The following is a 72,089-nucleotide window of genomic DNA, read 5'->3' on the forward strand; positions in this document are numbered from 1 at the left end:
GACATTAGCGCCAAAAGACCTTTCTGCTTGCTGCTTGACAGGCCTGAATGATCTCTCACCTTAAAAACCTGCATGGAACTGAATAATTTTTATAGCTCTCCTTTGACTCTTGCCTAAATGGCATGTGCTTGTGTGCAGACAACTTTGTCCTCCCATCCTCTCACACCTACAAGCACCTGCCAGTCACCCAGCATCACGTCCTCATTCGTACCCTGACTCCAGTCACTTGTGCTCAACTACAGAGAGCAAAAAGCTGGGGCAGGTCAGTCCCCTGTTAATCAATGCTTAATGAAACATTTAAATGGTAAAAACTCTTTTGTGTTTGGTTGGGTCAGGTAAACAAGAGACCTTGTGAGAGCCTAGGACTGTTCTATCTCCAACACCAGGATGGTGTTTTCAGAGTAGAAAAGATGAAAAATTTCTCTGTAGGCTTCTCTAGATGAAAGAGTAGCTGTCACTAGGATCAACCCAAATGGAAGTAGGAAAAATTTATACTTCTTTCACATATATCTGTACCCATACCTGAACATTTAAAATGCCAACATAGTAGACTGATAGGGGATGCTGAAGTGTTCATAGACATCCTCCATGGTTTGATTTTATATATTGGCATGCTTAGTTGTTCCTAGATCCAGCAATGGACTACACCATGTGTAACTTTAAATTTATTTGTGATCTCCATGGTGCTATTTGTATGCTTTTGAAGTACTAAAGAAACAGAAGAGCTTTGATGCTTCAAAGATGAATGCCCCAGTACTTTTTGAATCACAAACATGGGACTCATTTTCTATGCAATACCATCAACTTTGCTGTCTATTGCAGCCTTGCCAGCTTAAAAATTCAACCTTGGGCTACCTTTCACAATGAATCAGGTTTAATTTTGCCAGTATTAGGTAAAAATATAAACTGTAAACTTGGGACAGGTTCATTACATGTTTCAGAAGTTTTGAACCCAGTTTGATGTGGGGTGAAAGCTTAGACCAAGCAAAACTCCATCCTTGTTGCAAAATTTTGTCCAATTTGCTATGAGAAATTTTAATTTAATTTTAGGAGGAGCAAGAAACTTCAAGAAAGAGTTTTTAGAAGCCTTTATGAAAAGCTTTTAAATACTTAAGTATTTACAAACTTTTATAAAGTTTGTTCCGCTATAATTTTATAAATGTGTCTTTCACTTTAGAGGTAATTATATTTTTAGAAATTGAGACTTCATTTACCTGACAGAATGTGAGTGGAAAGACTGTATTCCCAATACGAAAGTTAGAGCCACAGTAAGTGGCCTTGGCATGAGACAGAACGATGTCCACAACCAGTCTGAAAGGCACTGTAGGTTTGGGAGTGCTTTGTCAGAGAGTTGTGTTTTCAGGCCAGAAATTTCACCAGCTTCAGTTTTGCTGGTGTTTTATATGAATTCTAGACTAGGGAACTTAAACCCAAATGCTCATCCAGAAATTTTAATTTAGTTCTTTCAGACAGTATCTTTGCCATTCATGGGGCAATGGAAAGAATCCAAGGGGGGGTTAATACTCAAGAAATTAATTATAAGAAAGAAAACACATGTCCTAAAATGTCCGTGGCATCCCAGCCTGGCAGGGATTCTCAGGCAATTTGTTTAGAATTATCTCTACTGCTAATTTAACAGCCTGAACTCTTTCCCCATGCCCTACTTTTTGGACACTCCGGAGCATTTGCCTGTGCAGAAGAGGAGACACATTCACAGCTGTACACGGTTTTCAATCAGACTTTCATGTTTCATGTGCCACTCTGAAGTCTACTTCTAGAAGTATTTTGTTCCTTGTTTGCCCTCTGACCCATGGAGAGGTCTGACTCACAAACCCTCGCTCTTACAGCACATTTCCCAGCAGAAGAAAAGAAGTAGCAAGTCTTACAGACCTGGTGTTGCTCTGTTCAAATAAAACAAAAATCCAGCCTTGAGATACATAGGAAGCAGGTCAAGCTTTTAATCTCACCAGAGAGCAGGGGGCTGAGCAGAGCATCTATAAGTCATTAAATCTTCAATTTTCTGCCTCTCCTTGAGGCTTCCCCTCATTCCCCTTGGGACTGCCAGGGAAATCAGATTCACTTCAAATGCTTCATACACTTGGAGTAGAAAAATTGCGGCAGAAAAGGGAGAAAAACCCTGGAATAAATCTCCCTCTCAAATAGCCAGGCAAAACTCACTGAGAGCCATAGGTCTCACTGCAAGCTGGCTTCTCCATGCCATGGAAAAGAGCAAGGCAAAGCCACCAACGCCTGCAACAGACACTGCTTCTCCCAGGGGTGCCTGCCCATCACCTGAATGGTGGAAGTAGCTCCCAAAGACACTTCCCAGAAAATTTCAAGCCCCTTGAGCACTGCAGTACAGCTACACCAGGAGGCAGCTCCACACCATCTAACTCCCTGCACATTTACACTTGCTTTGCAGCCCACACAGAGATCTCTCCCACTCACTGCATTAGCTAGTTTGGGCATGACAAACAAGGTGGCAGTCACAGATGGAGAGTAACCCACCTGCAACATGGTCTTTGAGACTGCTTCTCTGTCCTGACCTGCCAGACCAAGTCCCACAGAGGTCAGGTTCAGGCAGGAGGAGGAGCTGAGACACCAGAGAAGAGAGAGGTGGGAAGACTGAAAGAAGCCCAAGTAATAAAGTAGGCTGGAAACCTTGCTGGCCGTGCAGGGCTGGTAAGGGTGAGCCTGTTGAAACAAAGCATTGCTTCCTTCTCCTGCATCCGTCCTAATTAGGAATGTGCCATGCCTGGTGGTTCTTAATTGGGGAGGGTCCAGGCTAAAACTCCTGTTAAGATACTGTGTGATACTTGGTCAGGCCCATGCAAGTGACTCACCATGGGTAGACAGGTTTAAAAGCTGTGAGATAACAAGCTGCATAAAGCTCTGCTATTCCTTAAGACTGCCACGCCATCTGAAGTGTTACTGTGCTTCTTCAGTGTCTGCTTGGGCCACCTTTGCTTTTTTCCTGCGTTGTTTTTATATCTGCTATGCTGTGTTTTGATATCAAGACTCCTTGCAAATATGACTGCGCTGCTGACAGAGGCCTTGTTTGTTCTTCCAGGCAGGTCAGACACCCTCTTATCTCCTTCACACCCCACACGAGAAGGGTACAGTTTCCTCCCTCTGCGAACCTGTGCTATGCCAAGCAGTCCTTCTCACCTGAATCTCAAGCCAGGATACTTCCATCAATTTTGATTTTTGTGCCTGCAGTTAATGTTGGAACACCACCCCAGTGGTCTGCTATCAAAACCAAACTGCTTGTTTTTTGGAGCATGTATGTAGTGAGGGGAGACTGCTTTGCTACTGTGCAGACTTGGCTGGGAGAGACCCCTTTTTGGCCATTTATCTCAATATTTCATTTCAGAACACAACAGTTTCACCTCCTGCGCTCTTTACATTCTCAGGGAACTCCTCTTCCTCTTGCTGCTTCTTGGCAGGTACCATCTTTGCTTCTGGTTTTCAAGTTCATTTTCAACTTGGCTTTTGATCCTCTTTATTTCTCTGCCTTCTAGAAGGTGACTTCAGTTACATCTTGGACTGCAGAAGCAGCCCTGTGTTGACCAACTTCTCTGTCTTGGCTTCTCCGTTTATGTTGTACTGAACATTGTTGCCTGCTCCTTCACCCTCCCATCTGGCTATGCAGAGCCAGAATGACAGGCACAGAAGACATGCTTTCTTTTGCAATGCTCCACTTGCCTCTCTCACTGATGTTAACTTCCCTGTTACCTCCTTTTGCACCTCTACTGTCAGATTTTATTCCCCTCTTTCCTCTCTTTTCATCACCCTGGCTTGTTACTGGAAACTGTCGAGTATTTTCTTCCTTTCCAACACTTTGTTTTTCTTCCTGTGTTTACTGCGACATCCCTTGACCAAGCATTGATTAACTCTTGCTTTGCTCTTTGCCATTTTCTCCTGTCTGCTCTGGAAGGACTTCACACAGACTGTCTCTACCAGCACCATCTTTCCCTTCTTCTCAGACACATCACTCCCCATGTGAATCTCCCAGACTCTTACTGGCACCCCAGGGTAAGGTCAAGTCTCTTTTGCCTTTCTCTTTGAAGCTCTACACAGCTCCCCTTCAGCCAGCTTCCTTGGGTTTGCTTTTTTTCATTCCTTGTCCTATTCAAATATCTCAGGCCTGGTTTCTCGTGGATGTCTTCATGTGCAGTATACTCTTCTACACCTAATATACCTAAATAGCCTTCAAGATTCATGTATTCAAACTTCTTTTTGGACTTAAGGCTTGGAAGCTTACCTTCAAAAAGAAGTCTGGTGTCCCTACTTGTTAATATTGCTTCAGGACAGGGACCTTTAGGGAAGATGAACCTGTAAGAAGAACACAGAATATGGTCTGACTTACACTGTAAATGTCAAACATTCAAAACCACAGCTTTGCAGTATTGAAGGTCTACACCATTTTGGTTTTGCCTCAGACGCTGGGTAAGCATGTGGTTAAACCTCCACTGCATACCCGCTTTGTGCTGCTAATAATTCATAAAAGAAAGATTGCTGTGCTTCGCGTCCCTTCACTCCAGATGCTAGCAGAGCCATCTCCATCACCCTCCCAGGGAAAGGGGCCCCACTCTTCTACAGCTAACAGTTGCTGTTTCTTAATGGTAAATACCATTCAGTTAAGCCAGGAGCCTGAGGAAAAGTAATTTTAGGTTCACTTCCTACATAAGAAAGAAAATTCCTTCCTGTTACTGATTCCATAAAGGAGAATGAGCTAACCTGCAGAGTCTGATAAAGTCAGCCCTCTATTCCAGCTCTGGCTGTGGGCTATGTTAGCAGAGAAGACAAGGGTTTAATCCAAGAGACACAGAAGAAAGAAAATTATTTGGTTCTCCCACTCCCCTGAGGGGAACCGTCTTTGTTTTCCAGTACTCAGACGGCAGAGATACCCTTGATCCCCCTGCAGTGATTGTAATGCATAACTTGCTGCTTAAATCACTTGGGAGCAAAAGCGTCTAAGATTTCAGATTCTGTTGGCCAATCCCAAGGTCTTTTTTGTCACCCACCAGCATTCCCACAGCCATAGGTGTTTGCTCTGGGAAGGAGGTGGAGACCCCGGTTCATCCCTCCGCTGGCACCGCAGGGTGCTCGCTCTTGGGCAGCCCAGGGCTCTGCCAGCCCAGCTGTGCCCATGTGGGCAGGTTGCAGGTTTGGGTGCATGTGCCGTTTGACAAATGAAATACAGTATCAACTCACACCTATATTTGCAAGGAGACGGACATCAATGTTACTCTCTGAGTATCCTCCCGGGTCTCACATCATAAATGTTTTTGGAAAGCATGTACTTTGCTCCCTTGCTGTCACTGATGCTCGTGTCAGTGTTTGTTTTACTTTGCTTTGAGCTTAATAATTGGCCGGTCCTGGAGCGGCAGCTGGACCAGCTCGCTGTGTGCCCAGGTAGCAAGAGGGATACTGCTGAACAGCGGGACATTGCTATCAGAGTGATGGCTTGCTTGAAAGGCAGTGACAAGTGGTACAAGAGTGGGGAATGTGTTTTCCAGACACCCAGATTTAACCACTTTCCCTCCGTTTTCTTTCAGGTTTTCTTCCCATCTGGCTCATAGGTAGAGCTGTGTACATCAATACACACACACAAATACAGCCAGTGTCTTTGTTTGCCAGCCTTTGCACAGACAAACCCTCAGGCCATTTTTTTCCTTTTTTTTTTTTTTTTTCCTCTTTTTCACAAAGATAAAGGGAAAATGTTCCCATGTATGGATTTTGCAGGAAATGGGAAGTGGGTGACAGCGACAGGGGCTGTGACCTGGCAGACCTCCCCGTCTAATGTAATGCGATCTCGCGGCGCTTGGGAGAAAAAAGGGAAGAAAAGTCTGGCCCTGGGACTGCAAATCACAGGCTGTGATGACAAGAGGGGGCCTAATAAAACTCAGCACCCTTCACTTTTAAATGAAATGAGTGGGGAGGGGGAGTGGGGAAAGGATAATTTATTGCCTAGAGATATCCTGGAGTATCACTTTCCTAGAAATGCCTTTCACTGGCCTGTAGAGCTTCAGTGATGGAAAATATGAATACATCTTTGAGCAGTTAAGGTCTTTATTTGAATTAATTATAACAGATATAACAACAAAATTTAAGCAGTGGAAGATGGGGACAAGAAGGCCTTGCGTTGGCCCTCACATCATCCCCTGACTGCCACCTTCCTGAAGGACATCAATGCTGCCAGAAAGGAAAAGTTGTGATGTCCAGGTGGCTCAGGTGACATGGATGGCATAGGAAAAGTTGGGATGTCCAGGTGGCTCAGGTGACATGGATGGCATAGGTACATGATGCTGAGTAAACATGTCATCACTCTAGCTCTCCTCTCACCACTGAATAGTGACTTTGTGTTGAGGAAGCCACAGGAACAAGTGAATTTTACTGAACGATGCAGCTATTTGTTGGCAGGTTGGTCTGCTTTTGCAGTGACTGTGATCAAAATAAATTGGCTTTAAGATATGCCCCTGCAGGGATGGGGACTAACTGAATGAACTCATTTGATGGGAATGGGTGCAGACTCCAACAGCAGCCTGGCACGCTGAGATGTGCCAAAGCTCAGAGGGGGTCCTGGTTCCCTCTTGGAGGAGTCATTAGGTCATTTCTGATTTCATTGTGTTGGGTTTTGGGGGTTTGTACTATAACTTTTAAACAAAACAAACCCACAGTAATAGACAAACTTTGGGAGCTTCAGAAATTCTGCTGATACAGGCGCTTGCAGTACTGAGACACTGACATCTCTTTGTAACTGCTAAAACAGGCTGCAAGCCACAAAAACATGAGTCCCCACACAAGACTCTGTGCAAATTTCTTTCTAGCTGAGCTGGAAATGGATGTATTTCCCAAAGGATTTTGATAGTTCTACTTCTGGACCCAGAATATTTTTAATTAAATTAAATAGAAGGCAAGATGGAAAGGAAAATTAATTACAAGGGGTTTTTTTTGTTTGTTTGATCTTACTAGACAGTTAAGCTCAATTTTTATTGAATCTTTAGGCAGAGATTCTGGTTTGTTTAATTTATCTGTCTGATTATTATTTTATTTCTGGTAGGGTGAACACCAAAGAATAAATGAAAGATAATGAAATAAACAGAGCCAAGTGTGGCTGTGCCCTAGAGCTGTCCCATCTCAATATATGAGCATGTGTTTCATCTCTCCAAAGCAGAGATTTCAGGACTCAGCTGGCACCAATAAAGAGGTATCACACTGGGAGAGAGAGCTGTCTCTCTGCTGGGCTGCCATCTCCCCTGCCCCCTGTGCAGGGGTGAGCAGGGAGAGCTGCGCCTCTGTGGAGCGTTTACCTCCTGGATGTATTTGGTATAAACCTGCTCGGTGCATCCCATTGAGCTGAAGCTGCAGGGGTTTTTGCACGCCTCAGAAATAAAAGCTGGCTAGTTTGAGGGCTGTGTTTGGTACAGCAAGCAGGGCAGCTGTTAAAAGCACAACTGGTTTCTAAAGCACCTGTTAAAATCTGCCCTCAGCAAGCTACACCACCCCGCCACCACTGCTGCTTCCTCTCACACATGGTCACAATTCTCCTCCTCCTCCTCCTCCTTGCTCCCCCCAGCAGTGCCCCATGAGCCCCACTCCCCATCCCACCTGGGCCGGCCTCCCAGCCAGCACAAGAGCCAGGTACCCCACATGGTAGGAAAAATCTATATATACGTCTCACAGTCCCATGGAAGTGGGAATGTTGCTTATCCCTTCACCTATCCTGCTGTGACAATCTACACTTGGTTACTTTGCTTCTGCTTTCTATGCCTGGCAGCCTCTGCCTCTGGGAGAGCCCAGGGAATGGGAAAGCTGGGGTGGTCCCTGCTAGGGCTTCCCTCTGCACTCCGCGTGGTTCACTGAACAAGCTGCCTCTGCTTGGTGGCTTTTCACAGCATCTTTGCACCATGCCTAAGCAGATCCCAGTGTTCAGCGTAGCTTTCTGTGTATAATTTAGCCAAGGCAAAACGCTGTGGACTTTTCCTTCAAATTCAGATTGAGGGGAAAGGGTTGAAGACTTTCACACTCTAAAAAAGTTCAGCTCAGTTTTCAAAGCGACAGCTTTGTGGATTTTCTTCTTTACATCAAATCTGGATCTTGTGACTTTTTGTGCTGCTGCTGTCTGAAAACAACAGATATCTTCTTTCAACTCAGTGCGCACTAATTCTTAGTAATCTTTTTCCCCACAAAACTCCTGAGATGCAGCAGCAGAGTGTGTTACATGTATATTACAAATGGAAAACCAGATGCCAGATGGCCTTGATCCAGTACTGTAGTTATCATATTAACTTTCTCAGCCTCCATTTACCTTAGTGATACGTAAAGAAAATTGTACCCTACTTCTCCCCAGATGAAAAGCAGATTAATTTTAGCCAAAACCCACCCTCACATCTGGTATCCTACTGATACCAGCAGAAAAGAATAGAGAGATAACTCTGTTTGCTGTCCTGTTTACTGTTGGGGGGTATTCAGGGTTAGGGCAATCATATAGCTATCTAAACAGGCAGAGAGAAGGAAGCAACAAGACCAAAGAATAAATTTTCAGCACACCAAAAAGTAAAAGGCAATAGCGAACTGACCTGGCAAATGCTTACTCATGGAGTGAACGTGATCAGGGCGGGATCCAGCCTGGAAGAGTTCCCATGACAGATGGAGTTTTTTCCAGTGGATAAAGCTCTTGCCACAGTACATACGTTAAGAGAAATTATGTCAATGTAGCAAGCAGTGGGTGAATAACAAGAGATTCATATTCTCAGAGGATGAGCACCCAAGTGTAGTGTGCCTAACACGACCTTATTGAATTATTCAAACATCTCCTAAATTTGTGAGATTACACCAGAAATTCCATGAGTCCAAGATCTCTTACAAGATTACCAGCATATCTTGTTTCAGCTCAGGATGTTAAAAATACCTGGAGAACAGCCTCTTACACAAGCTTTTTGCTTGCCGCTCCTGGCTGTAATCCAAAAAGGTAGCAACCACTTTATGTTTGAACATGAAAAATAAACTGGACCAATGCAGCAGCCTGGGTCAGGTTGGGCTGGTGCTGATCAGCTGGTGCTGTTGGTGAAGAGGGCAGTATTTCTGGAACAAAAGTTTCTATAGCATACTATACTAACATGAAACTTCTTTGAAAACTAACAGGATTCTTCTTATCAGGTATACTATTATCATTAATCTTTAGTGTTGAAAGTGTTCTTTGGAAGTGGTGTTATTATTATATTTTTTAAAGCACTTAATCCTGTACATCACATAGGGGAACGCATCCCCTTCGCCTCCTGGATATTCATTCTCTACAGTGGAAATACCAGAGCTGTTCAGAAACACAATGCACCTGCAGATCTGTTCAAGGGGTGATATCCAAGTGCTGCCAGGGTGGGGTTAACATCTGGTTAAACGTTAACACAGGGCTTAGTTCCATCTTTTTACAATGTGTAACCTGCTGTGAGTAAATGATAAACGTTCTGGGTGCAGCCCTGGTTGCCAAGTATTTGTATTTCACGTTGTTACTGTTCAGAGGAAAAGCAAATAACTGTCATTTGAAAACAGGTAAGCACAAAAGATGCTGCATATTGATTTCTTACTCTCTTAAAAGAGACAAGAAGGCAACGATTGCACTGGAAACTATGTCACCCAAGTCAGTATTTTCTATGTATTTTTAAGACAGCAACACAAGGTGCCAAACCAGGAACAGGAGAAAGCTACATGCCACCATAGGACAGAATCTATAAGGCACTGCCTCTCATTCCTTAAATCATACCAATCTTTCTTTTTCTCATCCTCCTCCCTGCTTGCCCTCAGGACAAATTATTAAAAACTTGAGAACAGAACCTAGAGCTGCCTGCAGCTTGGGCTGGCTGACCCAAAGTGCCAGGCTCCCAGCGCAGCCACCCATCTCTCTGGCCCACACAGCAGCCAGGCACACTGGGTGCAGCTGGGCTGCCACACAGAACCACACCAGGGGGCAATCCACGCGTGTTTGGCCTTGATGTGGTGGTCCATCAAGGTGCTACATTATGATGCACTGAGATAACTCTGACATCTTGCATCCTTGCTGAGTCCCTGACTTGGTGGAGGCAAAGGGCAAAGACAGCCTGGTTTCTGTTTGTCCTCTTGAGATAAAAAGCGTAATGAAAATTAGGAAAAGGTTAAATATTCGTACAGAGAAAAAGCATTTTGCTGTTATGCTGACTGAGACTGATACTGCAACAGCCATTAATCTCCGTGTTCCAGGCTAGAACCTCATCACGGGCCGAAGTCACCGTCTGGCTTCCCTGAGCCCGGTGGAGGATTATGCAATCACTGGCCACATTCATCATCTGAGGTGAGAGGGGAGGGCGTCACCTTCCTCTGAAGCATCTGGCACCAACTCCGGTCAGCGGCAGGATGCTGGCCATGGTGGACATGGACATGCTCCAGTATGGCAAGAGTTACACACCCTCCACTGCACTAAAACAGCAGATGCAACCAGATGTCACCTCTAGCCAGGCTTACCCCTTTCACATGCTCACAGGCCATGCTTACCAACACTCTCCACCTTCCCCAGCCCCTGAGAAGAAGTCCAATCTCTTCCCAACCTGGGGGCCCTACCCTGCTTCCTGCAGACATCGTTGTGAATTTGTTGCCACCACAGCCCATGAGTCTGCAATCCTCAGTATTCAGACACTTTAAGGTGCAAGGTCAGGTGAGAGGCTACAGCAGCTGCAAAGCTGCAGACAATAGCACACAACTCAGCACTGCTGACACATGCTTGCTTTCTGACCTAAATTTGAAAATACTTCATCACTGTTTAACATGAAGAGGTCTTACGCACTTCAGTATTAGGGTTCTTCCTTTTCTCCCGTTGTGTGTGTGTGTGTACGCACATTTCAGTTGTCCTATCCGCCCCTGTTTCTCCCCCCACCTCACATCAGTGTACACTGCAGACTTCCTCTGTCACTTTTATAAGCTGCCAGAAGGGAAGTGCCCTGGTTACAAGTCCAGCTCCACGAGCTGCCTCAGCAGGGCTTTTCCTCCCTCCCTGCAGCAGCCCTGGGCGAGCACGATGTCCTCAGCCTGCCACTGCATTTGAAGCAGGGAAGTTATGGTCTGCACCACAGTTCACCACCACAGTTCACAGAGCTGACATCTGCACTCAACAGCTTGTGACAACTCCGTTATGAAGCCTGTAGTCACTGACTTCGGGCAGAAGCTAGGGAATAAGATGATTTTATTATTATCGTTATGATTATTTTGTTATTGTTGCTATTATGACTACTAATTACTATTACTATTACTATTACTACTATTGTAATCAGTATGAGCTGCTGACAGTAGATACCTCTCTGGAAATAACTCATTAATCATGAGAGTTGCCCACAGGAGGAGCCGCCCAGAGCCCTGATACGGCAGCACTTACGCAGCAGGATGCCCATGTTATCAGCGAGGAAATCCACACGCTCGACTACGTATGCAAGTGTCCTCACTAGTTCCTGAAGGCAGCAAAAAGAGAAAGTCCTACCCATCCTCATTCAGTGCTGTCAGTGGTGTTTGCCACAGTAAGTTGTTCCTGATTGTTTCTGCCCTTCTAAATAGTGAGGGAGTCAATTTGTCCTCACTGTGACTCAAACTAACCCTCCAGCAGTCCCTCACAAAACTTTTTCTTTATTTTGTCTCTTTTTTCAAATGTCTTGGATATATAAGTACCTGTAATAAACTATATTCCTGGATCCTTATGGTTACATGTGAAAACGAAAGACTTTACTGCAGCAGTTAAGATTTTAGCAGATTTCTTGCCACCACCCTAATATCATGATGTTAGAAAAAAAAAAAAAAGCTTATCATCTGGTCTGTTCCTTTGACTGACATACAGTTATAATTCTATGACCAATCTAGGTCTAACCACCTGGAGTCTACCAGAAGTATTACTTGGGAAGACTACCTGATACAGTAAATCACAATGTTCTCTCTACATTTGTACCTACATTTTCCACTATTTCATTTCCCACTTTCCAATATTTTCACAAGGTTTTTTCCAGATTTATTGCATGGAACTAGGCAAGAAGACCTCAGGCAATTCCAGCTTAAGACCTCAGAGATAAAATAGAGAAAGCTTTATGGTCATCATATTTTTACAAAGTTCCTTGTTCCGTGTTAGGAGAAAGGCAGTTCCAAATACTGCTTGTTGGTTTATGAGCTGTTTGCAGAAGCTGACTCACTTTCAGCCACGACAAATGGTAAAATACCTACAAAGCACCACCAAATCCAGAAGGCTTTGGGGGCTGGATCCTAACAGGCAGCTGTCAGTGCTGTGGCACCAGTGAAAGCAGAGACACATCATATGGCCTCAGGATTCTGCTTTTCATTGGCGAAGCATATGAAGCTCAATACAGAAAGTAACCTCATTTCCTCAGGCAAAGGGAAATACCAATGAAAATTATCTGCCTGTGATGAGGAACAAGATAAGAAAGAGGACCGTGCATTAATATTTCACTCCCAAGTGCATAAATATGGCCATATGCTTATGAAATCAAGTATGGAATTTTCTACTCAAGACCTGCAGATATAACCCAAACCTGAACGTAGTCAGATGGGGTATTTCTGTGTTAACAGGCTTGCAGGCAATTGCTGGGGAGAGGATGCTGGGTCACTGCTGTCTCCCTGATCACCGGCATGGCTGCGTGGGCTCACTGCTGTCTGTCCAGGCACACAGAGTGCCCCCCATCTGGGCAGAACGTTGGTTCCTGGCTCTCCTGAGGGAAATCCTACCTCCCCACTGCCAAGTGTGAGGTCTGAACTGAAAGTTACAGTTAAAAAAACCTGACCCATGAAAACACCTGGTGAACTATTTCATTGGCAGTTTATTTTCACCCCAGAGCCCAGGATCTCTATATTCCATGGTGCAGTGTTGCTAAACATTTGAATTATGTTTTTTTAAATGCCGTGACTTCATGTTTGTCTCCCATCTATAATATAATTCTGTTCCTTCCTGCCCATGGTTTCCAGCTTTCTGAATCCTTTCCCTATTCTCGTCAGGTTTTTATATCTCTTCCTGGTAGGCATTACCTGTACATTTCTTAACGTGTCATTAATTAATTCCATGGGTCATTAATAGGTGGTATGAATAAAGATCTGAAGCTCACTCAAGCCAAAGTAAAGTCTCTCATTGATTTCTGTGTGTTCCAGGTCAAACCTCAAAACTTGCCCTCAAACAAATCCTTTCAACTACAGTGCCTCGACAGATACCTCCGTACAGCTGGATATACTGGGATTGTACCATTCATGTACGCTTTCCTTAATCCCACTTGGCAATATGTAGTCCCTCATTCTGTGTCTGTGCAAAGCCTATCTGAACTACTTTTCCAGTGCTGTGCTGCCTCATGAGACAGTGGTATCGAAGGACTTAGTGAATTCAAATTCATTCTGTATCCTGTATCACTGGCTTTGGAAAATCAGACACTGTATGAACCATCGCTAAAGTTTTCCTGTCCCTCGCTGCTCCAATCTCATAAGTCAGAGCTACACTGGGGCCAGACCCCCCTCAGGAGGGGTATCAGCACCCCCAGCCCTAACACCCGAGAACACTAGCCCCATCACTGCGTGGCCCGTTCTAGCTGCCATGCAGCCCAAGGCAGAGGTTTGTTGCCATAGAGATAATTCTTGGAATTTATTTCTCTCCCTCTCTTCTCCCTGCCCTCTTGGCTAACCTACCTTTACAAAAGAGTTGATCTCCTTCAAGGTCCCATTTGGGAGCAAAGCCTTCAGCTGCTGCCCAGCTCGGGGTGTGCTGAACATACTCATGCCCATCCCTGTGTGACTGTGGGAAGCGAAAGGAAGGAGAGAAGGTGTTAGCAAGGAGGAAAGGTCTTTCCCAGCTGTGATAGGATATTGGGAAGCAGATAAACATTATAACTGGGGGCGTGTTGGTGTTGTTATTAATTCCTTTTTAAAGGAGGTGGCTGTCTGCATGCATCTGCCTGGTGTGACTTCTCTTTTGACCACAGGTTTGCCAATTGACTTTGAAAAGCATCAGAGATTTCTTTTTTCCTATCAGGAGCGAAGCACAGTTCTGCCCACCTGCTTCTCTGCCTCTAGTACCTTTTGAATTGAAAGCAGGAGCAGCAGGGAGGCCATCAGGCCAGGTGCCGGAGGTGGAAGTGCCCATCTCAGGCTGCAGGGCTGGTCCCAATGGACAGCAGTCTGTTCCCACCCCCTGCCCCTACCCCCTGTCCCCTGCCCCTACCCCCTGTCCATGCCCCCTGCCCCCCCGCCCCCTGCCCCTACCCCCCGTCCCCTGTCCCTGCCCCCCATCCCTTGCATCCACCCAAGCATCTTCCCCTGTCCCCCAGAACCACTCTACCTCTGGCTTATTTACAGTCCTTGAGGACACAGGCTTTGTCCCATGGTCTGTAATAAAGCCAGTTTTATTGTTCTTTCTTAGTTCTGCATTACAATTTTCTCTGACCCCTTGGCAGCCATACCCAATCCTCTAGAGATCTTCGCACATTATATTGGAAGTTCACAAGCCAGCATCCTTTTTTTTTCCAATTCTTTTAACCAAGGTAGATGCTATCTACTAGCTACAGATATTGCTACAGTCCCCTGTAAATACCATCGAGTCATTAATTTCAATAGTAATACACATCTAGTTAACCCACGCTGATTGTGATTTTTCAATGTGAAGGCTATTTTGTGTGGTAAATGTAACAGATGTTGTTACATTTGATGGTTAAATCCACATACCGTTCAATTTAGTTTTCCCTTTCAGGGGTCTGATTTTCCATAGCTAGTTTTTCCTTTTCTTGGCTTTTACATCCTATCACTGATTGAGCTCAGTGGGGATGGGAGGCGCTGGCTGACCCACAGAACAAAGTCCTCACATAGTCTGCAGATTGTTTCTCATTATTGAAATGACTAAATCTACCCTTTCTAAGTTTCCCAGTTTGCTATACCCTGTGGTTTCCCTGGCTTGAAAATAAAGAGTATATGATCTCACATTCTAGATGTTACTAAAAAAAAGTGGACAAGACCTATTATTTGTACATATTAGACCCTTTAATTAATATAGCGTATTCCTGGATAAGTAATAATGGGACTGTCAAGTAAGTAGAATTTTTAAGTTTATAAAGCATTATTTAGGAACTTGAATCTCTTCCAGCAGTATTCTTCCAGTTTGGACATAGGAATGGTGCCTTGGCACTATGGAGGAATTACATTTGCTGTGGCACACACTGGTTTCATTCGGAAGACAAGGAGAAGGGACGACATTGCAGAATGTCTTGCTTCTACTCTCCTGCAGGCTGGGCCAAAGTCAGGAACAGAAGAGGATGTGGGGTCCTGGGCCTGTCTGGCAGCAGGATTTTTGGTGGTGATAGAGCCTTGGGTCAGGGTTGAAGCTATAGTGACTCTAGACCCGTGGGTGTGCTGGCCATCTGTGTGATGCTGCGCAAGTTACTTTGTGTGCTTGTGCCAGGTGGAATGGTATGGCTTCTTACTGGTCCATCTCTCTTTTCTGAATTTTCTTGTCATTAGTGGAGAAAAAAAATAGTTAAGTTCTAGAAGGCTTTTTCTTGAGAAGTCCATGTAGACTTTTATGAATCCTTTAATCTTTTAAGTTTTTAGAATTTTGTTTAATTACTTCCTGCAATACTCTTTCAGAAGTTGAAGTTAATATGGCTCCAAATGCTCTTTTTTCTCCTACTTTTATTATCAGGAAAATCTTTCTCCGGTTATTCGATATCTCACCTGTCTTGTCCAGGCACTCACAGACAACCAGAAGTGACGCTCAGTTTACTGCAGCCAGTACTTCAAAGATTTTAAGACAAAGTGCAGTAGCCACAGCCAACTAGAAAGTATTAATTTGCCCAAGTATTATCTCATCCATTCCTACATCTGTTCAAGCTTATAGCTGTGTCCGCTATCTAGAAGCTGATTTTTCTTTGTTAGTCCATATAAAAGAGACCTTAATGCACCAGCTTTTTTGCCAGTGGATTTTTTCTTCTGTGGAATCTTTTACCTGATCTTTCTTTTACAGTTAATGTGTTTCTTACTGATCTTCATTAATCAAATCAAGAACAGGTCCCTATTCTGTTTATCTCTGTTTTCTGAATACGAAATGGCCACTGAGGGCTTCCAAAAACTTGTAGGCTGCACTGCATCCTTTCCCAAGAAACTTTGAATTAATTAAAATCCCCTGCTACAACTAGTCCTGGTGCTCTGGATGATTTTACCAGCTGCTAACAAGTTCATCTATGTGATTTTCCTCACTTGGCAGCAATATTAGCCTTCTGCTGTGGTCGTGTCCAGTACTTTCCACCATCAGCCGCTAGTTCTTCACTGAGCTGAGTATGCAGCTCCATGGAAAGAGTTATGAATGAAGCTTGGTTTCATAGGATCACCGAATGATTTAGGTGGGGAGAGTCCTTTGGAGGTCTCTAGTACAACTCCCTGGGCCAAGCAGGACTTACTTGAAGACCAGACCAAGCCCTCAGGGTTGTGTCTAGCTGAGTTCTGAAACCCTTGGTGGATGGAGAGTACACAGCATCCATGCTTGCCCACTCCCTGCATGAATTTTTTTCCCTACAGATCTGTTTCTCATGGTTGTTTAAAACTGGTGACTAGGAATGTATCAGCTGCAAATCAAGCTTTCCCTGTGCTTAGAATTTAGATAAGGCCTTCCTCCTGCTCCTGCTCACTCTCATGTCTTGTCTGAAGTCTGCTGAGAGCTGAGCTCACGTTATGGCTTTTTTCTCCATCAAATCACTTATGGGAGTCACAGACTGGGTCTCCCTTGGGCGGTACACTGTTCTCCTGAAACGTAGATGAAATTTATTGTCACAGTCACCTTCGTTATCTTCATCTCTCTGCTAAATTTTGTTCCAGTAGAGCAGCAGCTTCACAGACTAACAAAAGGCACGCACAGATCTGGACAAATCTGTATGCACACAAAAACACATTCAGAAATGTGTGTGTGCATAGAAATATCTGCAGAAAAAAATTTGTGATTTCTTTCTTATTTTCATAGGATTTCAGGTTAAATATTATTAATGATATTACACAATTCTGAAGCACGGTCTTACAGGCTTATTTATTAGCTATTTGTATTCATTGTATTTGCTTTAGTATGCCTCATTATTTTTCAATTGGAGACAGGACAATTCCTGGCAAGCAGAAGATTGCTGGCAAGACACCTCAGCAGACCCACTTGCAGGGACATAGTCCTGTCACCAGGAGACATCACTCAGGGCAGTGCAGAGATAGTTTGATGCCTGAAGGCATGGGCAGGAGCCAGTGACAAGCACAACCCCAGGAGGAGGGGGCAGGGGGAACCCCTTGGAGCACAGCCTGGTCCCTGCTGAGGCCGGCAGCACTGCATGCCATGAAAGGCTGTCGTACTGCAGCTCCCAGCTTGACCGCAGAAGAGAGGGGAGCAGAACACCATCGTTGCCCTCACTTTACTCACCCATACAGGGAAAACGCCTGGGTGGAGGGGTCTGCCCTCCTCACCAAACCCCAAATAGCTTGTAGGCTGAGCGCTACTGAGCAAAGGAGACTTATTTTTCTGCTCAGCAGAGCAAAACCAGGGCACAAACTGCTCTCTGCAAGTAGAGACAGGCTCTGAATTCATTGGATAATCTGCTGCAAATTATTTGCCCAGCTCTATTAATTAATGTTTGTGAAGCACTTGGAGGGTTAAATGCCCTTGAGCCATCATTCACCTAAGCTTTGCCCCCAAACTGACATCAATGAAAAATCCTTAATGGTGGTGGTAGCAGCAGCAGCAGCAGCAGCACTGAATTTCCAAACCCTCCTGAGGCAAGAAAACATGATTTCCCCCTTCATTTTATGGTCTGTTGAATCTTCTGTTTTTCTTGTTGTATAGTAGGAATAATGTTCATGGCCTTGGAGTATTCTTGTGGTTTTCCAAATGCCTCGGATTTAATTTGGCATCTTCCACACACACAAAAATTTATTGCCTCGTATACTCCTTCACTGTGAATGTTGTCCCATCCCCAGTTCTGCGGAGGGGTCCTGGAGCCTAACAATGGTCCCACGGAGCTGTTTCTCAGCTGGTCAGGAGCCCTGCCTTGTGCCTCGGCAGGCAGGGATCGCACAAGAAGACAGCTCCTGATGGGGAGGAGAGGTCAGCCCGGACCTTTAGGGTTGGCCTGAGCGCCAAACACCCATCTCAGAAAATAAATAAGAAAACATAACAAGATGCATACACAGGCTCTTTGTTACCAAGTCCAAACCCCGACATGTAAGAATAAGCTTTGTGAACAGGGCGGTCTCCACAGTGAAAGGCACCCCGGGGCAGGCGGCGGGGATGGGAAATGTTCTGGATGATGGTGCCCACTCTCTGGCTGGGGCTCAGCAGGATGGCCTGGGGTCAGGTTTTTGTGTCTGAACCTCTCTAAGCGCTGACATTTGGGTTACCAGCTCTCCAAAACGAACGTGCTTGTATCACACAGAGAAAAGAAAAGTATCCAGGCTGCTCCAGATGTGGGAGCTCCTGCCTGTTACCCTAATGGACTGAGATTCAGATCCCTGAATCCAATTTCCCTCTGTAGAAATTACATTCCTTAGTTTCAGGGCTCATCTAAACAAAGAAGGCTTATGTTTGTGTCTCATCCACCCAAGCACATGCCTTTTAGCTGGAGAAAGGGAATGGAAAAGGTGTCACCCACTAAATCTGCCCTTGACAATCAGGCTTCTCTCCTGCCACTCGTTGCAGATGCCAAGTGGGTTGTCACAGTACCTATGGTCAGGGGAAAACATGAACTGCAGCTTCAGGGTGCTCTGAAGACAAAGGAGAAGACAGGGAAGAGCCACAACATCACTTTTCTCCTTGCACAGCCACTGCAAAAGGGCTGCAGAGCATCCTTCTGCCATTGCTGTTTCTTGCACAGAAGTATGTGGAGACTGTGGCTATTTGGCTACTATACATCATGCCAGTCAAAATGCTTGAAACATACAACGGGAGAGAAGAGCATCTGTGGGACCAAATGAGGAGTAACCTGTGCAATGGGGTGTCATGGTGTAGTAACAGAGCTGCAGCCTTGAAGTCCCAGGCCCTGTTTACAGGAACACCTTGAAGCTCCATAGACCTAATGAGCCCATGACGTTCTTATCTGCCTGAAGCCCATGCTTCAAAGCCCTTTTGGATGCTCCAGAGTCCACAGGGTTATCCGTAGCATCATACCACTTCATGTAAGGCCATTGCCCCAGACTGCATTGACACACTGCAGAGTAGAAAAGGATTGCAACGTCTTCATGGCAGAGTGAAATTATGACACTTAGCTGAGAGTCAAGGTCCAACTCTGTAGGAAGACACTGAACAGCTACCAGCAGCTTTCTTCCATACGGCACAACAGACTGTGATACAAGTCTCTCATGTATCTACACCAATACAGATACATACCTGAAGATACTACATTTTTTTGATATTTTAGCTCCATTTCCTATTAAGCATCTGAAATTAAGGGAGCCACACAACCCTGCAAGTGTTTCACATTTGGCAGTCCCATTTGGGAAGATTACAAAGAGGAATAAACGAGATGATTCTATTTCCAGATTGGGATCAGGTCAGATAACCATCACCTCCCTTCCTTTGCCTGACCTGTAATTCCCAACCCCACCGTCAGCTCTTGCAGCAACAAGCAGTGTCCTTCACATCTTGCTGAGCCATGTGAAACAGCAGGGGAAAGGTTTCCTGCGACGGACTCGATTGCCATTTCCAGGTGCGGTAGCCGGCAGTGAGGATGTAGCAGGACATGCCATGCTTCGCCTTTCCTAAGCTCCCCGCCCAAGGCCGCCGCTGCCAGACTGTGTTCTCATCAAATACGTGAAGGGAAAACTGGCCTCTCCCTGACCTCCAGCCACATGGACACTAACTGCAGCCCGGGGCTGTACCTGGAGGTGCCAGTGTGCATCCAGCGGGTGGGGAGCAAAGCCCAGCATTGGTACTGTCCACTGCTGGCTCCAGCCTGGGAGCGAAGGGGTCTGTCGGCTTTCCCAGGACAGAGCAGAGCAGCACCGAATGGTGGCTGTGGATGCCATTGCCCCAGGACCACTGGGAAACGGGGGGCAGTCGGAGGGAGAGGGAGGTGTGAGGGGTGGGTGGAGAGGCCATCCATCTCAGGGGGTCAGGCCATCTACCTCTACTTCTGTTCATGTCTCAGCTGGGTGAAGAGTAAAAGGGTGCACTTGGGAGTCATGTTAATAAAGACATGTCCTGTCTCAGAGGCAAATGATCCATGTGGAGGTGAGAAAGGACAATAGCAGCTCTGGATAGTGCTGATGGCCACTGGTCTCTCCAGAAGTCCCTAAATGGTGCTTCAGGGGTTAACATCATTGCAATGAGGGAGAGATGGAAAGGGGAAGGGAGGAAAGAGGGAGGGATGGAAGGAAGGAAGGAAGGAAGGAAGGAAGGAAGGAAGGAAGGAAGGAAGGAAGGAAGGAAGGAAGGAAGGAAGGAAGAAAGGAAGGAAAGAAAGAGACAAAAATGTATGCAAGTTTTTTGTCATGAAAAAGCAACTTTCATTGCTGTAAGGCACTTACAGCTGTAGCACATGTAGCATCTCCTAGGCCAGCAAACCCTCAGTATGCTATACCTGACAACAAGGATAGGAAAAAAGGAGTACTTTTCTCTCTGGAGAAATATGGGGTAATCCCTGTGCTGGTGGAAAACTGCAGTGGAATTTTCTGTCTCCCTGCAGAGCCTATGCTCTACAGAAGACTCAGCTGGACCCTTTCCTGCCTCAAGGGCATCAAGTTCAGCTGGGCACCAGGGGCTGTCCTGAGCCTGGGCCCAGGTCTGACCCAAGAGGTACAGTGATAAATGCCATGGGTGCATCCACACGCCACATTTGCTTTGTGTTGTGACTCAGGACACTTCTCAGAAGCAGCTGTTACCAGATGGCTTGTGTTACCACTGTGGATCACTGCAGAGGGTTGTTTCTCTCTGGAATATTCTCCATGCAGATGTCCAAAGCTTATGCCCATGCTGGGCGTGGACCTCTCCAGAATGCACACAGGCTGCCAGTGTGCCTTCACAGCCCTCTGACTTAAGTGTCAGACGAAGACATACCAGAAACAGCATCTCAGGCACTGATGTAACCACCCTGCTTCATGGACCTTCACTTCCATTGCATGAAAAATGCCCCTTCCACTAACTACCTTTTTTGAAGGTCCATCTTCCAGTATCTTCTTTATGCTGTAGCCTTATGCAGTCAGAAAAAAGCTTACCCAATACTTCTGCCTTTTTGCTTTGCTCTACCGAGCCAGAATGGTCAGCACAACCTGCAATGCAGAAGTGAATTGTAGCAGAGTCACTGTGATACAAGTCTCTCATGTATCTACACCAATACAGATACATACCTGAAGATACTACATTTTTTTGATATTTTAGCTCCATTTCCTATTAAGCATCTGAAATTAAGGGCTGGCTTAATTGCTGCTGGGCTGCAGGGACACGACCTGAGATCCGTGGGGCTCAGCAGCGGTAGTGCCAGAGCTGCAGCCTTCCCCAAACCCAGCCATATTCTCATGTGGGCAGGATGAGCCCTAACAGCCCAGCCAGCAGCTCCAGCCCTCCTCTTCCCTGAGCAAATACAGCCAGGAGAGAAAGAGAGCAGCCTGAATCTCCTTATGATCCTCTCATTTGCACACAAGGCTGGTGAGCATGTGTGTGTGTGTGTGTGTGTGTGTTAGTTCAAGGAGGGGATCGATTAATTACGTGATGATGGGAGCGAGAATGCTCTCAGGGCTCTGGGTCTGCCCCCTACCAGATTTTACTGGCATTTTCTGAACATTTCTATTAGCTCAGTGGGCACAGCTTGTATGCAAACAAATACAATAATGCTCAGTTATTGTTTGGTATGATGGGAGCCTGGGATTCTTTTTTTTTTTTTTTTACAAGTATTGTTTCTATTTGTCATTAAGGCTCACTTTCTAATCTATCTTTGTAGGAGGTTTGTCTTATTTGACATTGTCAGTTGCATGTAGCCAGAGCTCTCTTTTCTGGCCTGAAGAGGCATTTAAGGCCAACTGTCTTTTTGTGCTTTCTTTTTTGTTTTCCATTTTCTTTTCAGAGAAGACAACCAGAAAATACATGAAAAAAAGTGCTTGGAAAGAAAGACAAACATATAATTAGCAAAAATAAATACATCATTATTTGATGGTTTTCATGCGTGTTACTGCTTTGACTGCTCATGAGTTGTCTCATCCAGATTGTAAAATATTCATATTTATATGTTACTCAGAAAGAGATGTGATGCCCTGGAGAGGCTAATTCTTGGTTTGCAGATTGTTTACAAGCTGTCAATTGCAATTTGAATATATTTGCAATTCATAGGGTTGGTAAATAACGTAAGTCACATGGCATCGTTTCTGCTCCTGAACTGTAGTACATCCTTGTGTTAAGTTACACCAAGGTAGGTAAGCATTTGTCTCCCCATCTGCCTCTCAAATCACACATTTAATGGAGCAAGCAAACATAATACCCAAGAGTACCTCTGGGATTTCATAATAGTATTCTGCCCCGCCTGGCTCCCTGGAAAGCTCTGATCTCATGGCATTGTGTGTGGCCACCTTTTGCTGAGTCCTGTCTCAGTTACAACTCACACATGAGCAGGACGAGTATTCGGTGTGTTTTCTCTATATGGCACTTAGACCACTCTGGAACAGACAGCCAGAAAGGGACAAAGGGGAAACTGTGCCACAGTGACTGCATGGGAGCGGGCGACTGAGAACTTGGGGGGGTTCTGGTTCGTTATTCCAGGCACATGGGGGTGACCCTGTTCTTTGGGGGATGGTTAATAGAATTATCAACACAATACAATCTGCAAACTGCATTTTACAACAAAATGCCAAATACAGCGTTCACTTCTGCCTCCTGTTTTTCCTCCATATTTGAAGTGAATTTTTGCAAGTACTTTCATAAATGAAGAGAGAATCTTTTAACATTCCTAGGCAGTGAGGTTAGTGTTTCAAGCAGTATGGCTGCTTTTCATTTTGTTTCTCCTTGGTACCAATTTTGTTTGATGGAATTGACCCCATTACTCACAAGAAATTATGCTAGAAAGTTCTTTAACTTCATCTCCTCGTGGAAATGAAATCCTGTCTCTTGTTCTTCTCCTAAAACCATGGATACTAAATGGTATTGTGTGTGGCTTGCATATACGTAAATATTCATAGCCACTCTGAGTGTCATAAATCAATATTTTCAAATGGACACATTTCTCCACTTTGCCAATAGCTTGAGGTGATTTTCTGTCCTTCCAGTTTGAAAAGTTTTCCTAATTTTGAATACAAATCTCTTCTGCAATTTACCCTCATTACTTTTTATCCTCTGCACTATGGAAGACAAATTATTTCCTCTGTGGCAGCTTCTTGTATATCTGTGAGTTCTCAACTGTTACTGAGTCTCCCCTTATTTTGACTGATCTTTCCTTCTAGATGATATTTATCTCCAAGATTCTCCTTGTTTTCTTCTAGACTGTTTTTAGATAGTTTACATATTTCTTGAAGTCCAGCCTACAACACTTGACTCTGTATCAGTCGGGACCTGGATATATTGGAAGTGTGTCTTAATGTATCTCAGATGTGATGTTCAACTTTATCTATTACTGTTAAGAAATTTGTTTTTTACACATGCGTGACATTACAGAATCATTTTTGCTTGTGGTATGCCATATACAGTGTACTGTCTTTTGCTGTAGAGATGTTTTTTCTCAGCTTGTAGTTGTGCAGATGATTTCTTTCAAATAACAAATACTTGCCTTTGTGTTTACTGAACTTCAACTATTTTTTTTTTTTCACTTTATTCAGGCAATTTCTTATGGCCAGTTTTAAGAGGAACTGACAGAGGAGGCTGATTGGTTGCTTTTCCAGGGTACCTGTATGGATCATACAGGTTTTTGTTGCTCTCATAAATCTTCCTTGGTTGGACTCCTTGGCCTGTATGTGGTCCTGGGGATCAATCAGGTTAAGACAGGCTGGGGCGGGGGTTGTGATCTGAGGGTACCCTGGGGACACCCTCCCTGTGTCAAAAGGGTGGGATGGCATACAGGAAAGACAGCTGAAGCCAAGGGTCTCTGGGCACCGAGAGCAAGAGTGGGAGAGTAACAGAAAAGGGACTACCCAGATCCTGACAAAGTCTCTAAAACTGGAGATATTCCTGTCACAGGGGTAATTACTTAGTGCAATCTGTTATGCCAAATCACTTGCTTTAGTAAGTGTTCTGTGTGGACGCAGAATATTTTTAAGAAAAGTAACCAGTCTGACATAATATCTCCATGCAGACCATCCCCAAGTCTTTCCCACTCTCATTATGTGAAGCTCTTTGAACTGTGTCAACCCACTATTAGCATTTGCCATGTGTACAGAGTCAATTGTTACCCTGAGGAATGGGATAGATGATGACATGCTTAGATAGTAATGCTTTAAATTAAGATTCCTGAATATGCCTCTGATGTACGGAGGTTAATTAAGAAGCTATTGTGAGCTGAATTAATACCATTTGCTTATTGAAAACATAAGTCATGAGAATTAACAACAAAGTCATAAATATATTTCCCTAAAGGCCAGATCCTTCAGCTCTTACTCATTTGAGCAATCCTTACTCATATGAGTAGTCCCATTGAATTAACTGAGACTACACGCATGAGTTCATTAATCTATACGACTAAGAAGTTGCATGGTTGGGTCCCACACAGGCATTAATCTAAAACAAATATGTTTTTAATGATAATTTGGTACTTAGATGGACTATAATGATTGTTTACATCCAAGCCTTGTTTTAATAAGCCTGGTTTAGCCTGCCAAGTAAATAAATCCAGCTTTTTATTAATAATCAAGTGTCAGAGAACCAACAATTACCGATTAAAAACAGAATTCTGGCAGACAAAAAGCAAGTGTGAGGTTTCAATAGGTCCATTAACAACATATATGTTTTTGCTGATAGCTGAATGGAAGGCTGGTACATCTTCACCACCAAATTGGGTGCCATGGTCCCTGAGCTAGTCCTGGATGAGTTTGCTCCAGAACCAAAAGCAGGAAAACCATACGGGTGAGAGGGAGGGATGCTTAGCTGAGAGGGCAACAACCCAGCCCACCCTGCTGTTGCAATCCAAAGATGCTCATGCTATGTGATATTGCACTCTGCCATGTAAAAATACTGTCTCCCACCCTGCTAGATCAGGGACCTCCTCCAACTCTGCTGCAACACCTTTATACTGTAGGCATGCTGAGTCTGTGAACTCCTCCAAAGCACGTGCTGGCAGCAGCAGAGTTCTACTCTTACTCTGGTGTTGTGAATAGAAAGAGATCATTCCACTGTGGCTGTTTTATTGTGAGTCTGCTGGCTGACATTGAATGATCCAGTGCTGAGCGTGTGGGAGGGAACAGAGGTGTCCCTCTTATAAAAGATTGCCTTGGACCAACCTGCCTCCACCTGCTCTTCTAACAAAAAGCCTCTGTGGGGACTCTTTGGTGTCTGCAGAGTGCAAATGGTGCAAAAAGAGATGCTGCTTCCTCCCCTGTGGACTCAGTCATATGCAAGATGCAACCCCCACCCATGGTCAGGGGTCAGGGCTCGGTGACTCCTAAGCAGAAGAATAGTTGTGACATTGCCTGAACCTTAAAAGTCCCATGAAACCTCTGGCTGGGGCCGCATCACAGGTCCTTTGTACCTCTAGTTGCACCTGAGTGTGACTTGAGTGGAAACTCTTTTGATAAGAAAAAATAGTGGGAGTTTCCTTTACCAAACTTTAGCCTAGTCATTTGGGGGGAGAGGGAGGCGAAAAAAAAAAAAGAAAAATCTACTGATTGTTGACAGAAACAGCTCACATGGCTGTCAACAATCAGAAGGTTTTTCTTCTTTTTTTTTTTTCTATTACTATCTTCATCTTCCCAGACTTCGCCATGCACTCCTTTGACGCTGTACTCCTGGCTTCCCTTTCCAGCGCTAAGAACTGCCTGAGGATACAGAGGGAAAGACTGTCCTGACACCACCTCCTCCAAACCAGAAGGAAGCACCACAAAGAGTGTTTCCAGAGATTCTCCCTCCTTCAAGGCCTGGAGCTGGATTTTTTGGAAGATCAAGGAGCTGCACAGAGTCAAAATAATGCCACATTTAAAGACCAAAAGAAACCAAAGCAAGTTGACCTCAAACCTTTAGTGATTTAACCACTGGAAATTGATATTAATTAACACTTTGACATTTGATTTTCCACATTGGGAAAATAAATATAATTTATATCTGCACATTCTGATGCTCTGATGTCCTTTAAATCTCTCAGATCCACATCACTCACCTAAGGGATACAAACTCCGTAATAAATAAAAGCTGAGCAATTCCTGCCCTGATTTATAAGCATCTGTGATAAAAAGGAAGGCTGTGATTTGGGAGAGACTACTTACTATGGGGCCCTTGTGACATTATGTACTTATCCTCACCAGTTACTTACATTGCAAACACTTTCTTTCCCCATCCCACACCAGAAGTATGTAATACAACTAACAATTTAAGACAGCAAAATAAATAACAGTAATAAAAGCTTCCTAACTGGCCTGGAAAGCTCTATTACGTTATAGGATTTGGGATTTATCTTAAGGAGCATAAATTTTTACTCTTATTTATTTATTTATTTATTTATTTTTATTACTGAGGTCAGATGTCACCCATGAAAATCTGGACCTACAGAGTTGTGTCCTGCCTGGTCCAGCCTCTCCCTGGGTCCCCCACAGCCACTTCCACAGTGGCCAGGAGAGGAGCAAGGATGTGGGTGCCACACACACGTGTGGTCCGGGGCTGTGTGATAGAGGAGCCCCACAGCCGGCAGCGCTCCCCACACATGCATGGCAGTGGGAGCGGTGGGACTCGTGCCTTTCTTGGCAAAGGTCTCCTGTTTTTAATGGAGAAGAAATAAGGAAAGGAAGGGGCAGAAAAAGTAGATGGGCGGCGATGCTATCCGAAGGAGGAGGAAAAAAAGCACAGAAGGAGAATAATGAGGCAGAGAGTCTCTGTAGTCTACTTTTATGAGGAAAAGGGTCATGCAACAAGACAAGGCAGGCCATAAATGTTGACATTTGCATTAATCTGTGAGTTAAGTGCTAAGCAAAGAGTCTACCAGAGAATCTGGCCTGTTGGGAAATACTGTGGGAGCCGAGGCGTTCCTCTGTGCAGCTCTGGGGCCCTTTCAGTGCCCCCCTGGGCACGCACCTCCTCCTGGAAGCTGACAGGTAGAAGTTAATGACAGCAGTTAACATGTTAGATCACCGGGTCACACTGCCTTTGCTCCCCCTCCAAGCCCCTTCACAGCAAGTAAACAGACAGGGCTGTAGACTGGAAATGTGTCTTCTGGTACTTCCGCAACACAAACAGTGCGGTAATGGAAAAACAGTCTGTTTATCCTCGGAGTGTTAGCAGATGGCAGCTCCTTCCCGCTCCCTCGCTCCGCTGCAAGCCAAGCTCCCCAGTGCATCCCTGAGGCCGTGACTGGAAAGAGACACTCTCCAAAGCCCCTCGGCAGGGTGTGCGCCAGGCACAAAAGGTGAATCCCACAGGCTCTTGGGGGCTTGTGCAGGAGCATTGACGACAAGGGAAAGGGTGCACAGGGGTTACCTGTGGGTACACCTACTCTAGCTAGAGTATTGCACAGGTGCAGCACGCTGCCTTTACAGTAAGCCAGAAGCAGGTGGGTCTTTGTCCTGTTACCAGTGCCCCACAAGGCAGAGAGGGCAAATGGGGGAGCTCATACCTCCTCTGCGGGCACCCACATCCCAGCTGGCATCAAACGCCCTCATGCCCACCCAGGGACCACAGCACAGCCAGTCTCCCCTACTAGTCAACAGGCAGCTCCATTTCACCTGTTTCTGAGAAAAGAGATACAAGAGGAGAAGAGGTGGTGGTGGCCTTCCCTCCACACCTCTTTGCTGCACCTCTAGAGATCACAGGTGCACGGCTTCTTCCCAATCCAGCTGTACCAGCTGCAAACACCTCCCTGGACACTTGCTGTCCCTCTTTTGTCAGGGGTTACTGCCTGCCTCAGACCTCTCATCTAGGCTATTTGTGGGAACATTTCTCCACCCAGTGCATTCAAAATGCTGGCTTCCAAGTCTTCTTGCAATGAGAATGACGTGGATTAGACAGGGTTCACAGTAGCTCCAGCTGAGAGGTCTGAGAGGCCATGGCTGCTTTGGTAGCAAAGCTACACCCTGGCAGGAGTTGGGGGCACTCTGCTGTGCCTCCCATAAGATCACATCCTCTCAAAACTAGATAACTAACAGAGCCACCAGGAGAAGTCAAAAAGCATCTGGGACAGGCTGGGGAAGGTAAACTTAAGTAATTAGAAAACACGTACTGGACGGATGCCTGAGCTAACCTAACCGAGGACTGCAACAGGATCTGATTCTGCCCTCTGCAAGTTACGTGCATGTTGATCGCTTATGAATTTGTTACACTTAAACTTTTCTACCATATATATGTAAGGCTTAGGTCCACAGACAAACCAGGAGCATTTCTGATTTCATCTGTGAATTCACGGCATCTTATGTTGTGAAGGTGGGGATTGATGAGTACATGAGTTATGGCCCCCTAGTAAGGTGAAGAGTGAACTATCACAAGAAAGATGATTACTGCCCTGCTGACAGCCTTGACACCCAAATATCCACAGGGAAGACTGACTGACTGCTCCTTGTTCTCTGACAGCGACCTGAGCACCTCCTTGGCAGGACTTCAGGAAGAGCAAGGGCTGGATGAGAGCTGCAGCCTGCACTTGCAAAGCGCTGTGCCGAGCTCTGACCTCACAAGTGGGGTTCATGTCACCTCACTCCAGACATCCCATTTTCCTCCAGAAGTAGTCACTCCTTTTACAGTCGAAGGAGGGAAATACGCATTTCTACAGAGTGACTCATCTAATGTGTATTTTAGACACCTCCTTTAGGAAGAGGTGAGTTACACTGCAGCTCTTCAGTGTCCAGGCTAGAAGGTAGGTGCCTGGTTGTGTTGCAGACAATACAGCTCTGCACGCATTGCCAGCTGAATCCTAGCTGTCCTGAACTGAGCATTTAAAACAGTGGATACTTCAGAAAGGTTGTTCTTAAGTTTTCTCTGGCTGTGCTGCTTTGCAGAGGTCACCAGAATTTGCAAAGTGCTTGGGTAGTACAGTTTGCTGACAGCAGTGCCCAGAAGGAAGCTAGTTTCTCTATATTCACTCAGGTTTGGATGGTGTCAGCCATATAAGACCCCTGACTGTGTGTTGAATAAGATAGCTATCCTCCATCTGCTGCCACATCTTCCGGGTTGAACATGCATGGGATGGGATGGGATGGGATGGGATGGGATGGGATGGGATGGGATGGGATGGGATGGGATGGGATGGGATGGGATGGGATGGGATGGGGTAGGATGGGATGGGATGGGGTGGGGTGAGGTATAGAACAAGGGCTGCATTTACTAGTGTGGGGTAGGAAATGAGTATGTATTCTGTGCAGGGGTAGTGATGGTGGCTGCATTCTCCTTACCTTCTCTAGTAAATACACATTTGGTACCACCAGACAGCACCAGAACTGTTTGAGATACATAACAGCTTCTGCATCTTTGGAGCAGAACAATCTGATGCCCATGTGTCCCCAGGCAGCCTGGAGACACAGGGACACTCAATTACTTCTGGCTCCCCTTCCTTCCTCTCTCTTTGCAACTCCCCTGCTGCTGAAGCTACCAAAACTTCTCAGAGGCAGTTGTACTTCAATCAATATGGATGGTGCTGTTTTACTCAAAGCTAATTTAGACTTCTGCTTTGAGACATAGCCAAAGATATGCACACATCTGAAAAGCACCCGAAAATTTAAAATGTTCTTCTAGCTGCTGCAAAGAACCAGCAGTATCTTCCCAGATTATCTGGCTGCTGCTCATCACCACCGGTTTATTTTAGCCTCCAGTGACTGAGCAGGCCTTCTTCCTCCAAGGGCACTGACGATAAGAATACTCTCTGAGAAATAGCTGTCAAGACTAAAAGAAAGGCTGTGCCACTGGCCACCCAGAGATGAGAGAAAAGAGTACCAGTAGAGACATGGCTCCAGCTACTCCTCACACTTTTGTTTCAGCCATGACAATTTGTTTTTACACCCTCTGCTCCCTGCTCTGACTGCAGCTGGGACGGGCACAGCCCTCGTTCCTGTGGCTGCCTTCCTGCTGCATGGCCTTTGTGTTACCCCTTAGAGATATCACGGAAAGAAGAGTGAATGAAATGAAACAGTGCCAAGCCCAGCTATGTGGTTTACCTAATCCTGACAAGTCACAACAGAATTTGGGGGCTGCATCTTACTCAAGAGGAAGTGATGGCTCCTGCAAACCATGTACATTTCTTCATTAGGTTTATTTGCTTTTCGCTGTTAAAGTCACAATTACTCACTCAGACTACAGCAGCGATGTATCATCCCTCAGTAATGCAGGTATGCAGCCTCCCCTTTGCCACTTGGAGGGGCATCCTGCCCTGCTCTTGGCTCCCTGCAGCACGTCTGCCTGCGCTGCAACGAGTCCGTGGCTGTTCTCTGTCTCACCATCCGGTCAAAGGAAAGCAGCATAAGAACCCTTCCAGGCATATTTTAGGTGTGTAATTCTGATATGCTTCATAAAACATATCAGCACATTTCAAAAGCTATTTCCAAAATTTAAGCCCATGAGTCAATACCAGGGAGTGGAAAGTGTCCCACGTGTCAAACAAGAACCAGCACACAGCTGAAAGCCAGTGAAGGAAATGGGCAGCAGCCAGTGACACAACAGGAGCTGGTTTTCCTCTGTCCTCTCTTGGATTCCAGTGTTTGTGAAACCCTGAGCACCACCAGGAAACACAGAGGGGAGAGCCCCTGTCATAGTATACAATGGAAGGGGGGATTGTGTGGGTATGTGTCTGCATGATGGTCACATCAACCCCACGCAACCCTACAGGCTGGGGCAGAGCGGCTGGGAAGCTGCCTGGTGGGAAAGGGCCTGGGGGTGCTGGTTGATGGACATCTGAACAGGAGCCAGCAGTGTGCCCAGGTGGCCAAGAAGGCCGACAGCATCCTGGCTTGTAGCAGACACAGCGTGGCCATCAGGAGCAGGGCAGTGCCCGTCCCCCTGCTCTGGGCACCGGTGAGGCCGCCCCTGGACCCCTGTGTTCAGCTTTGGGCCCCTCACTGCAGGGGGACGTGGAGGGGCTGGAGCGTGTCCAGAGCCGGGCAGGGGGCTGGGGCAGGGGCTGGGGCACCAGCCTTGTGAGGGGCGGCTGAGGGACCTGGGGGGGTTGGCCTGGAGAGGAGGGGGCTCAGGGGGGACCTGATCGCTTTCCGCAGCCACCTGACAGGGGCCGTAGGCAGCGGGGGTCGGTCTCTTCTCCCGGATAACGAGCGACAGGACGAGAGGAAACGGCCTCAGGTTACACCAGGGAGGGTTTAGAGTGGACATTATTACCTTCCCTCCACCTAGTATACACACGCCCTGATGGCCACCAACTTTCTGGCTGCACGTGACAGGGTCTGGCTGTCCTGTTATATCACAGTTATGGTCTCTAACTTCACTGCCTAAGCAGAGCGTAAAGGGAGGCTCACAAAGGATTTCTTAAGTTTCCTGGCCCCAGAAGGGATGTGTGAGGACAAGACAGGTCTCAGCTTGCTATGCACAAGCTCACAGCTGCAGAATTGTGGCATTTAAGCTGCTTTACCATAGCAAGGGTCCCACCAGGAAGCTGCTGTACCCAGATGCCAATGTCCTCCTTAATGGCAAATCTTTCACAAATGCCAGCTGCATTGCCTCCAAGCCAGGAGTTTCAACGTTGGCCTTCATCAATTCTTCAGCTTGTCTGTCACAGTATGGTGCAGCTGAAGCATCGACCTCATCACTGGCTCTAACTGGGTCATTTATTCCACTACATCAGTTTGTTCAGCTGAGTATAGGATACAGTGTATTGAAGTCAGGGGATCCTGTGTTTCCTTATGACCCTTCCAAAGTCATGTCGAACATTAGAGGAGACAGAACACCAGCAGCAGCATGCTCTACGGGGGGTCTTTTGGAGTGGTAGAGACATAAACTAACACAAGGAACAGAAATCAATCAAAATGTTTGCATAAATCAGGCTGAGTTTTTTGCAAATCTATGAATGACAAGAGCAAACTAGACATAGGTCAGCAGTAAAAGTCCTTTGGATTTTACCCTGAAAATCCAAAGAAATGTCTTTCCATTAAGGCCACTCTGTTAAGGATGAATGACTTACTGGAGCCAAGGCTTTGTGGGTGATCAAAGCTCTGTGGACATCCACATTTAGCACAAGGAAGACTATGATACCAAATCCACGTTAGCAACTCCCAATTGCCTTCTCGTCCTCAATATTTGAAAATGGCTTCCAGAAATACTCAGTTCATCATCTTCCTAGGGATAATGCAAGGCTGACCACCTATTAGTTACAGGGTTCTCCTCCTTGCCTTTCTTCAAGTGATGTTTGCTTTCTTCCCATCCTTAAGAACCTTCCCCAATCACCAGGGCAGCTCAAAGACAGTCAGGATTGGCCTCACAATGACATCAGCTTTTTCCTTTTGTGGCCAATGTATCTGCAGAAGCCTGTCCTATTAATGCTTCACACACCTCACCAGATTCAACTTCAGGCGGTCTTTGGCTTTTCTAACCCAATCTCTATACATCTAGTATCTCTAATTCTGCTGGGTCACCTAATCCTGCTTCTACATCTTGTACAGTTCTTTTTTGTGTCTGAGTGTTAGGAGCTCCTTGGTCATCCATCTAGGCTTCCTGCCACATTTGCTTGATATCCTACACATTGGTGTGGACCATTTCTGAACCTGGAGGAGATGATCTCTGAAAACTAACCAGATCTCCTGGTCATCTTTTCTCTCCAGGCTGTCTCCCATGGGATTCTTCCAAGGACAGCCCTGAAGAGACCAAAGCTTGTTCTCCTAAAGCTCAGGGTGATGATCCTGGTTTTTGTCCTGCTCCCTCCCCTCAGAATCCTGAATTCCACCATCCCATGGTCACTGCAGTCAAGACTCGCCCAAATCTTTATATCCCCATAGAGTTCTTCCTTCTTTGTAGGTATGAGGTCCATCTCCCTTTGTCAGCTCCCCAATCATCTGTGTCACAAAATTGTCATCAATGCACTCCAGAAATCTCCTGGATTCTTGCATACTGCTGTGTCTCTGAGGTAGAGAATTATCTGTGGAGACAAAACAGTTGTAGGAAGATGAAGAAAAAATATAGATTCATAGATCAGTGAGCTAAGATGAACTGTTTCTAATGTTTAGGGAAACCTGATGAAGTCACTGAACCTTGGATAAATACCTACAAAGAGTCAAAGTGATCTTGAACTACAAATAAAAGTTGAAAAGGGAATCTGGATTAAGGAAAAAATATAGAGACTGGTGAAGATCTTCAAAGTTTATTTTAATTCTCACTAATGCACTATGGATTTTGTGATGAGAATGCTGAAAGGACCAGAATCTGAAACCTTCAATCCTATTAAAATTTAATAGGAATTTTAATAACTGGAATTTAAGAATAAGTGTATTCCCTAGATTCATTCCCTAGTGCCTTGACTCTAACAGAAGCTGGGGAAGTAAAATAACAGTGTTGCGTATTTAAGTGTTAATCAATCCTTAACACCTTTGAGAATCAAGTAAACATAGTAATTCTTTTACAGGTTAATTCTGCTTTCTTCACGTTTAGGGAAAGAGTGGTATGGAAGTTGAGTGACTTGCAAGAACAAGTATTAGCATGTAAGGGTTACTGGCACTTCATTCAAGGCTTGTCTAGGACCACACTCCTCTCTGACTAGGTTTCCAGAAATCCAATTAAACCTGGCAGAGCCGATGATAGTTTTTAAACTCTAATTACAATGGAAAGAATGTGGTACAGTGGATGCATTTTCTTAAACCATTTGACACCTTGCCTCAAAAACAACCTGTAATAGTGAAATTCATATTAATTCCAGCCTAGATAAAAACACTAAAATCTAGGAATTGACTGGATGATGCAAACAGCAGGTAACCAGAAACAGCGAAATCCTGAGCTGCAGGTGGGTCCAGCAGGGTGCCACCAGGACTGGATGAAATAAACTGTACACTATGTCTGCAGGTTATATTCAATTTGTGGAGACACAAACACCAGTGAAGGCAGAGGGAAAGAAACCCAAAGTTAAACTGGAAGAGTTTGAAGTGTGTGAAGTATGTTACGAAAAGGAATCAAAATTATGTTAGATACACACAACATGTGGTTTGGAAAATATCGGAAAAAAGTTAGGTATCAGAAAGAGACGCAAAAAGCAGAAAGATCAGTAGGACCTAGTAAGCACTTAATAGCAGCATCAGATAGTAAAACCAGTATGTTTTGGAAGCACAAGAGAATGACAAACAAAACTTAAACTGTATGATGTTTCATATGCAGAAGATCCATGTTAGGCAGAGGGGAAGATGAGAATCGCTTCCCATGCAGCGTGCACGAGATACTGCTGACATGCATCTTCAAAGAGAGAGGATTAATCCATACGGACATAGGAAGGATTAAAGAATGATGTTATGCAACTGAGTGAAATAAAGTATTTGTATATGAAAATCAGGCAAAATGTCCTATCATTGGATCCTGTGCCACTGCTAAAAAGTTTGTTGTAGGCTTGTTAAAAACATTCATAGGCAGAAAAAGCATTCTTATACTCGTATGAAAAGGATACTCTGAGAGGTTTTGTTATGTGGTTAAACACACATTATGCATTTCTCTGCCACAGGCTGGATTGGGAGAGAAACTCGCTCCTTGTGATTGAGTAGAAGGCAGACACTCCAGAAAGCATAGGACTTTATAAGCATCTACACAGTGGCCAGCAGGACCAGTTATTGCTATAAAATGAAGGGCATCTTTCATGAACTTTCCAGAGGAATGGGACACCTTGACAGCTGTGAATTGTGGTCACTCCCTGGAAGCCATCATTCCCCAAGGAGGGAGGCAAGGGAGCAGCCCAGGGGGTCAGAGGTAGGTGCTCCTTTCCCAAGCATCTCCAGCCTGAGCTCACAGGGACAGCAGAGCTCATCCTCCATGTGTTGTCTTCACTCAAAGAGGGCTGGTGTGGCTGGGGGAGGCTGGGCGAACATCCACAGGCAGCAACATGAGACACCAGTTGCGGCTGAGGAAGATGTGTCAAGGAGGGGCAGGGAAGCAGGTTCACATCAAAGCCTCACCTCCACTGCTGGGAGCATAGCAGGCACTGGAGCCAAAATGTAGATCAGCAGAAGAAACTGAGTAAAATCATTCATGGATGAAGCCTGAGAGATGACCAGCAAACTAATATTGAAGGTACACATGAAAAGCAACCATAAAACAGCATTACAACAGTTGTGAACCTGAAGCCTATCTCATTTTTCCCACCCACCTTCCCAATCAGCTTTCTTCTTCCCATTGCCCTTCTGAAATGAACAGTGTTCAGTCTTAGTTGTGCTGTCGGCATTTATCTGGGAGAATGAAATCATGGCCTGGTTTCCCCAAACCTTCTTCCACAATAGAGGACAGCAAAAGTCAATACATCTGGGACTGGCACATTTGCAGCCTGGTGCCTTTCATCAGACAAATAGCCAAACACAGAAGCTCATTAACCCAAAGTGACTACCAGAAATATTTTCATCCTAAAAGTTTCTCATTGACAGGAAGACCAGTGAGTAAATTCCACATACTTCACTCTAGCAGAAATGTGGCTTTATCACTTCACTTCCTTGCTGCAGTGTGACACTTTGTAATTGGCAAAAGACTGAAAAAGGAGTTGCTTGCAGGAGCAATCCTAACCCCAGAAAACAGGTGAAGGTATTTCAAGAACAGATGGGTGAACTTGTGGAGTTGCAGAGGTGGGTGATTTATCTAGCAATAATATTTAAGGAAAGAGAAGTTTTATTCCAAGACACTGCTGCAGACTCTGCAGGACCTACTTTGCTATGAACTCCTCCTAGTTATGTATAAACATCTTGTAGTCTTCACTGACCCACTCCAGACACCCCGTTTTAAAGGATAAGTAACAGACCAGCTCCAGAGCATGACTGCAACAGGAGGAAATGCACCCCAGAGAGACCAGCAGAGTGGCAGAAGTCAGAATTTGGGATTTCAATGGCATGCTAGATTTCACATTGGCATTTTGTACATCCCTACCAGATGACAGATCTCGCTTGATCCATACAAGGCTCTTTGCTCCAGAGGACTCATACTGGAGTTATTAACCAGCTCTCAAACTTGCTCCAACTCTAATTTGCTGACTCTCCAACTAAATAGAGTGTTGGGCTTCCCCCCCCACCAAATTTACGTTCAATATACTCAGCTCCTCCTTCCTTTTGTATGCAACCTGGCTGGGATTCTTTCAGAGTCTCTCCACCCTCCCTCTCAGCCTTGCTTGAACTTTCCTAAAGTAAAAACATATTTGTGCAAGGGCTTAATTTGGCAACAAAGGATTTTGCTGTTAAATTTATACTGGGAACTTGTCCCAAACAACACTGTGAAAAATGTGCTTGGACATTCATTTTGAAGAGCTTTGATTCTTGCGGGTATTTTGTTTTGCCTAGAATTGCTGCAATAAGGCTGTTTCAGTGATGGCTTGTGCCCATTTCAGCCGGGTGAGTAACAGAGGAGAAGACAAGGTGTTCCCCTTTCTTGCTTGCTCTGTGCTGGAGCTGGATAAGAGAAGCTGAGCTCCAGCCTTGTGGGAGGCAGAAGGCGGATGGGATGTAACATCCCACCTGCCTGCAATTAGAAGGGACTAGCCTTTGTTTCTTGGATTTGTTATACCAGTAACAAGAAGGGTGAATCAATCAATCCAGCCTTAGTGGGGTGACATAAAACAATATAGCCCATTGGTTAAACCTCATTTTTCAGTGTAGACTTTAGCCTAAAGTCACAGACTTGTAACAAAAAACTTACCACGAAGCAGGGAGAAAAAATGGTTGGGTTTTTTTGTGATGTCCTAAGACTACACTAAACTGCACATCTGAAATGAAAATCACAAATGTAGGTTTGTATGTGAGACTTTTCCTCTTAAAATATGGTTTTAAACTTGTCCTCTGCTTTTGTACTTCTGCATCATGTAAGAAAAGGGGATAGAAGAAAGGAAACTTCTGGAAAGAGACTTTGAGAAATATGTAACCACTGTGGGAGCAGCAACATGTTTTCTTGCAAAAGCTCGGTGACTGGTGACTTCAGACCAGGGTCCTGAAGCAAGCAGCGCTTGTGTAGGGCTGTTCCTTTTCCAAACACAGGCTTTAACCAAGCTGCCTAGAAGTGGTGGTGCCCGGTTCATAGGCAACTTTGCCAAACTGCATTCCTGTATTGGAGGTGCTGAGAAGTCTGGAGGATTTCAACAGAAAGACAGCTTCACACCTGGACACAGAGCATGGAAGAGACATGGGCTCCCTGACAGGAGGGGCAGGCCTGCTCCAAAGTGTCCTTATCCAGCAAAGGTAACAAAAATGGGGAGAGTTCCCTCAAAATAGGTGGAAACCCCACTAGATTTGCAATGCAATTCTCCTGGTGCACTGAACAGCCTGGGCTAAGGAAGGCAACAAACTAGGAAATAAAGCGTAGTTTTGTGAACCCTGAAGCTGAGCTAATTTTTCTAAAGACCCTTTTTTTCCCCAACCCCCTGTTTTCTTGAGATGGAGTCCTGTGCATCTCATAAAGAGCCACATTAAGTTGCTTCTTTAAAACTAAAGAATCCCAAACTTTTGCAAAATTTTATGGAGGAATTATTTCATCTGTAGCTGTAATCTGAAAAGGGTTTAATGTATTAAAGAGCTGGGACTATGATTATTTTTAAACTTTAACATTTTGGTGTACAAAGGTGCTTTTATTTCTTAAGTTCATTATAACCTAATTGCTAGCAATATTTGAAATGGTGTCTGTGGACAACTGGAGGCGGGGGGCAGGATAGGCGATGATCATGATCAAAGCCTGAGTTTACATACTATTTCTGTATTTTCAGAAAGTAGTTAAAGATCTCTGTAACAACTACAATTTTAACATTGAATCGGGGAAACAAGATACAGCCTCTGAGAAGAAGGGATCCACCCTAGGATGAGCAACAAATTTATTTTGCATGGATCAGGAAAAGTCAGGAAAAGCAGCAATATTTGCCATAAAATTTGCTGAAACTTCTGTAGAATGTGCCATTTACATGAGGTGGACTATTAAGCACAAGGCCTGAATAATAATTTCAATATGATTTATAAGAACAAAGCCTTTGAAATGTTTTCAGGTCCTAAGAAAGATGGAAATAAAAAAAACCCCTGGGCTGCAAAAGCAGCAGAAGTAAATTATTTCTGTTTTACGCGTGTGTTTCATACAGATCCTTGACCATGACAAGAAATTAAATTTTGTTGCTTTCCAAGATTCAGCCACAGTTAAATGACACATCTTGGAAGAAATAGATCTTTGTGTCTCGCCAACAACATGTTAGTTTCTCTTTCATAGAGAAAACATTTCCACTCTTCATTAAAGAGTAAATTTTTTTCCTCTGTTGTTACTGTTGTCTCGTATTAAGGCTATTTGATCTTTGCTATAAACAGCTGAAAGGCAAGTAACTCACTGACTCCTTGATTATTTTCTAAGCAGAGTAAGCTGCCTTAGAAACATTTGAAAGTACGAAACAAACAGGTTGTACTTTTGGCAGTGCATCGTTTTTGCATCAGTATCCTCATCTGAGAAGCTGATGCTGACTTCAAGTTAATAGAAACAAATTGGTGGAAATTTGTTTCCAAACAGAAGCATGAATATTTCCTTACAGCTAATTAATCAGCTTGTAGCTGAAAAAAATACAACTAAATAAGCAAAAGATAAGTTATCACTTGACCTTTAAAGTCATTAGCCAGTGTTTTGATTCCTCCACCAGAAAAAAAATCAATATGGGACATTTTGTGTCATCAGTCTTGAATTTACCTAAATTCAGAGTCTAAGTCTCAGGTGCTTATCCATGGAGTGAAAGAATGTTAAAATATTTTTGAACCACTAAAAGTTATTTTTCTATGGTAGACTCTCCAGCTGGAAATTTTAAGCTCTGTAAGGACAATGTATAATGAACATTAAAAAGAATTACTGAATTATCTGTAGTGGTCTTCTACATTAAGGTAAAAATTACTTCTAAATAAATTCTTATAATTAGAACAAAGAACTGTTTATAACAGACTTTCATCCAAAGATAAGTTACAAGCAAGCATTGCTGGCAATGCCTGTGGTCTAAAGCAACTCCCTCCTAAAAACGTGTAATGCCAAAGCAGAAAAACAGGAAAGGGATTTTGTTCCATAGCGAACAGTCTTATTTGGCCTTCAATTTCAACAGACAAATTTGTCTTACCTTGATTCAGTCTTTTTTCATTGAAAGAATGTCACCTTTTTGGACCATTTTAATATTATTAGAGAGCTGAGAATTACAGGATGTAGTGGAGTTTGTTTGGATCAGAAGAAATATCAGATACTGAGATATTTACTAGAGTGTGCACACTTCAGAGGACAAATATTAGAAAATGATCCAATATATTATCTTCAAATCCTCTTTATCCCAGCTTCTTTAAGCCTGTGGCATTTACTGTGTGTATTTTTATCTCAAATGTGCTAATGAAAGAATATTTCCCTTGTGTAAATAAGGTTTAAATACATTAAAATAAACTGCAAAATATTGAGATTGCTGAGGTTTACTTTCATACTGAAGTTAACTTCAACTGGGGACAGTAAGTGCTTTATGAACTGATTTTAAACCCCAAATATATATTTAACGTATTGAAATTTATGATAATCACAGTTTTAAATAATAAATTTGTGCTTACATAAATATTATTTTAAATTCAACAGCTGTAGAAACATACTTTTGAAAGACAGATGCATGCCATGCTGAGAGGAACAGCATTTCTTAAAACACCCCTGAAAACAACGCCTTTGTTTTTTATGAGCGTGTCTTAGTTTAATGTATGAAAGATGGTATGCACAATTGTTCCAGCTTCTTAAAAAAGGCAGCCCTTGCTTCTTCCTGTGGTCCATGTAGTATGGTAATAGGTACTGTGTCCTATTAAGGGTAACACAGTCAACAACTGATTTACTGTGATGCAACACTGCTTTCTGACCCAATACCATAGGGTAGGAGAAAGCTTCTATGAAGCTTTTAATACTTAGGGGTTTTTTGAACACCTCCAGATGTTCTATAATTTATCATCAGGAATCCTCAGTTTAATTTTACGATGTCTCAGATACCCAAGTGTGATTATTAGGTAGGTATTTCTGCAAGGAGGTGAGGGCTGCACCGTCTGATTCCCTCTTTTGCTATTCCACAGACAGGAACCTCTTGAAAATAAATGGAATTCCTAAAACCATGGATTCAGGAGGACATAACCAACAGTGGTGCAGCCTGGAGAGTTGTGCCACATGGGTTGGGCCAGTGCTGAGTTGTGAGTATAAGAAAAGTCATTCAGGTAGAAGGATGGCACCAAAATGTGCCTTTTCTCCTGGAATAACCTGCTGTGGTCTAGCAGGGGTGTTAGGGAACCAGTCCTGGGCTGTGGCTCCCCTCTGCCTCACAAACTGTTCCCTCTGAAACTAATTAAACTACTTCTTTTCCTTTAGCAGTGTGTCACATTTGCAAGCTCTGACTCCACCAAAGGATGTGATAGTGACGAACAAATGATGGTGAGTGTTTTATTCTTGTGGTCTCAGCCAGAGGAGGGACCCCATCTATTGCAATGGTCTTGGGTTCCTTTGTGCTCCAAAGTGGTTTACCCCAGGTCAACCAACCCATGGTCCATAATTACTTATAGCACCTCATTTCCTCTCAATAGCACGTTGCTCAAGATCTGTACGTAGAAAACCCTGTTCTCCTAACTATTCTTCAGCCAAATGTCTTTAACTGGACTTCCTTCACAGTACAGCTGGTCCTCAATAGCCAGCAGATGTTGCTACTGAGCAGCAGAAAGGCCAACACCCCCCCTTCCTCCAAAGCTGAAAGTAACTCAGAGCCCAGTCCTGTCTACACGGGGAGGGAAAAAAGCCCAACCCCAAATGTCAAGCTTGAGTCCTCTGCACTTAGAGTTCCATGAAGGGAGCAGGGAATCCTGAACCCACTGAGGCATGGAGAAGCTGAACGAACAGCAAAATAGATCTTGGAGCAGAAAATTCTCTCCAGTATTAGGAATTTTCTGATAGTTTGTGGTTTTAAAATTCGTAACATCACATTAGTGGTAGACCACCGACTTCAGCTAAGGTACCTCAGCTTTACAGCAGTGTCCAATCAGTACTCTCTCAGACTTCCAAAGACAAATGTTTTTTTGGGCATCTTGGGCACCATTTTAGGCAGCATTTCAAGTAATGCCCTAGAGCAGGCCATGGAGGGCCCGTCTGTAAACTGTGCCGCTCAGACAGGGAACTTCACCAAGAAATTACAGTTGCTTGAGAGATCATCTTTTCTCATAGAGTATGCTGTAAGGGATGCTCGAGGAAGTAAATTCAGAGGGACTTTTTTAACTTTTACTCTTCCGGACTCTTGTCTGTCGTTGTTCTCGTTAGCAATGAGAATGATGATTTGCATAACAAAGTCATCTTGTCTCCAGTCAGGAGGGTTGCAGTGCAGGGGCTGTGCAGGTAGCTGCCCTGGGGGAATTTCCAGCTGCTGTGGAAGGAGTCAATACCATAAGATGACATCTTCGTAAAGGGAAGTGATTGTGCAAACTCAATGGCTTCGATGTGAACGTTGCCCTATTTTGCAAATACAGTGTCAGCGGTGGGGAGGGGAGGTGAAGTTTCCTAGGGAATTTTTTTCTTGTTTTCTATTGCTTATTTCTGCTAAAAAGCCATTGATCTGGCATCTTTTGAGGAGGAACAGGAAACTGACACTGCATTGTGAAAAATATTCCTGGAAAACCGAACCTTCAAAATGTAGCTCTGCCTTTTATTCACATTAATTCATTCAAAAATTCCCCTGAGAGTCCCTCAGGGGAGTGGAAACACCTTACAAAAAAATAATCTCATTATCTAACTCCAATTGCTGCTTAACCACTTGTCAGCTCTCAGGATGATGTTCGTGGTCCTTTGTTGGTCCTGCCACTGACATACAGATTCAGAGGAGAAAGTACTTAATTTTACAAAGAACCCTGGGTAACTTTGGACTAGGAAGCTCATCTAACTTCACTGTAATATGTGGACAGGAATCACTTCCATAGTACTTGCTCTGTCTCCCAATTAAAGGCTTACCTTGAGAAAACTGTGCTCCAAGCATGCCATATAAATCTGAAAAGCTGACCCCTTCCTATGAATCATAGAATCAGAATCCTTTAGATTGGAAAAGACCTTTAAGATCATTGAGTCCAACCATTAGCCTAGCACTGCCAAGTCCACCACTAAACCATGTCCCTAAGCACTACATGTATGCGGTTTTTAAACATATCCAGAGATGGTGACTCCACCACTTCCCTGGGCAGCCTGTTCCAATGATTAACAACCATTTTGGTGAAGAAGTTTTCCTAATATCCAATCTAAAGCTTCCCTAACAAAACTTGAGGCCATTTTCTTTCATCCTATTGCTTGTAACTTGGGAGAACAGACCAATTCCCACCTCCCTACCACCTCCTTTCAGGTAGTTGTACAGACCAATACAGTCTCTCCTGAGTCATCACCTCTCCAGGCTAAACAACCCCAGTTCCCTCAGCTGCTCCTCATAGGACCCTTCCCCAGCTCCATTGCTCTTCTCTGGACATGCTCCAGTACCTCAACATCTTTCTTATAGTGAGGGGGCCAGAACTGAACACAGGATTTGACGTGCGGCCACACCAGTACCAAGTACAGGGGGACATTCACTTCCCTAGTCCTGCTGACCACACTGTTTCTGGTACAACCAAGGATGCTGTTGGCTGCCTTGGCCACCTGGGCACACTGGTGGCTCATGTTCAGCTGGCTGTTGACCAGCACCCCCAGATCTTTTTCCACCAGGCAGCTTTCCCCACTTCCACAAGGCTGTAGCATTGCTCATAGCACTCAAGATGATCTGCTCCATAACCTTCCCTGGCACCAAGGTCGGGTTAACAGACCTGTAGCTCCACGGATCTTCTTTCCAGTCCTTCTTATAGATGGATGTCACATTTGCTAAATTCCAGTCAACTGGGACCCCCCCAGTTAGCCAGAGCTGCTGGTAAACGACTGGAAGTGGCTTGGTGAGCACTTCCACCAGCTCCTTCAGTACTCCTGGGTGGATCCCATCAGCCCCATAGACTTGCATATGTCTAAGTGGTGTAGCAGGTCACTGACCATTTCCCCTTGGATTATGGGGACTTAATTCTGTTTCATTCTTCCAGCTAATGGGGCTGGGCACCCAGATGTTGCAGCACTCTCCTAACTACCAAGCTACAACAAAGTCTTTTACCATCTCATACCAGCATACTCTTCATACCAGTCCCTCTGCTGCCTTCTCCTTGTCTTGCCTCATCCAGGATGTGTGTTTTCTCTTTACTTCTTCCTCTCTCACCTTCTCTTCCTCAGCTGCTCTCTCTTCATTGGCTCTCAACCACTTAACTCAACCAGCCACAGCTGCACCTTATCTACATCGGCCAACCCACCACCCCTGAAGCCAGCCCACAGCTGTATATTATCAATGCTAATTAACCCAGCTTCATTCCTCTACACCCAGAGAACAACTGGTCTTTCTACTAAAGACTGAGGCAAAGGCAGCACTAATTTTCCTCATCCTTTGTCACTATGTTCCCCCTACATACAATAAAGGGTGGAGATTCCTTAGCCCTCCTTTTGTTGCTAATGTATTTATAGAAACATTTTTTATTGTCTTATGAAGCTCCTTTCTGGACCTCACGGGGAAATTTTTAGCAGAGTTCATTTTCAGTTGTCTTTTTCCATCAGGAAATGGCAAAGTTTAACGTTTTCCTGCAGAAATAACCCTTTCCTTACCCTCCTGAAACAAGCTCTCTATTGTAGGACTGCCAGTCTGCGGGATACAAGAAATATGGACACAGCAATAGGGTGTATCTCATCTAGTATGTGCAGCAAGTCTTACAAGAGTCACTTCCAGCCATAGGCAGAGCAGATATACTGTTTTGTCCATTTTTTAAATAGATATACCTGATTGTTATATTGCTAAATGTTGTAGCATGTTTTATAGAGAAGCCAAACAAGAAAAATAAAAAAATCTGAGACATCATTTATAAAAGGTACATGTATCTTCTTCACTGTTTAGACATACATCGATTACTATGTATGTAACAAACTTATTGGCTAAATAAGTGTATTGATATCCTGCTTGAATTGTAGGATAAACTAAAACCCAACAGATAGATGTATTCAGAGAAAAACTAAGACACTTTGCATCATGAGATATTATGACACTTACAACACCATTACCAACAATGTTAAGAGTATAACATTTACATTCAATATCTCATTATTTTTTCTAATTCAGTCAAGGTCTGAGACAAGGGCCTAGTGAAATCCTACAGAAAAAGAACAAGGATTGCTGATGCCACGTCTCCATGGTAGCACAGCTAATTTGGCAGGACAACCAAGCGCACAGAAAGAAAAAGAGGTTATTTACAAAGATATCTTTGATAAAAGGGGCTTTGGGGACAGGAAAATGGTCCAGGGGAAAAAAAAAAAAAAGACAACACCAAGTCACAGAAACGTTCCAAACCTTTAAAATAAATTCTTTAAATGACTGAGAGAATATAAATTGAAGAAAAAATTTCTTGAGTCAGTAAGCACAGTGAGTTCCATCTTTGTTTGTTGTCGTACAATGCTATAAACCTCCCTGAATGGCCGAGAATAACATTAGTGGTTCTGTGTATTGTAACCACTTCAATCAAGGCCTTTTGTTTTGAATCACCTGCCCTGCCTGCATTGGAGCCCCTTTTATAGCCCGCCCGAAGCACAGAGATCTAATTTAGTTCCACATACAAAAAGGAGTGAGGAAGAAAAATAGACTCATCTCTTACTGCTCCTTGCTGAATCCACAAGAGAACAACTGGGACAACAAATGGAGTGAAATGCTTAAGGGAATATTTTAAAATTCCTCAGCCTATGACCTCCAAGTGATTTGTAAGTGATACTGGCATAGCATTCCCGAAGGATGCAGATGCCCAGCCGGACACAAGTGAAGCGGTGGCCTAGGGCAGTAGGCATGCCTCCCATGCTCCCATGAAGAGGAGAGGGGAAAGGGGAAACTGAGGAGAGCCCACCCTGGGACACACACAGCAAGGGGCACGTTATTAATTCCTGTGGAGAGCTGTAGGGCAGAAGCACCTCGGAGTATTCGGTGTAGTTAATCTTCTCTAGCCAAGGGCTCACTGGAGGTTGCAGGCAATGGACTGAGACCCTGCCCAGGACCACACTACAAGCCTTTTCCATCCTCCTTCCACGTTTCGTTTGTAGAAACAGCTCTATGCAAAGGCCCGTAATCGTTAGTAAAGCAGCAGAGCAGCCTTGCTGTTAAATATAAACCCTGGCAGAGGTCAAAGTGCTGGTTTCACGTTTTGAGACCTCAGGCCAAGGAACGCACCACGTCTACCACTGTGTCCATGATTACCGTGCTTTTAGCTTGCCTGAAAAAGAGCGATTTTTTCCCCCCATCAGTTCCCTGGCATGAAGCCGGTCTCAGCCAGCAGCTGAGCACCCTGGGCTTTTGGGAAACAGTTCCTCTGCCATTGAAGAGCCACACAAAGAGCATGTGGGAGTCCAAAGCCCCAGGCTGGCCAAGCCTCCTTACAATGCCATGAACCAGAGGCTGCAGCATCTAACCAGGCAGGTGTCCTTCCAGCATGAGGTCTTGTCCAACTTGTGCTGTGGTCATGTATCTTGGCACTATGGGTACAACGCGTGCTCTTTTATGTTCTCATTACTATAGCAGTGAATTTGACATTGCTTTAAAGGCAGCATGGTTGTAGTGCACACTCTGCCGATACACATATAAATTCAGGGCTGGTGTTAGTGAAGACAGTCATGCAAGTGTGTGTGTGTGCATGTCTGAAACCTTCAGGTTCAAGATATGAATTAGCTAAACACAACTATAATCTTCAGAATATACAGTTATGAAACGTAAGCATGAGATCCCATTCACGGAACACCTCCTGAGCATCCTTGCTTTGCTTGAACCTCTCACCTGGAGGAAATTATTTTCTACCTATCAGAAAAAGGGGGAAAAGAGTATTTTCCAAGTCACTTATCTGGATTTCCTCATTATTTTCAAGTATGATGTTATCACTTACTAAAGAAACTATCCCACTGATTTTTAGTCTGCTTGCTACTTTCTACTATAAACGATTAATTCATTAGAAAATTGACTTGCAGATGAAAGAAAAGAGCAACCTGTGGAAGCTGAATAATGACCTTATTTTAAGAATTTCCCTTGAGTAACTCCCACTGTTGCCTCTTACACAAAGGGAGGAAAATTTATACACACACATCTTTAATGTCTTTTTTGAATGCTGATGAAATGATTAGTGTTTTGGAGAAGTCTGTGCAGATGAAACAACAGCAGCAGGAGTAGCAGACGGCGATATTAGCTAGAGACTGCGGTCTGGGAGCTGCTGTTCTACAGATCAGAAAGCAAAAAATTAGCAAGCTAGATTATAATTAATAAACCAGAAGAAAATTAAGAATATATGAGGTGGGTTTTGGAAACAAATGAGCTTTACAAGCTTAGAAAACACAGCTTTCTTCCAGAGTTGGAAGCAATTACTCATTGCTTGTTGGTACCTTATGCACTTATCCAGCAAACAGGTGAGAATGTTTATCTAGCTGCTGAGGGGACCACAGAGGTCTTATTGCTGCATTTCACAAGGGGGAGCCTTTCTGCTTTAGTAAATTAATTCCCCAGGTCCTGTCTTACTCCCCTAGCACCAGGTTGTCATATTCTTGCACTTGGATCTTGCTGGATATTTTTTAGTACTGTCTACAAATGCCTACAAATACCTTCTCTGCTGACACATAAAGCCAGCAGACGGCAACCCTTTTTCTGTGGGTTGTGGATGCTGGACAGGGTGTGGGACAACTGTTAGTGCCTGCTTCAACAGATTTCACATACGTCCTTAGACAAGTCTTGTCATTTGCTTTGTTCCTCAACCCTGCATCCTGTTGTACTGCTGCTTAGAACTTCTATAAAAATTGCAGAAACTATATCAAATGTAATAAATGGTTTGGTTTAGTAGTAAACGGTGCTTCTATGTCAGTTTCTGGAGTAACATGCAGATTTCATGGATCAGGCTTGAAAAGTTGCGTAGCTGTTAATGTCCCATCTGTTGTGAATGGGCATATCGCTATTGATCTTCCAGGGATCAGTCAAGAGTCATCATTCAGTGAGTGATCCTGGCACACAAGTAACAGGGAAAGGGGTCAACAATCCTTTTCTGCTCCCTTGTACATCCTGTTCAAAGACAAGGAAGAGTCACAGTCCATGTAGGAAATTAAAAGATTGCTCCCTCTATCAACTACCTTGAAACCACCACAGTCATTTTCCCAAGTTCCCCCGGGCTTGCCTTGCGTTTCATTGCCTGCAAGGAGGATACATGGCTCTTTCCAAAGACAACATTTCCAGGTGTGCCCTTCATGGTAGGAAACCTGCTGAAGATGCTCTTTGTGCATGCTTGAGAGACAACACCAGAACCAAACACAATCTCAGCTACGTTGACTGGGGAGAAATTTTCAGTTTACAGACAAATAATTTCAAACAGAATTTTTAAACTGTAGCTCCTGTAAATACAATATGAGCAGTTATGTCCCAGCTGAAGGCCAAAGAGAGGGTGTATCAATAAATGAAATCAGAGGTCAATGAACACATTCCCTTGACATGCTGTCTCACTCCATAAAGATATCTGCCCTTTTCCTAAAATGCTAAAACTGGCTGCCAAATTAAGCAACCTGTTGGTCCTATAACCTACCTCTAGTGGGGTGTCAGACCAACATCCTCAGCAGGGCTTGTTTCTAAACATGAACACTGCACAGAAAGAATATGAGAAGTTAATGAAGGAGAGGAAAGGAATGATGTATGAGACACCAGAGGAAGACTCAGCAGATATAGGTTGGATTTCAGGCTTTGTCATGGGTTTCCCACAAAATCTTGGGCAAAAATCTGTCCATGCAAATGGTAATTAAAACAAGACCAGGGCCAGGACTCAAGTACTAGCCCATAATTGTCTACACTGTTTAATTGTTAACACACTCTCTCACATGGCTTTGGCCCATACTGACTTGATCTCCCCCCAACAATGTCAATGCACAGTTCAGAGGACAGTGTGCGCCAGGGACTGCCCCAGCAGGCAGCGTGGATGGAGTCAGCCCTTCCCCAGTCACCATGGGGGAGTGTTTAGCTGTATGGACACAAATCACACCATGACTGGCCTGAAGGGCCAGAGAATAGGCCCTGTCCTATTTTATTTGCTTGTATAGATGTAGTCCTCTTTCCTGCATTGCTTTGTCTGCCCTATTTAGACTGTAAATTCTTCAGAATGAAGCAACCTTTTAATATGTATTTGAATGGTGCCTGAGACAATGAAGTGCAAGCCTTTGCTGGGGGTTGCCTTTGCCACTGAAAGTCCTTTTGAAGAAAAAAAAAATAAAAAAGAAAACAGAAAAATATAGGGAAGACTATTCAGCTCTCAAAACAGCTCTCAGTTTTTCTTCTTTTTAATCCATCCATGTCAACAGTGCATCTTCATCCTACACTGGGGCTTTGCAGCTATCAGAATTTGCAGTCTCAGAACTGTGGCACATGATAACTCTCACAGGAGCATGCATTTTGTCTGAATACACAGCAGCAGGGACTGAGAAGACAAGGAAATTATCCCTGGTGATCTCCCCCCACCACCAGGAACATTCTCATGGCTTAGTCCCTCAACAGTCCTACACCATGTAGCTCTCACAGGACTCTTGGTGGTCGTCTCACACCACCAGCAGCCCAAAAGGACCCACATGCAGAGAAAGGGCTAAAAGCCTTTGTTTGGGACCAGACTGTTCTTGTTGCTGACCCCAGGTCAGGACAGCAGCATGGTTAGTGCCTTGGTAGAAAGGCAGTATTAAAACCAGGCATTTGCTACTTGCCTTGAATTGCCTCTCATATTGCTTCTTAGTCAACCTCAGAAATACCTCATCAAGACATTTACCTGGAGGGATAGAGAAATTAAAAATATAAATAAAAGAGCTCTATCACTGATAAAAAGACAAACGGTAGGTCAGGACTGGCTTTTTCCAGTCCTGTTCTTAACTAGACTAGCTTTCAACATCGCTGTAATTGACTGTGTCCCCTCAAACTCTGCTCTCTCAGGAGCCCTTAGACTTCCCATTACTCCAGCTGCCTTGCTAGAGAGGCAGAGAAAACCATTTCTTCATTGTTCATTCCTCATAGATCTGGTTCTTCCAAGCATATATCTCTAGAGGTGGGACTAGTGTCTAGAAGCATCTTGCATCCTTAGGAGGAGGCAAGATATTACAGATGTCATCCTACATATATATCCACCCTGCCTAGGATATGGTGCTCCTCATCCAGTCCACTGCTGAGCCTTTGCAGTACCTGTGCTGGTGGGTGATGGCGGCACCATCCTGAGGCGGAGTGGCAACAAGGGACCATAGGCCAGCTCAAGGGCAGTCAAGGGCCAGGAGCCTTGCTGGGCAGAAAGAAGCAGTGGCTGTGTGTCATGTGTGGAAAAGCAGTACTTGTTGTCCTGTGTGGGCATGGTGGAGGTGTCCCATGGTGCCTCAGAGCAGGATCCATCAGGGGTCTTCTGCCCTCAGTGGGATCTCAGATGTACCCTCAGAAGAGATCTCATGGGGCAGTGCAGGCATGGCTTTGGAGAACTTGAAAGGCTTGTTTGTGTTTTTAGCCAGAGCTGCCAATCCACCTGGATATCACTCATCAACTCCAGAGCATCTATCAGTTCCAGATCAGAGAGTTCCTTGGCACTGCCTATTACATTGTTCTTTTATTTTCATTAATGGAATTAAAATGTCAAACTTGCACCCTGTTTGCAAACTTTCTGTTGCACAAATCAGTTTATCTGCACAGGATCTCCCCTCTGTCACATACTGGCAAAGCAAATGCAAACAGGCTGTATTTTTCATCTCAAATGCTGTCCTTCCATACTTGTACTTAGCTGAATAAATCCTGAGTTGCCCTAGGAGATTTTGAAAGGAGTTTGAAGAGTTGTGTATAACTCCTGATGTTCAGATTGCTTTGATATGTTCTCCAAACAAAATAATGTTGTCAGAGTGAGTTAGTTTTGCCCAATGGGTGCCAGCAACTTTTAAGTAACACAGCACTATTACTTTCTATAGGCTATGATATATCTGATGCTCTTCAGATGAACTTGCTTAGGAGCACGGGGGTCAATCACGCTCATCCCTCTGAGTTCCCGTAAGAAGATCCAAGCTCTGCATTAGCAAATCCTAAGAATAATCTTTGAATGCTAAATTGTGCTTTGACAAAGTCTAATATCTAATTCCAACACAGCAGCAATAAAGCGACAGCCAGTGCTCATGAAAGAGCTACATTTTCTTGCTGAGCAATGCTATGTTGGCTCACACTGGGAGACCAATGAATTGTGGCACTGAGCCATATTAACCTCTCCCTCTAAAAATTTCGCGGAGGGGAAACTCCAGCATGTTTCAACATGTCAAAACCCAGTGTGGCTTTAAAAGCAAACACAGGGCACCTGTAATCATAAAAGGGATTGAAATGAAAATTTCTGGCAGCTGGGCATGGCCAGCTGTGGAGAAGTGCCCACTGCTTTTCCTCACACTGAGACATCCCAGCCCTTTTCTCCACATCTAGCTCTGTGCTACAGCTTCTCTGCTCCAGACCATACCTGCTCCTCATTACTTCAAAAGATCGGGTGTGCTAGACTGTCACCTTGTTTTTTTAACTGTTGCTGCCAGTGTCAGTAATATCTCATTTACCTGTTGTCCTCAGGCTTCCTTCTATGCATGCTGCTTCTTCCTGCCCTGTGCCCCACTGCTAGATGAAGAAGTATTACCATTGCACCTATTATTTGCAGCCTGGTGAGTTCTGCCTGGGAAAGAAGCTTGCAGGGAAAGTGGCAAAGCTGTTTTCTCAGGGGCAATGTGTGTTTAATGGGAGCTGAGAATGCCCCATGACAACCTCAAGTCCTTTTGTCCTGGACATCCTGGCCATGGAGCATATCAGACCAGACTAGTCATAAGAGTTGTGAGAGTAGGGAAAATCTTGGACTTTCAAGATGTCATTTAAGGGTGGATCAAGAATTAGGCAGCTGGTGAACTTAGATGATTCCACAAACATACCAGCAGCACATAGGTCTCACTATAGCCATGGGTGCCGAGACTCCTTTCTTGCCACTCCCTTCAGCCTCTGCCTTCCTTAGCTAGCACAACCCTTGCCCACAGCACATCTGAAACACAAAGCATACGGCTAGAAAAAAGCAATTATGCACTTAGGAAAAAAAAATTGGCTTTTGCATACATGCACAATTCTGTTTATGTTCTTGCTTGAAGCTGATGGTCAAACACTGTCAAAGCATAAACCCCACAAATTAACAATAAATCTACAGATCAGCACTGAAAATCTTATCTTTCCTTCTTTTCTTTTTGTTTTTGGGGTTTCCCCCCCAAAAAAAAAGTTACCGGGATACTTTTTTGATGGCATCTGTTTGAAATAATTCTCACAAGCATGTTACCATAACCAGCTTTTCTGAGTGCCTGCACATTATGAACAAACACAGGGCATATTTCATATCTCTTCTTGCCTATCTTTCCTTACTCCATGCAGGCAACATTTTTTTGTAATTTTCTCTGTGAACTTTTGAGGTGGCTAGTAAGTAAGCAGGCAGGATAAGATTTACCTTGCAGCTCTGGATACATTTCAGGTAGATGAGATCCTTTTTCTTAAACAGTGAATGAAGAGCTTCATTCAGCCTTCATACAGTCCACTGGCTGCAGCTTCCCAGCCGGTGACATAGCCAATATTTACATTCATTTCAGCTATTTTCTCTCATCATCCCATACACGTTATACATACTGGGAATGACCTGAGCGTGTGCTAGTCCCCTTGACCTCATATGGAGCTGCTAGACTCTTCCCACTGTGGTGCAAATGTGCTGAATGACTCCAGCTACAACTAAATTCCAAGCTATACTCCAGCATGCTGGTGGAACAGCAACATCCTCAGGCTGGGGATATAGTCCAGGACCTGTTTGCTCATGGTGCGCTTGGAAGCTGCACCAGATCCCAGCCATAGACAATGTTATTTTCTGCCCAGGTCTCTGCAGCAGCAGGCCTGTGGCATGAGGACAGCATGCCATGATCAAAGACAGTGCCTTGCAAAAAAGACTGCACACGCTGTGGCCTCTGCTACAATGTTTGCCAGATGCTCCTACTATATCAAGCTTGTGCCGTTGCGCAGGTTTGCAGAGCTCTGAGCTGGGCTGCTAGTGTATTTGGGGAAGTGCAATGGCTTTGGAGGCTTGGGAGCCCTGCTTATCTGATGCATTTCCATAGCTTAGTGTCAGCACTTGCTGAAGAACAAGCAATAATGAGTTTATGGCATTTCTGAGCTATTTTTTACCCAGAAAAAAACACCTCTTGATAGAATAAGATGCACCTGGCACTCCCAACTCTTGCCTAACTACGGATTATCTCACACTCTTTGTGTTCACAGCACAATTTACTGTGAAGGTTCCTGTCCACATCCCACAACAAATCTTGCTTCCATCTTTGCTTAACTTTGCCTAGCTTTAATGATCTGGGCTAAACCTCTTATGTGTTCTGTGTGTCTGGCTTACCCTGAACAGTGTACTTACTGTTCTGTTCAAAACATTTTAGACCAACTCACCAGTTTCTAAGAAGGAATCTGGAATATTCTTTTGCCCATCTTAGGGGGAAAAAAGGAAAATCTTTTATTTTAAAAGCTTAACTACCCCTGCTTTGGGGCAGAAACTTCAGATCCAGAGACAGAGGAAGGAGGGGTAAGTAGTTCATCAGTAACCCCCCTAAAAGTACTGCCCAAAGTCGGTCACCTTTTAGCAAAGCAGCAGTTTAATTCCTAGCAGAGATTTCTGCAGCCTTAACAGTTACATCCCCCAAAGGCCATACCTGCACCAGCTCAAGCCATTGAAACTCATCTAGAGGCAGAGCAAGACCTTTCCCAGCACTGCAGCTCAGTTGGCTGTAGCTTGAGCATTTGAAATAAGAATGAAGAAAACTTCTCCCATCTGTGCTCTGAACAACTCAACTGCTGGTCCCAGTCTGCCTAGAGAAGAGCAATTTGTAGTCAAACAGGGTAAAGATTAGACCTGGGGGTGAAATTGGACCAAGCACTGTAAGAAGGGGTGAGGAGACTAGCACAGATAGAAGTTGGTAAGGAGAGCGTGCAGAAACTAGTTGGAAGACGGAGCGATGGCTGGGTGAGAAATTAGTGCTGCAGAAGGGAAAATAAAGATTCATTTTCCATCAGCATAGTAAGGGCTGAGACCTTGTCTTAAGATATACCTACTACCCACTCCCAAACTCTTCTTAGATTGTTCAGGGCTTTTTCTTGACTGCCTGGGGCATAGGATGTGCCACTGCTAAACAGTGAGAAACCTTTCTCCCTCCCCTTGGCCCATGCTCGGAGCTCTCCCTCCAGGGCTCTGCTAAATGCTACCGGATCAGAAGCTGATGGACAAGAGCCAGCAGCCAGGGCTACCTGGAGTCAGTGATCCCTGGCATGCATCAGCCTACCTACAGTCTGAAAACAGTTCCCTATGGCAGCCAGGAACCATCTGAAAATCACTGCACTTGCAAGTCTTCCAAAGTAATCTCTGTTATAATTTTTATGTCTCCACAGTGAATTGTAAATTCCTACCTTTATTTCTCTTCTGTTGCTCATAAAACATTTTCTTGCAGATTTGCCTAGGTATTTGACCATGAAGATACTCTAGCCAATTTAAAAAATATCCATGTGTATTTAAATCCATCAGAACAACCTCTTTTCTTTGTGACATTAGTGTTCAGACAAGAAAAACAGACTTGAGAGATCTTGACTCACTTTTTAATGGCCAGGTTTTCCAGTGTGCTCTCCCAGTAAGAGGGTACACAGTGCTGTGGTTTCAGAGCAGCTGGTGGCAAAGGGAAAGACCTGCTGTATTTCTTCTGTACTGTGACACAAGATAGACATACAGCAATACCTACTTTAAAGTTACACAGGAGAGACTACAGACATGACAGCTGTTAGCTTAGATAAACTTTCTTGATATTTGTCTTTTATGGTAAGTCTTCTCCTATATATGGGAAAATATTTCTCACAAACAGTGGATTTCATAGCCATGTGAGACCTCAGTTAAAACTGGCATGGATACTCTGATGCCAGGAAATGTCACTTCCCTGAAAATGGTTGAGATGGTAAGGGACCTCTGGAGATCATCTGGCCCAATGCCCATGCTCAGGCAAGGTCAGCTAGGGAACATCACCCAGAACTGTGTCCAGTCAGGCTCCTAATACCTCTAAAACTGGAGACTCCACAACCTGTCTGGGAAACCTGTGCCAGTGGTCAGTCACCCTTACAGTAAAAAAGTGGTTCCTGAGGTCAGACAGGACCTCCTGTGATTCAGTTTGTGCCCATTACCTCTTGGTCCTGTCACTGGGTACCAATGAGAAAAGTCTGGCTCCATCTTCTTTACTACCCCCATCAGATATTTATATATATTGGTGAGATCCCCCCGAGCCTTCTGTTCTTCAGGCTGAACAGTCCCAGCTCTCCCAGCCTTTCCTCATCTGTCAGGTGCTCCACATCTATAACCATCTTAGTGGACCTTCTCTCATCTCACTCTAGTATGTCCAAGTCTGTCTTGTACTGGTGTGCTCAGATCTGAACCCACCACTCCCAAGTGTGGCATCACCAGTTCTGAGGAGAAGGGAAGGATCACCTCCCTTCACACCCGCCCGTAATGTTCTTCTATTGTCATAAACGACAATGATGGACAGTTGCCATTATTACTACAACTGATAACATGGTAGCTAGCATGATATCCTGTCAGGCAGACTGGCAGTCTACAGTTTGGCCATTAGGATGTCCCATACGCTGAAGGAGGATCTATGTAATGGGCATGTTGAGTAACCTCTGTTTAAATGTACTTGTCAAATACACCACACAATGATGTAGCGTAGAGGCACCACCAGCACAATTTGTGAGAAGCAGCAGAACTGAATGCAAAATGCTTTTGTCATAGAGTTCTTGGATTCAGTCCTTGCTTTTAACTGGACAAAATAAGCTAAAAACAAAAACAAATGTTCTTTTTTATCCCTCTGCGATCTCTGCCAGCCTGAAGCTATGACCGGCAATACCTCTCTCTTCGTCTTTCCTTTTTGGATGACCCAGGTAAGGGATGCTGTCAACAAAAGCTGAGGGACTTAAGCTGTGAGCCTTAAGGAAGAAAGGAGACAGTAGGACAGAGAAAGGCTCTCTGATTATAGAAAAAAAAGTTTTCCTTACTGAGGAAAGTATGCCCTTTACATGCACATCTGCGTAAAGCATTTTGTTTATTGGCTGCTGATGGAGGGACAAACAAATACATCCCCCTGAATCAGTCAGAAAACACAAGCGGGCAGGATCTGACAAAGAGATTTCTTTCTGAAACCAGAGAGGCCTTTTGGAGGATTCACTGTGACTTTCCTCAGCAGATACCTTTATATCCTTTGGCTGCCCAGCAGCTCTGGACTTTGAGAAGGGTAGAAAGGAGGACTGATGTAGCAAGAGCTGGTGGCAGTGCCCAGAGGTGGGGGACATGCTCTGTGCTAGCACAAAGCAGGCAGTAAGAGGGGACATCTTGGGATTTTACCAACAGAGGGCAATGGCAGCCCTGGGCTGGCTGCCCAGGATAGCATACGATGGGGGTGTCTCACTGCGCACCCACCAGGGACCTGGCTGTCAAAACGGAGTGGCTCAAGCACCTCTCACTCTCTCCAGCACAAAAAGAAAAGGCTTCCTGGAAATGCAGGAGACTATATTACTGAATTTGAGCACACAGGTAGCATGTACCACCTCCAACCAGCAGTATGTACCACTTTCATCCTCCTGTGTGTTAGGCGAAGCCTGCATTAGCTCGGCAGAGTCTCCAGGTGGTGGGATGTTCTTCCATCCAACTGCATGGGAGGGTCACCCCAGGAAGCCACCCAACCACCACCTACTCAGTGCACAAACTCCCAAGCAAGGTTCCTACCATATAATTATATCCCAGAGTGTCATGTGAGCCTCGGAAGGGAAATTCCCGGCTAGTTGCCCTGCATGGGGTTGATGTCAGAGGGCTTAGCAGAGTTCAGAACTTCCTGGAAAGCATCTGCTGGTGCTTGGGTGCTCCGCAGGGAAGCCAGCCAGTGGAGCTGGTTGGAGACATGAGCACATGACCCCACAGCCCCAAACTCATGCCTGGTGGCCATCTGATGATGCATCCCTCTGACCTTGCCTTTGCCGATGCCACTCCATCGGGCATCACATTACAGACTAGTGTGTCTGGGAGCGTGAGTGTGACCCCAGCTGCCAATGCACTGAGCAACACAGCATCCATGCTGATGTGGCAATGTTGAGTGAGCATCCAGGGAAGTCCCAGCTTTGGAGGCACCCTGACCATCCAGCCAAGTCAGCGCAGTGCAGAGGTGAGTTATTTGCTCACAAAGGCCACGGCAGCTTTTATTTTCCTTTGTGAGTACAGGCCAGAGGGAAAGAAAGAGTTAAACAGATTGTACTGGAAGCTAAAGGGCAATATGAATGTGATAATAACCAGAAGAAACATAAGAGAGGCTGAGAGAGGTACAACAGCCCTGATAGTACTTCCCTGTCTTGCTTTGTAGAGTGACATCTATCAGAAACTGAGAGATTAGTTTGGTCATCCACCCATGCAGGGTGAGCCTGCCAGTGCTTTTCATAATGACACAAGCTGCCTGTCACCAGGATCTGAGCTCAGATAATCTTCCCCCCTCCCTTTCCTAGGACTGTCTTTTGCAAAATGGACTGAAAATTTCTGAATTGATTTGAAATCTGAGCTTTGAACCACGGAGCTGGTAGCACCTGTTCCTTGGGTGTCCACATTTGAGCTAGCTAGGAAGTCTCTTGGAGGATGCTTTGATGCCAGGAAATATCACTTCCCTGAAATCAAATCCTCTGCAGAACAGGGAGATTTTGAGGAACCATCCTGAAGAAGGCAGACAGCTTTTTGGGCTTGGGTCAACAGGCCCGGCAACCTGTCTTAGTCCCTTGGCATCATACCCCAGGGACTAAGCTCAGGGACCCCTGGTCCTTTCTGGTTAGTTCAAAGGCATCTGGAAACCTCAGGTGACTGAGGGGCTAGGGCATTCACAAAGCTTCCGGGTGGAGTTTTGTTTCTCAGTTTTCTGTGTGTTGTTACCAGCATTGTTTTACATTATTTTTTCCCTAGAATTTTGCACTGACTGGAAATTTCAGTACTGTTGCTTTCAGTTCTGTAATGGAACAAGGAAACTCTGATTTTTGACCCATGATCTAGGTGCAGTGGTGCTTTCAACTCACGTAACCCAGAGTGCTGTGCACCAAAAGTTCACATCTGGGTGCTGCTTACATTTGGATTGATTTTCTGATCAGTTTGCAATGTGGATGTACAGTTCAAATTCTTCAAAGATTACCTCTGTTCTTGCCTCATTTTCCCATGCTTTCTTGCTTTTTATCTCCTCACGTCTTCTGTGCCAGAAAATATCTTAAAGCAAATAAACGTGAGGTTGGCATTTGAGAGCTGAACTGTACACATCTTACCATCACCCCAATCTGCTTCCACAACACACAGGCAGAGATGCTATATGGGAAAGCATTCTCCAGGTGCCAATTTGCTGGGAAAGCAACTTTATTTATGACCCTGTCAGCATGTGGGACCTATTCGGTACCACTGTCAGAAAAATGATTTAGTAGTTTCCAGCTTGCCTTCCTGTTAGCTTGACAACAGCAAAATGTTTACCTATTTGAAATGGAAATCTTTTCTGCTTGATGCACTTAATTCTGCACCATGTATAATAATGCATAGAAAAACAAGCTACACTTGGGAGCACAGCTTTTATGGCTTGGTAGCATCTCACACTCGCTTTGCACAGAGGTCGATTACTGCTATGGGAAAAGTGCTGTTCAGGAAAGGCTGACTCCAAAAATGACATGATATCTTTCCATATTTTCTGCACTTGTTCTCTGTGTATCGTTTGTGTGCTTTTGAGAAGCAAAATTACGTTTTCTTCTAGTTCCTAGACCTCATGGGATTCAGGCCAGGACTTCTGCTTACATCTACAGCTCACAGCAGAGGCCCCATAGCTGATGCGGTGCTTCCACCAGCGCAGCATGGCCAATGGCCTCAGAAACAGCATCATGAGATCCTGAGCTGTGGGTGCTTCTGCTTCAGTACGCAGGAATGGGTAACACGGCCAGTGAGGGCTCCTGCCCTGCTGGTTGTGCTGTGTGAGGAAGCAAACATCCCAGCTTCTGCTTCGTATCATGGAGCAGGGGATTATGGGCAGAGAAAGTATCCTCTTAGTAACCCACTTGTTACTATCCATTACCTCATCACCTAAAAGCTACAACCACAGAGTGCAGACTGCTTGTGCAAGGAAAAGTACCTTCCTTCAGCTTGTAAACTATGAGCACGTGGTTGCTATTTGTGTAAGATTTGTAAGCCAGATAGTCTCAAGCTTTTATTTTAATTGAGTCTTTTCTCAGAGGATAACCCTTTTTTGAGCTTGACGCAGTAACATTTCTGCTCTGCTAGGTAAATCAACCCGGAACTTCACTGCCCTCAGTGCAGGTGGTTTATTATGACCCACCCTAATGGTGTCTTGGTCTGGCTATTAATCATAGAATCACAGAATCATAGAATGGATTGGATTGAAAAGGGACTTTTAAAGGTCATCTTGTCCAAACCCCCTGCAATAAGCAGGGACATCTTCCACAAGATCAGGTGGCTCAGAGCCCCATCCAGCCTGACCTTGAATATTCCCAGGGGCGGGGCATCTACTATCCCTTTGGGCAACCTGTTCCATAAATAAAACATCTTCATGAGATGTTTTATTTTCCAGTACATTAGGAGTTATCACATGGAAACCTACCTTCTAGAAGTAAAATAAATGCTTTCCTGGGCAAAGCAAAGCTGGCTCTCAATGTCCTCTATGTATAAGGCCTGTGATGCTTAGCATCCCTTGCAAACTATGGAGCTGAAGGTTAGCACAGGAGAGGCACAAGCTCAGGGTGTCATATCCTGACCCCTGCCCTCAGCAGGCATGAAGAGTAACCAGACATCTCCATCTTTAGCAGGCCCTCCACCCAGCAGGCATCATATGAGCCATGAGCCTTGTTCCCTGCACAATTTGTTGGGAACATCATGGCCATGCAGTTGCTCCACCTGCCTCATGGGAAGAGCCCATGAATCTGTCCCTCTTCAGCCCTTACCCATCACTACGTTTTCCATCTCTGATCCTTGCTGGGTAATGGCAGCCATCAGCAGAGACACTGTGTCCAGGAGCATCCAAGATGCTCCACTCATACATGTCACTGCTTTGTTGTGGAGGTGAGAGTGCAAGCATGCTGGAAGAACTGCCATTCGCATCATTTAACGTGGGTTTAATGTAACACTGGAGAAGGTGCAATCAAACACTGAACCTTCATGAGCAGGAAGATGGAATAAATGAGCCATTTGGTTTACCTCTGATTTGTTCTATGTTTTCTTAAGCATTTTTTAAAGCCACTCCCTCCACTTGTTTTTCCTCCAGATGCCTGTGCATCCACCTCCTCATCCTTGCTTCTGAATTGGAACATAACAGCTGATAAAGATCAGCGATGGCTTTGGAGGAGCCAGAAAAGACCACTTATTCATGCTGTGACTCCAGTTTTTTGCCATGTAAGATGTACCACAAAACAGTGTCTTCACACCCTGTCCTTGGGACACACTGATGAATGCAATAGCTGGAGATGGGTGGGACAGAAAACACCTCTAAACATCAGACCTATAAGCAACCTCTTCCATCCCCTGCAGAAAAACACAGAACAACAGCACTTTCTTTTGGCATAAGGAATGAAGGTAAATGGTAGCTGGTTGACTGAAGATATCAGCACGCTTGCAAAGATTTCACCAGAGTCGTGCCTTTAAAAGCAGCTATGCAGCCAGAGGTGGATGACTGAAAAATCAAATGCCAGTCAAATCAACATCCTTGCTGGGCCTGGCATCCTGGAGCAGAAGTAAATTTCAGAGGCTATGGAAAGGTTGGAAGTTGAGAGGAGAAGAGAAACTTCATCATGCTGTATCTCACAAGTGAAAGGACTCCAGTCTCTGGTTCTGTAAGGATGAAGCACCCGTAGCCAAATCGTTTTCCAGGAGAGCTTTCTGCTCCAATAACTAAGGCACAGTATAGACAGGCATCCTGGTGACTCTGCCCAGCTTTGCTGCAGATTTGGATGTAGCAATGTAATCTAGGAGGAGGAAATCATGTTCCTCTATGGAATACGTTGCATTCTATTGATATCAAAATACTGTATTTCTGATTTGCCCCAGAGAAATCTTTTACATATGTTGCCCGCATAAGCCAGCATGGTATCATCCTGTTATTCTGAGCTGTTATTTCAGGTGATGGAGTGATGGCAGTTGGAGAATTCATTATTAAAAATTCATCGACAGCTCTTTTCCCATCCTCCTCTACTTCACATCTTCTATTTTTACTTCCCTAGTCTTGGAAAGCAGAGCTGTCTGAGAAAGCTTCTCCCCTTTGCATTTACCCACGGAGACAGCTGACCTACAGAGTGGAATTCTTGCTCCTGTCCAGCCCATCCAAAACAGACCCTTAAGCAACGGGATTTCCTTCTGCCTTCATGCCAGTTCAGGTCTGCTGTCAGGGGTGCCCGCAGTATAGCCTGTCATGGTAAACTAGTTCTTACCATTTATATAAATGCTCTCTGATGGGCATCGGTGCGATATGAACCCGCAGAGTGCCACAGTGCAGGTGGGGTTTTCTGTTTTCTGCATAGGACTAGTTCTAGTCTCTTGTCCTGGTCGTATCTGCATCACTAATTTCCTGCAGCAGCCAAAAGAGCAGAGACCAGTGGATCTGACCCCTTCATTTAATTCTGTAAGAAAGAAGCTTTTTGATAAGGAGGACCTCAAAACCTCTGCTTCTGCTGCTTTAAAAAAAAGCTTTGCTGTCCCAAATCCACACTGTGAGCACCGAAAGTCTGGAGTGCATTTTGCCTGTCTTCCTCCCTGAAGAGGAGGGCTACCGCCGAGGGGGGAGTGGGCACCTGTTTACACTGTAGGCAGAGCTGGAATTTCTGAGTGACAGAGCCCTACCTCAGATGGAAATTACCTGAAATACTGAATTATGTGTGGAGACTGCAAAACTTGTGCCCCGTCACCAAACAAACAAAATGACTCACAATCCGGGCCTTACAGGGCTGGCTTCTCAGAGGGCTGCTTTTTGTGCACAAGTCACATTGTAAGACACTGAGATCACAGGATCAGACCTTGAGGTCTATCATGTGAAGTCTCCTAGACTAAACCATGAAGTTGTGTAAGTCAGGGGCACTCCACTGATGGAAATGAAATCTCACTGACTTGCACCATGTGAAGAGCTGGGAGGACAGCCCTGCAGCAGTCAGCACAAGATAGTTCAGGGGGAGGTTGTATAAAACAATAATGCACCTGGCTATAAAGCTGCAGTCATTTTGTTGCTCAGTTGCTTCTTGCCACTTGCTCAGAATTAGGGCTGGTGGCCCCTGAGCTGGGCTGGGCACAGCTGGGGATGGGTGGGTGCAGCAGCTCTCAGCAAGCTGTGCTTTTCCCCTGCTTCTGAGGGCAAGGCAATACACAGCAGCAGCCCAGCCAGCTGGAAGCAGCTCTCATGAGTAGCTACATGAACCCAGCCATGTCCCAGGGAGGAGATGGGGGTTTGTTATGCACCAGACCCCCACCTCACATTGCTACACACACCTGCGCCTGCAAGGAGGGCAGCAATGTCTCTGTAAAACCTGCCTCAGCAGTTTTACACCAGTCAGGGATTCCCACCACCAGGTGGTTTAAAGGATTAAATGCCACTCAGATGCCAAGTGTTCCTTTTGATAGAGCTGATTTCCAGCAGTGAGGACAACAGATGCCAGCTAGCAAAACTCCCTCCTTGTCACCATGCCTTAAGCCCATTTGGGCAATGGCACTTTCCAGGCAAGGGAGAAACGTGTTTTTTTCCCAGACAGTGCCTCCAGGGCTGAGCAAGGCTATGGGCACAGAGTACATGCTGAACGCATGGACTTCCACAGCCCTTTGGTACCAAGAAACATTTCTCTGTGTACTGTTCCCTGGACTCACAGACGACCTCCGGTCCCTAAAGTCTCCCTGCTGTCTTCACTGGGAGGACAAAAATGAAGAACTCTGGGAACCGGCATGCTTCAAAAATGGAAGTGCCCAAAAATGACTACTCAGACTATCCTCCCTGTGCAGTTTTTTAAAATTACACCTGGGCGTCACATACACCACGAGAGTAGAGGAAGGATGACCTTTCCTGAAGCTGGCTTTTTTGGGGAATGGGGGATTTCTTCCACCCCAAGAGACGGGGGAATAGATGATTGTTGTAGCTACATCCACTCCACAGTGTAAAAGAGAACAGTGACTGTTCTCTAGTTCTGAGGCATGTCTCCATGGCCAAACTGTTGAAATTTCTGGCCCCTCTCCCCCTTCTCACTTTGGATGGGCGTCCACATCCCAACTAGCCCCTGGGAACAGTCTCTGTTAGGTATTATCCTGGGAAACTGGTAGCTTGCACAGGTGGAAAGTGTGTGGGCAGCCTCAGAGCTGGAGCAGGCACAGGCTGTGGCTTTCTTCTCCCCCAACCTTGGGACTAGCAAGAGACATCACGCACCACATCCAGGCAGTCTACTCTGAGCTCTCCAATAGACTTGGATACCCACTGCAGGCATCCTAAGTCCCAAAGAGCATTGCTGGTGGTTCAGCTCTATGAAGATTACCCCAACATCCCTCCATGATCCACAAGGGATAGGGCTGGCAGTTTCACTCCGGTGGGTGGCCCACCTGTGACCCTGCAGTCCTCTTACAGGTGGTTTTATGCTCTGATGTATTTTTATGAAAGAAACATAAAAAATTAACAAGAAAAATTATTTTCCTCATCTCAACATCTGAAACGCCCAAGAAACGTTCTTCTAGAGTCTAAAGAAAAAAATAACATGTGAAAGGCTATAAACCTTTAAATCTGAGTTTTGAACGCAAGGAGGCCAAAAGCTAGCCAGGCTGGAGCTGTTGGGAAGCCCTGCAGCCCTCAGAGAGAACAGCACAAAGCTCACATTCCCTCTACTGTACCGGAGCTGCCTTTTGACACTGTTTTCAGGAACTTGCCAGCTCATTTTCTAACTTGTTTGTGAGACATCAACAGCCTCAAATTACAGCAGTCTGAACAGCCCAGTAAATATTTACACAGACCTGCTGGTGATGGTTTGAGCTGACATGCGTTACCTTTTGTGTTGGGGGGAGGCTATATTTACAGCCAACCAGCTAATGAACATGATCCCAGCCATGGTTTAATACAGATGGCTCTTTCAGCATTTGCGGCTTTCACGTTACAGGGAGCACAAACTTCAATAGCCTTCGTTAGAAGGCTCCGTCTCAGCTCTCTGTTTTGTTTACAACCAGTCTCTCTTTGTGCCGTCAAGGGTTGACTAACATTCAGCTGTTTGCATCCAGCAATGCATTTGTGTAGGACAGGGGTTGTTTCTCGTCTTTTTTTTTTTCTCTCTTTTTTTTTTTTTTTTTTTTTTTGACACTACTGATTTTATTTTGAGTTTACTATACAGGCAGTTTTTGCGATGTAGATTTATTTTCATTTGAGTGGCTTTTTTCCAGGTTGTCTTGCAGAGACCCACCAGGGCTGGAGCCTGGCATGGAGGGAGTGTGGAATGCAGCAAGAAGCAGCACCCATCCATGGGGTACGGCTGTGGGGCTGGGTGGAGGGCAGGAAGACCCACTGCAGTCATGATTTAGACCAGTCACCCACCCCTTCCCAGGGCCACCCCTCAGAGACACATTTTATTAGCACCCAGGTCTCACCAACAGCTCTGGCTGGATTCCAGACTGCCCGAAGGAAGATGATTGAAGGAGCTTGTAGTGTGTGCTATCAATAGCTATTGTAACAGTACACTTTTTGTATGGCCTTTATTAGCCATCGTCTAAACCATTGGCTGAAAATCCCTCAGTTTTTTGCAGATCTACATCAAATAAACATTTTAGATAAGTGAGATGGAAAGCTAGGAGGGTAAGGAAAATAATGAAGGAAATTTAGACTCTTATTCTGACAATTAATTTGCTATGGTTGGCTATGGTGGAAGCATAGAAAACCTTTTTCTTCCCTGACATCACACCTATGAAACCCCAGATTGTAAGAAGCTTGCTGAGTCAAGACTACCTATACCCAGAGTAAGCACAGCCCAGTAGCAAGCAGTTTGACAAATTGTCTGTGGTTGAGATAAACTAATTTTAGACCAGACTGCACAATGCCACAGTAGTAAGTCTATCCTTTAAAAGTAAATGCAGATGAGAAATTCCGACTGATGTGACATAGCTGGTCTTAGAAAAAATTCTTTTATCATGCAGAGACATTGTGTGCTGATGCAATCCAATGTGGCAGACAAATTCCCACCAAACCAAAGACAAAAGTCAGTTTTCAAATCACAGCATTCATATGGAGACCTCTCTTGGCAGTAGGTCTGATTAAGCTTGGAAAATATATTTCCTCCAAATATCTCTTCTGGTGCAGAATGAAAGTACCAGCCAGTGTCGTAAAGATAAAGTATCTGGCCGTTGCAAGCTTGGGCATGGAAGTTCCCTCACAAGTCTGGTGAAAATACAGCAAACAGAGAGCTCAGACAGATCTGTGACTGCATGTAGCTGATCTGGACTCATTAATGGAAAGATGGTTTTCCCTGCAGGAGAAGAAATGGCCAACTCTCAAATGGGTGGCTACTCTTTACCTCCAAAACAAGAAGCTCTTTGCATTGAAAGTATCACCATTTCATTGCTATCATGGGATGGGAACACTGGTATTCCCAGCAGTGGAACAGGGCCCCATGGTCCACGGTACTGGCAACCGCCCTTCCGTTTTGGAGGAAAGACATAGAAAACGCAGGTGACACAGGGGTCAGAGCAGAAGCTGAATTTCAATCTGCCTTTTCTGTTCTTTTAAGCTCCACACCGGACCTGACTCCAATATCTATACTGAACCTTTTGCTCTATCAGATCTCTTCCCAGGATGGCTATGTAGGATGAGTATTACAGCTCATGGAAGCAGCATCGTTTAGTTAATGTTTGCAGAGAAGAAAAGCCTTGGAAACAACAGAGCTGCTTAGTAGTTTGACAAAACATTTGTTACCAGAACACAGTTTGTCAAGAGCTGTTCACAGAATAACACAGTTATTGGCAAATATCCTAAAACAAGATTTTTGAGGGAAAGATTTCTTTTGTAAAATTGGTATATTTTTCAGTGAAAGATCTGGAGCTTAATATTCTGGTAAATTCACAGAAGGAAAAAGGCTGAACAAAATAAAATATTGCCAAACGTTGTAAGCAAACTATTGGTCCCAAATGGAGTTGGTTATTTTTTCCCATCTTTTCTTGCTCACAAATGTTAAGCTTCATGTTTTCATTTACCTTGGTTAGGATACAGCAAATCTTAAGATGTCTCATGGAATAAGAAGCATGTATTTGGGCCAGGCCTCCTACAGCTGCATGTTCTATGTACCAGACTGCCTGCTTCACATTTCCCTCTGCCCTTTGTGTGTTGTCTGCTTCAATTATGAATATTCTAGCATAGACAACTTATCACTGTGTACATCTGCCTGACACCTGCCATGCTCTCTTCCTTGCCTCTGGATGTTCTTCTACAACAGTAATAATTCAATGATACATGAGAATGAACCACCTCTGACAAGAAAGTATGTGGTCCTGGGAGACCACGCCATTTATGCTCACTTCTGTTTGGCAAAAGGAATCAGTTCTGGGTTTGGAAGGGAGGTGGTTATTGTGGCTGCTCATTTGAATTTGGGGTGGGTGCAGGGATATCCTGGAAAACGGCTGCAAAATGTTTTTGAAGGATTGCATCCAGTCATGGATGGGTGCTATGGAGAGAGCAGCAGGGCTGTGGTGAGGAGATAGGACTGCACTAGAAGATTCTCTTTCAGCACTTTTCTCACTCCACTGTTGTTTTTCCCCTTTAGTTGATGGTGTAACTGGATGAGAACTTCCCACTCTCTTTGGTTTTCTCAGATTTTGCTTTTCTGAAGAAACGTCACATTTTCTGAAATCTCTAATTTCCTGAATTTCTCCTGCTTCTGGGGTTGTAACTGAGGGTCTCTGGTCACTCCGTATGAGACAACAACCTTCCCCGGACTCTCCCTGCCATGGATTGCTTGTTTGCCACCCAGGCAGGCTAGGATGTGCATGGGAGATACGCATGCAGGCTGTACCCAGACGTGTCACTCAGATTTATTGATCTTAGAATCACTGAAGAAACTGCTTGTGAACTGGAAAGTCCCCTCAGTCTTTGGGAAGAGCCCTGTGTTACTGGGCAAGTAGATCCTGGCATGAAACAAAAAAGAAATTTTCTGGGTTTGGACAGTTCTAATACCTCATTCTAATGACACTGGACCCAATGCACTAGGTCTTCTTCACATCTCTCTGAAAGTAGTCAAAGGTCATAAAGCAGATAACGCATCTCCTACAAGGACCTGTGCAAGGACCAACCTCAACCAGCGTAGGTCTACTATGGAAGCCATAAGCCACTTCTGCTCCTGTTCAAGTGTTGCTATGGGGAGGCCTTGACCCAAACTTGTTGCTCTGGGGCTGCTCTGGTAGTCAGGTCTGGAAGAAGAACAGGGAAAGGAATCAGAGCTTAAAGCAGCCCTAAGAGCACTATTGAGCCAGGCCAAAGCCTAGACAGTCCCACACAACAGAAAGCTTTTACCTGGTGGCCAAGTGTCACATTTTTTCCAGGAACAGACCTGAATGTTTAAGCAGGGATATCGTTACTCCTGATTATAATTGTTCAGCATATTATAAACTCGTGGAGTAATCTAGGGTGGAAGAATTCTGCTCATACTGTAAAACAAAAAATAACTATAATCAATGCATTGACACAAAGATAAAACTCATGCAAGGGTACAACAGGGTGTTAATACATGTTATCCTATAAATAAAGCAGCGCTTAAAATTCAAGGATATTTTGACATTTGTTTTTATTCTTCCACATAATGTCCTTCTACAGAATTTGGACAGAACTGATCCAAATTTTTTACCAACTTTTAAATTCATCTGCATCACCATGTACAAAACAAGCCACTGAAGAGGGAACGTACTGAACCATAGCGATGACAATTCTGTTTTGGCTGAGCTGAAATGGACAACATGCCTGTCCCAGATGGCTTCAAAAAGAATACGTTCTGATTAAGGAGCAGTGGGAACATTTTCCAGGGACATTTGGGTGCCTTTTATAGATTTATAAGGCAGATGCTGCTCCTTAAAAGCATCTGCCTCCCAGAACTCTTTTTTTTCCTATACTCAGTCATACAGTAGGGATTAAACTTCTGTGAAATGGTGACTCCCTCATGGTTTCATGTACATGCGAAGCCCCATTTTACCACCTCCACGATGAATGATGCTTTTGCTGAAGAGATTAAACAGGAGAAGGGTAGCTTCTCACCCCACAGAGGATCTGGGAATGGGGGGATGCCAGGGCAGGGTGAGATCTGGTGGGCAGGACTCTTCTGTAGTCATAAACTGTACCTAGGGTCCATCTACTGACAGGAGGGTGACTGCTCAAAATTCCCTATCACTGCAACAGGATTGCTGTTTCTCATTTTATGAGATCTATTATCTTCTGTATCTGATTGGGCTGTGTCCTTAGCTGGAGATTAAGTAACTATCCATCTAGCCAGCTAGCTAGCTACTGAAATGTGTGGATATTTAGTGCCACTGCAGGGTAGCTGGAGGAAGGTCTGCCACGCAGCAGCAAGTACCCTGTTGAGATCATTTCCAGACCATGAGACAGGAGTGGTTCCTCAGGGGCCGGTTGGTACACCAGCCTTGAGGGAACCTCTTAGCAATGATGGATAGGCAAGTCGGTCTTCTCATGAAGATACTTAATTCCTGTATGGCGCAGTACATCTGTAGCTGCTCAAAGCACAGGAATGTTGCTGACTGTCCTTCCTTGGACACACAAACCTTTTGTTGTCTGGGGATTTACACTGCAATGCAAAGCACAGTGGGTCAGCCAGGGTTCCAAGATAACTAGCAATGCATTGTGAGCCCTTCAGGATCAGGGTGCAGTACAGGAGGTCAGAGGGAACCAGCTTGTAGCAACACCCACAGGATAAGCAGGGTGGCAACTCCCCATCATGTAGCCCAAAGCACCTCACACAGCTGTTACTGGTGATGGAAGAGTGAGGTTTGGGTCCTCCTTGGTGCTGGAGCACAGCCTGGAGCAGAACATGCCAAGCGAGGAAAGTTCTCACTCCTAGAGATCCTGCCTGCAACCACCCTCACTGGGGTGGCCAAGGGGCTGGTGAGCAGTGTGAGAGCATCACAGGAGTCAGCTTCACACCACACATAGAGTAACTTGATTAAAGATGGTAGGAACCAAGGCACGGAGAGTGCAGGGTCACGGAGCAGATCAGTTTGGAAGATGGGTTAAAAATTTCCCAGCCTACCCGCCAAGGCACATTACCTTCCCATTTGTGTGCTTCAACTGGGAAAGCACAGCTCGCAGGGCCCATCATTTGCAATGCAGCATGCACCAGCCTTTCATCTCCAGAAGTGGCTGCGCTTGCTGAGAGTACTGAGAACTGACTGGGAACCGAGACTCGGCGACGACAGCTTCCCGCGAGCACTTGTCAGGCACAGGCACATTGCTGTGTATTTATGGACATGAGTGTGGGTCTCAGCTCAGGAAGGACCCAGGGCTCCTGTGACGAGGAGGCTAAGTGCTTGGCAGAGTGCATTGGAGAGACTGAAATCGTGTCTGTTGGTGCCCAGCTTCTGCCTGGCTGTGGCAATTTAGCAATCGCTCCTGTTCTGAACATCAGGCATGCTCACAAAGAGCCTTATACCCTTGGATTTCAAATAGAATGGGAGTGTCGACTCTCTCAAAAGAAGAAAGTGCTGTAAATGTAATAGTCTTTCTGCTCTAGAAGTCGCACAGAAAACCATGAAAGCATCTGTATTTAATCTGCACATCAGTCTGACAGACTGATTAAAACAACAAAAAAAATAAAACACTAAAATGAATACCATTGCTTTGCCTGAAGAATATTCATATGATCAAAGAGTGGATGTTTAAGTCAAGTGCGGGGATCAAATGGTACCAAATTCCACAGTATAATTGGCAGCTTGGGACGATTGTGTTTTGCTTCTCCAGGAAAACTTTTTGTTCCTTTCCCAGTCCTACTACCCAACCAGCAGAAAAAGATGTGCAGCTCCTCTCAGTGCTTCTTTGCTCAGCCAGAGAGCAAATTTAGCTGTTTGATCCCACCTCGGAGCTACTGGGTTCATTCCCACTTCTGCAGAGACCTCCCCTGTGAGTTTACGTGTTCCAGTTGGGCTCTGTGGCTGCTGGGGATGGTGCCCCTCCATGGTGCATCACTATGCTTTGCAGAGGCTGCATCCCATCCTGGAGCAGCAGGGCTTGTTATGCCACAGGGACGCTGCTCTAGCACTCTTGACGTCCTGTGGTACCAACTCTAGTTTCTTTGTGCTATAGACACAACACAGGCCAGAGGGACCTTCCCCAGAACAAGGCACAGCTCCACAGGAGAGCAAACTGATGACCTCTGTTTCCTACTTCTAAAAAACAGATATATTTATAATTCCATGTCCCAGGGTGGCCCTAGGACATTTTCTGACATGGTTTTTGGCTCTGAATGGGCCGTTTCTGAATGGTCCATTTAAAATAGACACCTATACCTATGGGAGCTCCTCCTGTCAACATGTTCCAGCCAAGGGTCATGGTGTTTTGGAATGGCTACCTGCAGGATATGGCACAGCTCTCTTCCCAGAAAAATATTGCTTGCCTCTCCTAACTTTTCATCCTTGCCTTACCACCAACCCTTGCACATGCACAAATTCCAGTTAGAGATGATTATTCACCCTTCAAACTACAAGGAAGCACTACCTATGACGACTGGTGCCTTCAAGGCAGCGGTGGGTGCTGCTGGTAGGACACCTTGAAGCCATGCTTGGTAGATGTGGAAGGCCTGAGGGCATACTTAGCCTGGTGTGTCAGCTGGAAGTCACTTTTTCCTCCTGTACAAGGCAAATTTCTTTTCTCTTTTCTTTTCTTTTCTTTTCTTTTCTTTTCTTCTTTTCTTTTCTTTTCTTTTCTTTTCTTTTCTTTTCTTTTCTTTTCTTTTCTTTTCTTTTCTTTTCTTTTCTTTTCTTTTTTCTTTTCTTTTCTTTTCTTTTCTTTTCTTTTCTTTTCTTTTCTTTTCTTTTCTTTTCTTTTCTTTTCTTTTCTTTTCTTTTCTTTTCTTTTCTTTTCTTTTCTTTTCTTTTTTTGGTGTCCTTTTGGAGTTTTTTGTCCTTTTGTTCTTTAGTGTGAGGGAGGAGGTGGGGGTGCCTCTTGCAGTTTTTTCCTTGATAGTTGAATTTGACACACTTGAAGCAAGAAAGTCAGGTCTTTTTTGCAGTCCCACTTCTTACAGCTGTATCTCAGCCTTATCCCCAGGTACTATTGTTTCACTGGCACCTCCAAGTTAAGGTTAAGACAACATCCAAAGAGTTGACATGAAATGTGACTGCAAGGAGGTCACTGCTTTTCTCTCTGCTCCTTTTAGTGTCCCCTCTCAATAAAATACAACCTCTGATGTTTCCACCATAAACTCCTTGGGGCAGGAACAATCTCCTATCCTTTGCACAACATCAGGCAAGACAGGGACAGGGACACCTGGGATGGCTGTTGGCAACACAGCACAAATAATGGAGACTTCACTGCCTGGGCAAGAGGGGAGAGATTCACTCTGAGCATTCAGGATCTCAGCTCTGGTGCTGCGGTGCCCAGCAAGCAGCTCAGAGCTATGGCCAAGGTGATTAATATAACTCCCGCTGAAGGCAAGAGGACTGCTGCCACAGATGACAGGAGCAGTAGGAACCTGCTGAGTCCAGGGGATTCCCTTCCCTTCCTGGACCTCCCTCCCCTCCTTCATCCAGGAGGCAGCAGCACATTTTTATGAATTGGAAAAGTCCCAGGGCAGCCCGGTCTCCAGCTCCTGCTTTCCCCATGGCTCAGCATACGGTACAGAGGAGGAAGAGGTCACAGAGGGGAGGGCACCATGGGCTGCTGACACGCAAAGCGCTGCAAATTTCCATCCGCCCGGGGCTCGCCAGAAGGAACTGCCGGAATCGGGAAGTTGGGCAATGTGTGGAAACACGCTTCCCCTCCCTCCACGCTTCTGAATAGAGTTGTCACAACTTTTTATTTTAAAGCCCTTAATTTTCTCCCTGCTCTATCCAAAGCACCCATTTCTCTCCAGTGGAGAAATAACAAGGTGTGCAGGAACTCTGTCACATTGAAACCACCAGAATAGGCTGAATTCAGGAAAGTCAGTCATCCCTCTCCTGCAGGATGCAGAGATCAGAGAACTGAGCCCCCAGGTGCTGCTCAGGGCCCTTGCTACAGCAGGGTTGCTGTTCCCAGCACACATAAAAGCTACTCTTACCAGGTACAGTCAAACCCCTGCTCATTAATGGCTAGAGTGAACTGTTTCATCCCAGCTTCAAACATTTGTTTTCCATCTGCCCTGGAACAAGAGCAATGTCTTTCCCAAGTGTCTGCAGGAGCAAGAATAAGGAAGGGTCTGGTCAGAGCTGCAGAAAGCCACATTTAAATTCCTGTGCTGCTGTGGCCAGGGTAAAGATTTTTCTTTTAGATCACTCTTGACTGGAGAAGCCAGGCAATACCTGAAATTCATACCTGGACTTCCCACTACCACTATCAGCATCATAACTGACCATGAGGAAACAAAATGAGAGGCTCCCCCTTCCTTCCTGCTACTACCACAGTCACAGTGTCACACAACTACAGGGAT

Source organism: Falco cherrug, chromosome 6 (genome assembly GCF_023634085.1).
Source record: "Falco cherrug isolate bFalChe1 chromosome 6, bFalChe1.pri, whole genome shotgun sequence".
NCBI classification, from domain to species: domain Eukaryota; kingdom Metazoa; phylum Chordata; class Aves; order Falconiformes; family Falconidae; genus Falco; species Falco cherrug.